General features: G+C 37.6%; 1 pseudogene; it reads right to left on the minus strand.

Moving 5' to 3' along the window:
• Positions 1-468: 468 nt before the first annotated feature.
• On the minus strand, positions 469-975 carry LOC106801895 (mitochondrial inner membrane protease subunit 1 pseudogene; annotated as a pseudogene).
• Positions 976-72,089: the final 71,114 nt, after the last annotated feature.

The following is a 72,089-nucleotide window of genomic DNA, read 5'->3' on the forward strand; positions in this document are numbered from 1 at the left end:
TTCACCACCCACACTCAGTGTCCTTTATTAATTCAAGTTTCTCTTGTCATATTTACTTCATTTGCTGCTTGATCCTTTCCATTCTAATTTCAATCCTATCTGGCCCCAACTTTAACTTGCCAACATGAATCACAATAACCCATAAAACTTGTCTCCTGGGACCATTTTGAGTAGAAATTGCATTTCGGGACTCAGGAAATATTCACAGGAAAGATTTGTTTGGGGTCTTATTTTCTTTGTTAGAGTTAATAAGCTAATATGGTTGACATCAGTAGAGTAGTAAAATGTTTAGTATGGCAATGTTTGGTGTCAGAAATACCCAAGTAGGAATCTGGGCTCTGCTAGATGTAAGCTGTCTGGGTTTTTTTTGAATAGTGAATAGTTTTATTGGTAACTACATGGTTTCAGTGGCAGCAATACATTCACATGAATAGGAGACAATAATCAAGTCAAACAAGTAAACGCTTGCTAATCATCAGAAAATCCGTGGCCATAAGGGCTGTCAAAAAAATCCCAAATCACTCAGAAGCCAAATTTTAAAGAAGATTCATCCTTTTATTAGTCCGTATGGAATAGCTGCATAGTACCTGGAATCTGCAGAATCTTGTACACTTTCACCTTTTAATCAAACATGACCCATCGGCACATAACTGTGGCTTTTAAAGAAATCTGATGGACTGTGGTTGAGAATTTTGTCTGCTTCCAAACCTATTACTTTTTTACAAATGTTTGATTTTGGATCGCTCAGCCTTTTTGTAATCACGGAGCCATTTCTTTGGGTACCATAAAAATGTTAACTGAGATTTTCTGCAAAGACAATATCTGAATTTTGTATTGAAGGCTCCATTGATGGTCCAGAACACAACAAAACCACCAATGTATGCAAAAGTACTGTGATCTAAACAGCCATACTCAATAGCATAGCTATTTTTTCCCCAAAACATCATGTAGCATAGTTCTACGTAGACTCTGTTACCATTGATCATACATCTACTCTACAATTCTTTCAATTTTAAGGGTAGGTGTGGGACTTCCAGAAACAACAACAACAAAAACCATCTAAAGCATGTCTCAAAGCATATGTGAGTGACCCATGGTTTCAGGATTCCTCTGGCCACAAAGAACTCCAGAAGATCCTCAAGATATAAGCTTTATAACTTAATGAATATTTGCTATAATTGTCTCCCCAATGATCTATGTTTTTCACCTCTGTCCACTGGAAAGCTGGTATATTATACTCTCACTCCATCAGATTCTGGAGAGTTTGTCATTGAGGACCTCTCCACAGGGTGTCATCTCACCCCTGTCCATTGGGCCAGGACAGTCAGAGGGAGAGAGACAGGAGGACAAAGAGGAGGAAGTGAAGGAGAAGGAGGAAGAGGAGGAGGGGCAGTAAGGGGAGGAAAGAGAATGCCCTTTATTCCCGGAACCTGGAGACACGTTATCAGTCTACTCCTGTCTGTTCAAGGCGTGGAGTCTTGGGGCCAACAAATTGCTCTTTGATTCCAAGAGTTTAAGTTGGAATTATGTCACTTGTTACCAAATAGTTCTGAGTAATCCAGCAATGTGAGAGTATTTTTCCTCAAAATTTAACGTAATAACAACGCTTACCTCTGGGATTATTGTTAGGGTGAAAATTAAAAACGAAGCTCATGAAAATGTTTGTGAAGTATGAAATCCTACATAGCCATTACAAGTAATTGTCATTGCAGTTAATTATGGCTTGGAACTGTCTGACTTATCAAACATATAGATTCCATGTTAATTTAAATAAATAGAGAATATGGTTAAGGTTTTTCTGTACTATTTCCTAAGTAACAGGACTTGTGCAAAGGGAGAGAAGTTGGCCAATCATCTTTCTTGTCCTTTCCCTTAGAACTCTGATGCTTACAAGTCAAGTTGTACGCCATCTGGCTTCTGAAATCATAAAAAATTGGTCTGTTCATGGTGGCATGTACCTAAAATCACAGTTGTTAGCATGGTTGAATACCATATTATTCATAAAATAAATAAAAAATAAATACATTCCCAGGGATATTCTCTTTCATTAGGTCTTGGGTGGATGCCGTGAGTCACTATTTTTAAGACTCTCTATATAAGATTCTGATTCACTCCACAGATATTTGTGAAGTGTTTACTGCATGCCTGACACTGTCAAGTGATAAGGATAATGAGTAAGACAGACTAAGTTCTGCCCATACAGAATGTAGAATGCCCTGGGTATCTGGGTAGAGCAGAGAACTATTGCTCTAAACATTTCTACTCACAAATCCTTCTCCATGATTCACAGGTTAATTGGAACTGTGTCACTTTAAATCCAATCCATGGCCCAGACCCCTGGGTTATATTCCGCTTAGCCAGCTAAAGTGATGTCTTTATTTAATCCTATTGTATTTGTTATGCATAAGGTCTTCTAGGAAACAGAAAATTTTGCCACTAAGGATTTGAGGTAATAGACATTTTAGATTATTATACCGATGGTCAGTAGAACAAATCCCAGATTAAACAAAGGGCTTTATCTCTCTCATTAGGATTATTTAGGGTGGGACTGAAGTCTTGGATGTTTTATAATTTATGCTTTCCAACAAAGACACTTTGGTAGTATGCCTGCACATTATAACAGGAGAACTCAGAGAATCAATATCTGTGATTGAAGACCAGGTATCTTTTCTCCGAGATTTCACCCTTGAGGGTGACTAAAAGTAGTGAGTTGGGAGGGGACCAATGACAAGTCAACCAGATGAGACAAATCAACCATAGAATCCATGCAGTGAAAGATAAAAAGTTCATAATCTTTCTGCAGAAAAAAAAAATTAATTCCATTCACATTTTGTTCCTTTCTGCAAGGAAGACAAAGCCTTTGCCTGGTTCATTGGGAGGTTTTTTTCATTGACCTCCCAATGGACACTTACCTTTGTGCCCATGAGAGGTGGTGGAAAGACAGAGGGTGATCTGAGGAGTCAGGATATCTAAGTGTCAATCCTGACTCACAACTTACTCAGTGTGTCCCTGAAATATCTATGCTTTCAGTTTTCTCTCTGTGGAGAAAGAGGGTCTACGAGACACACTCCAGCTCTAACCTTCTGATTCCATCTGCTTTGTTGGCGAATTAATCATTGTCTTATCCATCAATTATTTACATAAAATCTTTTCAAATCAACACCTCTATAAATAAAAATTTCCCAAATCTCTTATCTAAGCCACAGACAAAATTGGGCAATATTTCTACCACCCCCCTCAGGAAAGGTTCCTGTTAAGTTGTTGCGGACAAGGCATGAATTATTAATATCACAGCAACGTTTACCTGTAAGAGGTTGAGGCTCCTCCTCTTGTTAGCTGTATAACTTTGATGTCTGGAGTTCTGGTTTCAGGTATATTCAATGAGGGTGTTGCATTTTACTTTTTGTGAGTTTAGTGGGTATTGAATTATTAATATATACAAAACCAATCATTCCTACTAACTTTGTCTTTTTTCTTTTTCTTTCCCGTTTTCCCACTTCAAGCTCCACAAAAGAGACTTTTATATGTTAGAAATGACATCCCAATTTAAAAAAAATGGAAGAACGGTTTGGGAAGATATGCTTTAGATACTGTTGCTTTAATGTATTGATCAATTATTTCATGTTAGTTGCCCGAATACGCCTTGGGTTTTTGGAATACTGGCTTTTTTATACTATGCTTGCTGCGTGATTACAGAATCAAATATTCTCTAAATAGAAAGGGTTTTACTGGCTTGAAAATGATTTAGGCTTTTCACTCCTCTTTAAAATGTGGCTTCTTTTAACTGCCATCAGCAGAGAAGCAATAAACAGATCATTAGCATTGATGATGTCATAATGGATAATGGAAAAGCATTAATTTTCATAATATCATCATTAATTATAGCCAACATTGAAACGCAGTGGGGCCGACTTTGTCTTATTAAATGAAGCAAATGGTTTGAAATATTAATTAATAAAATCAATCTCAATAAATTGGTGATAGTAAAATTTATTGTTTAAAAATTTTTAAGCATGCAAAGTAAAGAAAGTTTTGTAGTTCGAGAAGATGCCATTAATATAATTTAGCGCTTCCATTTTTATCACGTTAGCCCTTGGAAAATGACTAGAAAATCCTAGGAAAGCCTTTTCATTTTCCTCAATCTCAATTTTCATCATCAAAATGAGAATAATATGGCCTACCTCCTATTTTAGTGTGTGGATTAAATGAGATCATTGATGGGAAAGCATCTATAAACAATCAAATACGTTACACCTGTGATGGATTACTTATTACTAGGCAAGTTAGGTTTTGCTGGAGAAAGGATACGCTCTTCACTTTGCATTCCTGAGATAGTAGTCACAGTTACACAAAAGATTGCAAATAGTCAATCATTACTAAATAATCCTGTGTGCCAGGCACTTTGTTAAACACTTTAGATAGATTATTTTATGTAATCCTCACAGTAAACATTTGAGAAAGATATTATAATGCTCACTTCACTAATGAGAAAACAAGGAGGATTAATGAGGCTAAGTTCCTAGCTCAAGGTCACAGAGGTAATGAGTGATGGCACCAGATCTAGTTTACTCAAGTTCATATCGTTAAACACAAGGCCATTCTGTCTCAGAGAATATCTAGGCAGCTTGCCTTAATTTACATCATCATTCCTCTGCTTGACCAGTTGGTTTTCTGTAATTATTTTTATTTAGTTTAGCATGTGAGAAAGGAATCAATGAAGAAATTAAGATAAATAGACTCTTAAAGGAGGGTATTTGAATCTGGCCTGACGTATGTAAAAGAGAATTTTACATCTGTAAGGTAAAGTAGAAGGCTATTTCTACCTGTACAGTCTCTAACTGATTGAATGCCAATTTTGATATTATCACTATGTTAGTATGTAAAACTCAAAGTCCAATGAGACATAGGTTTGTCCTTAAGGAACAAGTGGCATTTTATCCGGCCCCAAGTAATTAATGTTAATTTTTATTTTTTAAAGGAGATAGATTTGAAAGACACGTAGGAATAAATTTTTTTTTTTTTTTTTTTTTTTGTGAGGAGATCAGCCCTGTGCTAACATCCGCCAATCCTCCTCTTTTTTTGCCGAGGAAGACGGCCCTGGGCTAACATCCGTGCCCATCTTCCTCCACTTTATATGGGACGCCGCCACAGCATGGCTTGCCAAAGCAGTGCGTCTGTGCGCGCCCGGGATCCGAACCAGCAAACCCCGGCCGGGCCGCCGCAGCGGAGAGCGCGCACCCAACCGCTTGCGCCACCAGGCCGGCCCCTCATAGGAATAAATTTTAATAGGTGCTCCTGTGCTCCCAAAATACTATGTACATATATCAGTTATGACCCTTTCTAACTTGTATGTTAATTCATTTATTTTCATATCTTAACTTTACGATTCTCAAGAACTGTGATCACCATGCACTTTAGGAGTTAGCATAAGTTGATAGTTAAGACTCTGTCCCCACCCCCAAAGCCAGGTAGCTGTGTGACTATAGACAAATTGCTTCATCTTTTTTTTTTTTAATTTTTTTAAATTTTTTGTGAGGAAGATCAGCCCTGAGCTAACATCCATGCTAATCCTCCTCTTTTTGCTGAGGAAGACCGGCTCTGAGCTAACGTCTATTGCCAATCCTCCTCCATTTTTTTCCCCAAAGCCCCAGTACATAGTTGCATGTCATAGCTGCACATCCTTCTAGTTGCTGTATGTGGGACGCGGCCTCAGCACGGCTGGAGAAGCAGTGCGTCGGTGCACGCCCGGGATCCGAACCCGGGCCGCCAGTAGCAGAGCACGTGCACTTAACTGCTAAGCCACCGGGCCAGCCCTCTTTCATCTTTTTAAACATCGGTTTTCTCGTATTAAACTGGGGCTAATAATAAAGTCAAATTATACTTTTGTTGGGAAGAATAAAGGAGATGGCATACAGTGCCTGGCTGATAGAAGGAACTCAGAATAGGGAGACTATTATTATCTGTATGTTTGTAACCAACACCTAATCTGATATGTGAAACCATTCATTTTGAATTAATTAATTTATTAGTTGATTAATTAATAAGTTAGTCCTGTCCGGAGCTGTCCAATGGATAAAACCACTTCCTCTGAATAGCAAATTTCCTATCATTAGTAGAGGAGAGAATAGACACCCACTTGGTAGGCATGTAACAAAATATTCTTACAGTAGGTGATAGTTTGTGAAAGTATAGATTTAATCCTGCCCAAACCTTCGTGTGTGTAATTCTATGAACTGCAAACTAAATTCAGCGTCATTAGAGATTCTTTTGCAGAGGTGATTCCATTTGTCTCTGAAGTAATGAAACAATATAATATTGATATAATTTACACTTGGGGATCACATTAGCGAGAGGTTTATTTATAAACTACAACATATGCATATAGATATTTCTGTTTTCATGTCCACCTACTTAAAGGATTGTATTAGGAGCTATTTCTCAATCTCTCACTTTGCTGAGAAGATGGTTGTGAAACCAATGTTCTCTGCTTATTTATTGATACTGCATTGATTTGTTTTCTCATAGTCCAAGTGACAAAAAATCCATTCAGAAATATAAGCAGCAAAGTCACAGATAAAACTTGCAGTTTAACTCAAGAGAAAAAACAATATTTAGCTAGATCTCAATCTTTCAAATTTAATTTTCTTTCCTTTAAAAGAGAAGTTATAAGGAAAGGATTACCATTTTAGCAAAACAATATGAATATCGATGATCTTAATAGCATCTTTTATTTACGACTTACCATGTGCTAAGCAAAGGAGCAGATATTTTTATACACCCGAACATAATCTGTCCAATATATTCTTCAAGGTAAGTTTGATTATGCTTGTCTTACAGATGATGACAATGGCAGGTAATGAACTTCTTTAAGTTTTCTATTTTTTTTTTTCTGGAAAGTGACAAAGTAGAGTTCAATAAATCTCTGGGGCCTTTTCTCTTTCTCTTTCTATTTGTGGTTTAAATCATGATCTTTTCCATATATGATTCCCTTAATATTCCCCTTGCTCTCTCCTCTAAGTGTCTGTTGTGAAAAGATTGGTTTGGTCCAAGTTTCTAGGACCCCATATGATGTCAGTGGGCTTTACATGAGCAAAAATAGAAATAACATTTGTTAAGCTGTCCAAGTAAGAACACATAAGTAATAGGGGAAACCAGCTCAGAAGTCAAGGAGAGGGTCAGAATGCTAAAAATGGAACCATGGTGTTCAAGTTCTCCAAACTGTGGTTGAGATTGCTAGCTCTCAACCAAAATCTATTCTTTCTTTCTCCATCATAGAATCATGGCAAGGCTGGCTGGACTTCATCCCACATCCCTCCTTGCAGTTCTGTTTAGCCATGTACCTACTACTTATTAAATGGAGTATGAGCAGAAATTTTATGTGCTGTTTTGGGACTGAGGCTTTGACAGAGGGAAATAAACTTTTATTTTGCTTTTCTTTTATTTTGGTAATCTATGTTACTGATGCTTAGCCTATTCCGATAAACACATGAGCCAAGACAGAGTCCCTAGGAAAGTTAACTGGTGTCTCTGTCTTTCTTTCTTTCTTTTTTGTCTTCTATGCTCTGATCCTTTCGTGACCATTGCGAGCCCATTTTTCCCTTCTGGGCTGTCCTTTGTCAGTGACTTTCCCTTTACATAAATGGTATGAGTCACACAACATTGAATATCATTCTATAATTTCTATTGAAATGTACGAGCTGTTTCATAATTTAAGGATCTCACTGTAGTAGGAAGAATACTGGGCCCCAGAGATATCCATGTCCTAATCCCAGGGACTTAAGAATATGTCATATTACATGGGAAGTGGCAGAGAAGACTGCAGATGGAATTACAGTAGTCCTCCCTTATTCGCAGTTTCACTTTCCATGGTTTAAGTTATCTGCAGTCAACCATGGTCTGAAAATATTAAATGTAAAGTTCCAGAAATAAACAATTCATAAGTTTTAAATTGCACTCCATTCTGTGTAGCGTGATGAATTCTCACACCGTCCTGCTCTGCTCGCCCAGGACATGAATCATCCCTTTGTCCAGTGTCTCCACACTGGATACACTACCTGCCTGTTAGTCACTTAGTAGCCGTCTTGGTTACCAGATGGACTATCACAATATCGCTGTGCTTGTGTTCAGGTAACCCTTATTTTACTTAATAATGGCCCAAACTGCAAGAGTAGTGATGCTGGCAATTCAGGTATGCCGAAGAGAAGCTATAAAGTGCTTTTTTAAGTGAAAAGGTGAAAGTTTTAGACTTAATAAAGAACGAAAAAAAATCTTATGCTGAGGTTGCTAAGATTTATGGTAACTTTTATTACAGGTACATTGTTAAAATTGTTCTATTTTATTATTAGTTATGGCTATTAATCTCTTACTGTGCCTAATTTATAAATTAAACTTTGTCATAGGTATGTATATATAGGAAAAAAACATAGTATTTTTAGGGTTTGGTACTATCCCCAGTTTTAGGCATCCACCAGGGATCTTGGAATGTATCCCCCTCAGATAAGGCGGGACTACTGTACTGTTGCTAATCTGCTGACCTTGAGATGGGAATTTTATCCTGAATTACCTATGTGGGCCCAATGTAATCTCAAGGGTCCTTCTAAGTAGAAGAGGGAGGCAGGAGAGCCAGAGTCAGAGAGAGTTGAAGATGCTATGCTACTGGCTTTGAAGAAGGAGAAAGGAGTCCTGAGCCAGGCAATGGGAAGCTTCTAGAAGCTGGAAAACATAAGGAAAAATATTCTCCCGTAGAGGCTGCAGAAAGAACAAAGCCCAGTTGACAATTTGATTTTAGCCCAGTGACACCTATTTCAGACTCTGACCACCAGAACTGTAAGATAATAAATTTGTGTTTCTATAAGGCACTAATTTTGAAGTAATTTGTTACAACAACAATAGGGAACTACACATTCACTGAGCTAGATTAGAAGTTATTTGGTCAGAAACCAAGATATTTTTTCCTATATCCTTCGTGGCACCTAGAATATTATATGACCCAAATTACACCCTCACTCAGAGGCAGACTGGAAGGTATCCTACCCAACACAACTCTCAGAAGTAGTCTTAGAAAACCAAGTCAGATAACTTTTCTTAGTCAAACTTTACCCAGATGCACAAGCACAGTTTGTGCCAAATGATGTAGAAAAACTGAGTGGTCATAGTTTTTCTAGGTAGCAGCTTCAGCATGCATGTGCAACCCAAATTAAACAAGAGCCCTTGAAGTGAACCTTGTCATATGCAATCAAAATTTATCCAAGGATTCTGGCCAAATGTAGTGATAAATATCAATGGACGGGTCTGGGACAATTTGGGAAAGATGTGTCTGTTGAATAACAGGAAAAATCAGCTGTAGGGCTCATCATGGCCACTTTTATTAATATAGCCACTGAGGTTGCAAATGGTGCCAAACAAGAAAGGGACACAAATATGAATTAGGGTCAATGCACAATAGGGGGTGTTGGAGTGAGACATAGATTTATTAGAACATCCACTGCTTTTCCACAGATATCATTAAAAGGGACAAGTTCTTGCTCACTAAACTTTTTAGCTCTTGTGTCATCTTCTCCCTGAAAATAATATAGAAGTGGCTTACATTTTATTATTGTTATTAATATTACATGGAACAGTTATTGCAGGAGTAATAAAAAGGAATATTTTGTGCTTATAATCGCTCTTTTTAGGAGAAGAATAAGGCTCTCTTGAAAGTCCAGAGTAAAGCATTTGCATCTTCATTTTATGAGTATAATTAGCACATTTGTCGGCTCTGTCATCAAAGATAATCAACATAATAATAACCCCTTATGTTTATATAGCCATATACAATTTACCAAACATTTTCCCATCCTTTATAATGTTATATCCACCATCTCTCTGGATTTTGTTAAGGAGTTTTATGGGAAGGCAGGACAGAGAGGGATACCTCCACATTTTTTTTTTTTTTTTTTGGATAGGGAAATAAAGATTCAGAGAGGGGCACAGCTAGGTCTGGGATTAGATCCCTAGTCTCCTAGTCTGCTGGGTTTTGAGTTAGGCAAAGCCAGGTGATGGTCATTTCCCTTCTTTTGATGCTGTTCTCCTTGTCATTTAGTGCAATTTCATATCAACTTCTATTTCATTTGCTACTGACTAGTTCTTGACTAGGTAAGTCCATGATATAACTTGAAAGACATCCAAATGCCAGCCAAACATTCTCTTCACTTATTTAAACAAAATAATGAGTTTAATTGCTTTATATAACTCCCTCTTACATAAGCTATCTACACGCTATTCAAAACTTTTTAGGGACATGCTTAATATTGCAGTGTGATTTAAATAACTGGAGTTCTGAGATCACTACCAGGTCCTTGCAGTCATTATCTTACATCATGTAGAATGTTTTGTAAGCAGAAATTAGTAGGAAGAGCAAGCACAGAATCAGATGGATATGGTCAGGGATCTTGGTTTTGCCTTTTTCTTTCAAACTGACTGTACATGATTTCCTTTAACAGTATTGATAAAAAGGAGTTAATGACACCACTTTAATATCTGCTTGTGAAGAGTTAAATTCAGTAACTTCAGTTAAGCACCTAGCAGAGCAAAGTTTCATTAAATGTGGCTGTTAAAGGATTATCATTATTATTTTGTCGTCCCTCAGATAACAATCCAATTATCTCAAATGGTATTGTGTGGTCAAGTGTGCAAAGGCAAATGGCTACTGGTCTCTACACTCCAAGTGTCCTCATCCTGAGTCTGTCTCTAAATAGTCTTGGAAATGTTTGGAACTGCTTTGTCACTTTGGGAGCACTGTCACCAAAGTTAGACAGCAAGTGTTGTCTGAATTGCTCCCTGTTAGGCCACCTTTTACCATCATTTTGCCTCTACACACCTCAGAACAGAATCAAGTGGGTATCCCACACTAGAGAGGTGCTCTCAGGTTAACAACTGGGACAGGCGTAGTTCTAGAAACATCCATGATTGATGATTCCCCCCCAAAAAACGTTTGTAAATCTAATCTGAAGACACAGCCAGGAAGCCAGAAATCTCCAGACAAAGAAGAAGGGATGAACCAGCATCCAAACAGAAAGAGCAAGTGAATCGAGATCTGACTTCCCAAGGTGGAAGGATCCCTCCTTCTTCTCTGCCACTGCTGAAACTTGTACCTAGTTCTAGCGTGGATCACACTCCCTTTTGTTTCCCATACCTGGCCTTATCCTTCTTCTGGATAAGGTGTTGTGATTTTTGTCTCATTTGTTTTGATTTCCTCTCAGCTCCGTGTCTGACACCTTGTAGGTATGCATTGTGTACTTGTACTTGTTGAAGTTGAATAGAACTGAGAACCAGAAAGAGACAGAGAGAGAGATTAAAAAGAGAAGGCGTGGTTGACATCCCAAAGCATTACTATCACATCATGTAGGTGGTCAAATATTGGGCACACTTCCATTTGCCTTATTCCTTTATTTGTCTATCTAATTATATATGGTTTACTAATGATAGCTATCATTTATTAAACTCTGATACCAAATACTTTACCAAAATTATTTCGTCTAATCTCTCTAATAATATATCAAGAAAGGTGTTATTATCTTTATGTTTTCAGATAAGAAAACTGAGGATCATAGATGATGAGTGACTGGCCCAACGTCACACAGCTGATGTGAGTAGTTTGATTCCAATGCCCCGAGCTTTTCTTGGTCATGTGAATGGGTTGTAATTCAGATGAAATGGATTTTCTGACACCTATGATTTGAGTCTCATTTACAGAGGGAACACAGGGGCACTAGGTGGAATCAGATAGCCAGAGAGGACATTTCATTTACCAGCTCCAGTACCCACTTGATTTTTCTAATAACAATGAAGGCTATGTAAGAAAAAAAAAAAGAAAGAAGAAGAAGAAGAGAAATCAGCAGTGTGAACGCAGCCAGGAGTTCACCTCACTGCTTATAAACCTTAATTAAACCTAATTTGTAAATCTTAATTGAACCACATGTACAGGCATTAATGAAGCAGTATAATAACATTGCTCTCCCAATAAGACAACACACTAATACTAAATACTTATGTTCCCGGAAAATGTACTCATGTGGGCCTCATCAAAGCATAATGGGGAAGTAGATAAACAATTAATCTCATTAATTGCAATCAAAGGACAAAAAGTACAAACCAGTTGCCTAGAGGAATCAACTTGGCCAGATTTCTTCACAAACAGATATGGTGCTAATGAAGTGACAGTGTGAAATAAGGGAACAGCTGAGGAATGAAAACCTCAGTTGGAATGTCAAGAGAAGGACACGCAAACTGAAGAAAGCCAAGGCCTTCTCAAGGAAAAGTCAATCCTTTCCAGATTACTCTTGGATTCACTCATTCATTTATCCAACAAAAGTATTGATACGTATTTGATACACGTATATGTTGTTGGATAAATATATACGTGTATCAAATCAGCACATTGTACATCTTAAACTTACACAGTGTTACCTGTCAATTATATCTCAATAAAGCTGGAAAAATAAATTGAAAAGAAAACACCCACTTTATGAGGTAGTGACTATTCTTGAAAATGATGATTTGAACATAAATGAGACATGCTCCTTGATAAGAAGATGGGTAACAAGAGATTTACGGACTATTTGGGGTCAGACACTTTCAAAAGTATCTCATTCAATGTCTCTTTTTTATTTACACAAAAATTTGAGAATCGGGTGTTAATAATCACATTATATAAATAAAAATATTTTGGGGTTCAGTGATTTGCTCTGTGTCACATATTTAATGAGTAAGTAGACAAGTGAGGACTTAAGGAGTCACCCTATTGCCAAGGCCGTGCTTATTACAAAATAGATCTATAGACCAGTTGGGTAAGCGGACTTGTACTCAGATATTGGATGTTTGTCCCTCTTCCCCAAAGCTTCAGAGGCTATATTGTAGGAAATCACCTCTCCATCTTGATTAAATTCCCTAATTGGAATGTCGATACCCCCAAACATCTGGGTAAACTCGAGGCACCATTTGGATGTCCTTTCTTCTCAGAGGCCTCTTCATCTGCATGTCACAAGAAAACTACTGTTGTCCATTTTCTTGTTGCCCCTTCCTACAGCATCCTTCTGGTCTACACTGTCTCTTTATCCTAACAGTGGTCCCATGATCCTGAACCTGGAGTGAGACTTTCCCCATTCAGAGTCTATTGTGATTTGGATCTTCCCTGTTCCTCACACTTTAACTCCAGAGCTTGTCCAAGCATGCTGCTTCACAAGTGTGTCCCTGTCCAAGTCCATGCCATTTTGTCGCCTTGAATGTCCTTCCATCACCTTAGGAAACTCTCAATTTATCCCTCAATGTTGAATTCAAGTGACAGCTTTATTAATCTTTCCTGTTTTCAGTAAGAAAAGGTATAACCTCCTAGTTTTGTAGTTGGTCGATTTCTCTATTAGTAGAGTATAATACTTGTTTACATGTTTGTGCTTTTACCCTACTGTGAGTTTCTAAATTGAAGAGTTCATCACATTCATCTTGGCATCCCCAGCATGGGGCATGAAGAAATGTTTCTGTCGAATGTGTAAATAAAACTTAAAAGCTCTGACACCAAACTGCGTGCAATTGATAGAGCTGTCTCCCCAGTGTCCTCACCGCCCTGAGACAGAAAAGAAAGAGGCCAGGTCTTCCTGATCATAAACAGAGAGCGTGATGGAGATATTACTCAGGCCATAATCTCGTGGTTTGCCACCACCCGTAGGAAGTATGGATCTCCTTCTACCAGCAAAAGCAGGAACTTTGCACAGGATGTCTTTATATGCTTCCAACGGCAAAGTGCTCATTTCCCCTCTTTATGCTACAACTGGTCCAAGTTCTTAGAGCCCGAAATCAACCTTACTTTTGTCCACTATGCTGCATCTATAATATCTTTCTAAATGATGGCTCATCATTGATCCTTGATTCTCTTGAATCTATCTCCTAAGAGTTCCTAAAAGGATCTCAAAAACAAATAAACATATCTGTATTATTTTGTTGTTGAAATAATTTAATGTCTTTTAGGATAGAGACCTAAATCATTTGGTTGCCTTTAAGGACTTTTATGATCCAGCTTCTGCTCATCTCCAAGGGTCTTTTGACTCCATCTTCTATATCAACATTCCACATTCTAATCATGCATTGTAATTTTGTGTTTTCTAAAGAACATCTTCCTTAATTTTAGCCTTTTAAAAAAATTAATGCTTTTAGAGTGGTTTTATGTTTACTGAAAAATTGAGCAGAAAATACAGAGTTCCTTTATATCCTTCTCCCCATACCTCCAATCTCTACAGTTTCTACTATTAACATTTTGCATTAATGTGGTACATTACAATTGATGAACCCATATTGATGCACTCTTATTAACTGAAGTCCATAGTTTACATTAAGGTTCACACTTTGTGTTGAATAGTTATATAATTTCTAGCTTTTTTATATGTTGTTCCCTCTGGGTAGAAGGCACTGGCATCTGTTCTTTGTTTGGCTCACTCATCCCTCAGGTTTCAACTTAGGTGGAAACCACCTCCTCCAGGAAGTCCTCTCCAGCACTTAATTCTGTTCCAGGTCACATTATCAGAGAATAAGTGGATAAGTAAATCTTTAAACTTATTTTAAACAGGCACACATTCTGTGTTCCAGATATGCTTTCTGATTACCTTTATTTCAGTACTTGTCTCACTGTATTCTAACACCATGCTGACTTAACTGTGATATTCTTATTAAGGGTAGGGGCAATGTCTGGCTCATTCTTATATTCCCCATTGCATAGCAAAGTAAGTGATAAACAATGGATAATCAATATTTTTGTTGTTGTTGACTGAATAAATGAGTCCATCTTTCATTTTCTCCCAGGACATGTTTGGAGTCCTTAAACAATGGAATTGTATTTGACTGCCGGGATTCACAGTGCAGAGTTCCTTTGATATGGATAGAGCTAAAATCCCCAGCTAAAATGTCTACAGAATGGCCCATGCTCCATCTAACTGCTACCTGGATCCAGGGTCTCTAATAGTTATATCAAGTAGAGCAACTCACATGAGTTTTTGGCCTTAACATCATCTCCTTTACAAAGGAGAACATTATTTTTCCCTTACATTACTGGGCTGTTGTAAGATGAACATCAAAAGAATAAAAGGTGTTAAAGGGTAGTGTGTTTTATAAAATAACTCAACAAATGTCAGTATATAGAAATGCCTTACATTCTCTTCCAACTCTACATTTCAAGGGGGCAGAAACCATCTCATGTGGGCATCATTCTGCTTCTCACCTCTATTTACCCTTGACCTATGACACATGGTGTGACAGGAAATAATAAGATACGTGAAGTATATCTTTTCTTTAGGGACATTAAAACATACTTTACATCTTTTGTAATTTTCAGTGATCTGATAGTATAAAATTAAAGATGCCTTTTGACTATTAAACTTGCTCTTGAGCTGTGAAACATTCTTATCTCAAAATTGTGTAATATTGAATGCAGAACATTAGACTTAAAAATATTAATTCATCTTTAAGGACTGTGTTGCCTTTGTCCTAAATTTTATTAACTATTGTATCTTAAAAAATAAAGACACATTGTTTGAAAAATGGGTAGAAGAGGTAAAAGTGAAAATACATCATGAGTTTGTGCTGGGACCCTGGCAGGGCAAAGCTGTGTACAGGTCCATTTGCATTTGGATAGTAGGTAGTGAAGAAGCCAGGAAGTAGTGAGAAGAGAACAAAGCAACTGCTATGCCAAATGAAAGACTCATGTCACTGAGATAACATCCAACATGTGATTATCAAATAAATGAATGAAACAAGGGAGCTAAGCTAGTTCAAGAAGCTGCCATATTTAACATTTACCATGTATCAACACTTACTTTAGGCCAATAAGTTGTCATTACATGTGTTATTTCTTTAATTTTTATTATTCCACATTACTATCCTCGATTTAGAGATAAGGAAATTGTCACTCAGAAATGTTAATTAACTTTCTGAATTTATGCACTAAGTCGAAGATTGAGGATTCCAGTCTGTGTTCTTCTTTTTTTTTTTGGTGAGGAAGATTGGCCCTGAGCTAACATCTGTGTCAATCCTCCTCTATTTTGTATGTGGGAGGCTACCACAGCATGGCTCGATGAACAGTGTGTAGGTCCACGCCTGGGATCTGGGCCCACAAACCCCAGGCTGCCAAAGCGGAGTATGCGAACTTAACCCCTACGCCACCGGGCCGCCCCCTAGTCTGTGTTCTTAACCACAGTATTGAGATCCTCCGATGGTAATATTTTCTATGGTGGACTATTGGTTCTAAGTATTCACAGTTATTAATTCTAAACCATGACATGAAAGGGACAAAATTGTGGGAGTATCCAATCTATGCTCTGTGTCTTACTCTTCCCTTTGAGAATGGCCAGGTAATCTGTGTCCCCACTCCCACCCCGGAATACTGGGAGCCCCCTCTCACTATGACCTATACTCTGGGCCAGGGGTCAGTAAACATTTTTGCCAGGAGCCAGAATAGTACATATTTTAGGTTTTTTAGTCCATATAGTCTCGGCATGAAAGCTGCCATAGACAATTTGTAAATGAATGAGGGTGACTGTGTTCCAATAAAAATTTATTTGCAAAAACAGGAGGCAGGCTGGATTTGGTCTGTGCAGTGTAGCATGGAAATCTTTCAAGGCAGTGTTTTTCAAAATATTTTGAGCACAACCAAGAGCTACTGTAGAACATTATTTATATGCATCTATATTATGTATGATTAATAACAGAAGTTCTCTGAAAATATTGCAATCCTTCTGTACCTGATGCACATTGATAATTTATTTTGCATTTTCTTTCATTAAAAGAAAAAGTGCATGTCCTGAACCATTAAATTGAATTCAAAGTCTACTAATGAATAACACAAAATATGATTAAAAAAAAACCTGGATCATAAAAAATTCTTGTGGAGGATCCTGAATTTCATGAAGGAACAATAAATAAAAGGAGGCAGAATCTCAGATCTGGATGTGTCTTTAGAATCCTCAGCATAATTGCTTAGTCAATGACCATATGAATAAATTTTAAAAATCCTTTGTACAGGCAAGATATTACAATCCTTGTCCAAAGGCATATGTCTCTTCCAGTGGGATTTTTGGCTTCAATATTTCCATGCAGATGGCTTTGATTAAGGAACCTTCCTGGAATCTGCAAATCTGATTCTTTCATTCAAAATACATTTGTGAAGTTTCTTCTGTGTTTCAGGGACAATGCTGGGCAGTTAGGTGACAAAGACAGCAAAAGTCAACATGTGTTGTAGAGTGCGGTGAACTGAACTGATGGGGTGTGCTCTGTGTGGGAAGCAGAGTGTATCATAAAGCACAGAAACAGGGTGTCTAAATCAGGTTGAATTTCTTTATACACAGGCAGATATATTTTAATAGGCTTTTCCTAAAATTGGGGGGTCAGAAAAATACATAAAACATTTTCTTTTTAGGTTTACTTGCAGGAATCTTTTAAGCACAAAGCGATAGAACAAATGGCACACCATAGTCCCCTCTTAGGTCAAGAGGAAACCCAAAGCTAAATGTAACGCTCTAATTTAGAAATTTCATTCATCCCAGGTACCAGGTACATCTCTCCCTCTCCACCTTAAAACACACTGTGGTGTGTGTATATATATATATATATATCTGCATATTTATTTTCTTGTATATATGCATAACTATATAAGCAGGTATGCGTCCATAGAGAGAATAAATTATATATTTTATTATTTACAAAATACAGATAAATATAACATATTTATAAAATATATCATTTATATACTATAAAATTTATTTATTCTCTATATATACATGCATACATACCTAGTTATATATATACATGTATATATGTATGCACATATATATGTAACCATATGTGTGTAGGAATTTTTATTTTTTTTGTAAATAATATATGTACACATTTATAACTGTCTCTTCTCTCTCCGTCTCTTTCTTTCTCTCACATATACACACATATACACACATTCACACACAACCATTGTTATTTTTGTGCTAACACTTTTAATATTATACTCTTCAAATAGTAGCCTAAATGTGATTATTTTAATTTAAAAAGCAGTACAAAACCTTTGGAAAGTACTTTTTAAAAATGTTAATATCAAACGGTAATTAAATTATGTTGCGTTGCACCTTCATGTCATAGTCGTACGTCCATTCTCACTACATCACCCACAACTAGTGACACCACATTTAGCAAATAAGACATATAGGTTGCCGAGTTAACTCTTAATTTCAGATAATAAACAGAATTTTACTACAAGTATATCCTACACAATATGTAGGCTATATTTGTACTAAATATACCCATTTGTTATCTCAATTTCAAATTTAACTGGATGTCCTGCACTTAATCTGGTAACCCTACTCGTGAAGCCATCCTGAATTTGAAGCAATAAAAGCGAGGTACCGGAAAAAGTAACGGGACATTTTCAATATTCCCTGAAAACAAAGGAAACCCTCTCAGTTGCCCTGTTTTGTCAAGAGCTCTGATTCTTGATGAATTTGTTGTAATGACTTCCTCTATATGGAGCCCATAATGCTGTGCTTAAGAAATTTGTTATCATTTCTCTCTATCCTTTTGCTGTGTTCTACATCTAACGGTATCGTGGAATCCGCGTGTTAAAAAAAGTGTTTTTCTATGGGAGCGTGGTTGGGGTCTCAGGTTTGATCAGGGTATGGTTTTTAAGAGGAAAATCCTTACTGAGGCTGAAGTCTTGTAGGCTGGCGTTAGTTGCTCATTAGTTTCACCGCATTCAGTTTTGATCTCCAGAACCTTCATGGGAAAGCACTTAATATGCAACCTTCCTATTTCCTTCTCGGTTCATTAATTTGAACCATAATCTTATCCATCCAGCACTGAGCTTTTACCGTGCACTGTCTAGATGAGCTGTTCAGCCAATAAATCCAATAAAGTCATTTCTCAAAGTGGAGAGATTTCTCCCACAGAACACGCAGTCTTGCGGCTAAGATGTACCTGATGCTGTTGAAGTTAGAGATTGATAAAAGTGTGTGTCTTATTTCTAGTTTTCCTGAAGAAACTTTGAATGAAATAAAGGAAAGTGGTTTGGGGTGTTTTGTTTTTCACAGGGGATTTGAGTTTTGAGGAATCATACTCAATCCTTGCACCCTTTATTATATTAAAAACAATGGCATAGTTCTTCTAATTAATGCTTTTCAATTTGAAAGGCAATCATATGACCATCATCTCATTTGATTATTAAATCAGTGTGTTGGCCGATATTCTTCTAAATTGCCGTACGTGGATTGAGACTAAGAGACATTTTAGGTGAATTTTCCCAAGACCACACTATTCTCTGCTATCTGATATTTCTGTTGTTTGTGAAGCCACACAAATTCTATTTCCCTTATCAAAGTCTATGATTTTAATCTAATTAATCACAATTCAGAATTTTTATCCAAGTTCATTGTACAAAATCAGTCTGATTATAATTAGCCCCATTTGTAAAAGAACTGGGGGAAACAAAATTAATAACAGCTACCCTTCATTGAGTGTCTACTATAACCCTGCAAGCTATAAGGTATCTCCATTTTACAGAAGAGGAAAATGAAGGCATTCAGCGTGTCAGTAAAAGAGTGAGGATTAGAGCCTACATCTGTTGGCCTCCAAAGCCCATATCCTCCCCCTGGGGCTTCCTTTTCAGGATTCTATGTGACAAATATTACTGATACCCTTTTCTCGTCCAGATGCTCTCTGGACACAGGCAAAAACTGTTGAAATATTTCCTCTTATCACAGAGCCTTCATTTAGTGTGGAAAATAGGAAATTAACGAGAAAAGAAACACACACAAAACAAATATAAATTGTAATAAGTGCAATGAAGTCCATGTATGGTACAAAGTAACGGGCACACAGGAGGGTCTCTTCTACATTCTATCGTCAAAGGATGCCGATCTGAAGTTGAACCTGAGGCCTGAAAGACGAGAAGGAGGCTGTCATGTGAAGAGCATGAGATGAAGATCCCAGGTAGAAATGTAAATGCTTTGAGGCAAGAAAGAAAATAACATGTTTTAAGGACTGAAAAAGGGTATAGTAAAGTTACAGTGTAGGTTAGCAAGATGAAATGGTATAAACTGAGGTAGAGGATGGGAAATAGAAGAGTTTCATCAGGCCGAGCTTGCCGGTGACAACAAGAGGTGCTATGAAATGTATTCTAAACTTGACAGGAACTCATTGGAGGAATTTAAGCAGATATAACATATAATGGGATGCTCCAATTCTTTTTTTTTTTTTCCTAAGATTTTATTTATTTTATTTTTTGCCCCCAAAGCCCCAGTAGATAGTTGTATGTCATATCTGCACACCCTTCTAGCTGCTGTATGTGGGACTCGGCCTCAGGATGGACGGAGAAGTGGTGCCTCGATGCGCACCCGGGATCCGAACCCGGGTCGCCAGCATCGCAGCGCGCACTTAACCACCAAGCCACAGGGCCAGCCGGGATGCTCCAGTTCTTACTTGAAATTTTCTTTTGTTTGTGGACACAAAGGTTTATTAATTTAAAGAAAGATCCCGAGTTTTGCTACACTTAGTAGGTTCTGTGAATTAGAAGACATTCGTTTGTCCCCTTGGTGGGAACTGCAAGGTGATGGCCTTGGGGAGAATGGAGACTAGGCAAAAGGAACCTTTTCTCTACCATCATCTATGTGAACAAAGACAAACTTATTTAGGAAAGTTGTAACACAAAAGTGGGCAAGGGAGATAGAATAGCAGGACAACTTATAATTTAAAGCCCTTTCTAGAAACAAAACTATAGTTCTACCATTGTTCTTAGTTCATGTAAGGAGTTTAGAAGCTCAGAGAATGGAGTTGAATTAGAACTTTTAGTATGAAAAAGTAATGGGTGCGCGCGCGTGTGTGTGTGTGTGTGTATGTGAGTGTGTTTACCAAAAATTAAAAAAAAAACCTTCAAAATGTTGGTTTTCCCAAATGCAAGTTTCTGATCCCTACATAGTTAGTTTAACTCTTCTAACCCAAAGGCCAGTTGCAAAGACCCTGGTGTCTGGACTAAACAGTGACAAGATGATGTGTCCAGCTAGAATCAAGAAGACAACTACCCAGAGATCACTCGGAGGACTGGATTTACTTAGTGTTTTTGCAAGTCTGTCTCACAACAGGTCATTCCATCTCTCAACTATAGCAGCTGTTCCGTTCTTAGGAAAGGATGAGGAAGGGGGCCTTCAGCAATCCCTCTGCCAAGTGTGAAGGTGGCTCGTGGAAGCTAGTTCCTTGTCTCGCCCTCTCCACAGGGCGCGACAACTATGAGCCAGCATGTTCTTGTCATCTTTAAACTCACAAATCAGAGTGTCTCTGAGGATTCCTAATATTTTTTTCTACTTTAATTATATATTTAAGTCCTAGATTGTGTTACTCTGCCCTAGTATTGTAGACATTCCGAGGCACAAGACCATCATACTCACAATTGCTTCCCCTGCCGACTTCTCCTGGTCTGAGTTACTGAGGTCTGAGCTGATCTGGGCAAAAGTCCGGGACAGGGCAAGATATCATTTCCCATACTTCCTATAAAATGCAAACCCTGTAGCCAAAGAAAGTAATCCTGGAGGTCAAGTTTGAATAAAATCTTTCAGCAAATGTTTGAAAATATACTATCAAAATGAAGAGACTGAGCAGAAAGAAAATTCTGGGAGGATCTTTCAAGACAAAAGTCAAGAACTCAAGACCAGAGCCAGGCTGAAGCATTGCATGAGGAGATAAAACCTCTTATTGCATGAGCATGGGATCTGGGGTCAGGTAGCCCAGGTGTAAGGCTGTTCTCTGCTTCTTACAGCTCTGTTCCCTTGGAAAGAGTGTTATGCTCTCTAATCCTCACTTCCTCCCCTGTAATTCCAATCCCAACATTGCTGCTTACTTAACTATGTGATCACTTTTTTAAACATTTTACATGTGTTTTCACAACAAATCTATGGAATAGATAGTATTTTATTTCTAATTTACATACGAGAGGTTTGCAAACAGAGATACCACATTTCTTGCTCAAGGTCACATGGTCACTGAGAGGTGGATTCAGTACTAAAATTCAGACTTCTTAGTCCAGAGCCCAGTTTCTTAACATCCTCTGGATGAAACAGTGGAAAACAGCAAATGATAAATGATCATAGTAGTAATTGGTGTTAAAATATTATTTTCCCTCTTTAGAAATTACAGTTGGGTATTTTTGTTTTTGATACCTCCTATTTTCTCTTCCTCATATTCAAGTTTTTGATTATACACTTGAGCATAGGGGGCATGTTTATAATAGCTGTTTTCTGAAAATCCCATCATCTCTGCATTCTGGGTTACATTTTCCTAATTCTTTTACTGTCTAGTAACTTTTAATTGGATGTAGTCATTGAATATTTTATATTGTGAAGCATTTTGTTGCATTCCTTTATATGGGTTGACTTGTACTGTCAAGAATTTGAGATACTTGTGGATTCATTTGATCCTTTTGAGTTTTGCTTTTAAGCTATATCAGAGCAAGTCAGGATATACTTTTATTCTAGAGATATTTGAGCCACACTTATAAGGTCATTCTGGAGTCTCTATTGAAAGTCCCATAGATTCAACAAGACCTTTCTACTCCAGCTGGAAGGAATTCCAATAATTTCCAGTCTTGTGTGGGAATTGTTCATCTCACAGGTCCCTGTGTTCCATGCAAATTACATAATCAAGCACTCAATTATTGCTCTCTGGTAATTGTTCTTGCTCAGCTATGTGGGGTTTCTCTCTCTATGTGCACACGTTGGTGCTCAGCCAAAGACTTAAGGACTCTTTGCAGAATCCACAGGTTTCAGCTGTCCTGGCCTCCTCAAACTTTCCTCTCTGTCTCGTTAACTAAGCAAGATGGCTGGAGTTTATTCTGGTTTTCTTTTCTGTGCCAAAGTCCATGGATTACTTCCCAGGGTGGAAACCTTGGGTGATGGCTGAGGTCTCTTTGCTTGTGCTTCTTTGCTCAGAGATCACAGTCCTGTGCTGCCTGTTGTCCATTATCTGAATATGTTTGTTTCTCATATTTTGTTGTCCTTTTTTTGTGTGTGTGAGGAAGATTGGCCTTGAGCTAATAGCTGTTGCCAATCTTCCTCTTTTTGCTTGAGGAAGATTGCCCCCACGCTAACATTTGTGCCAATATTCCTCAATTTTTTATATGTGGGACGTGCCACAGCATGGCTTGATGAGTGGTGCATAGGTCCGCACCCAGGATCTGAACTTGCAAACTCTGGCCACCGAAGGGGAGTGCACAAACTCAACCACTACACCACTGGGCCGGCACCTGTTGTCCTTTCTTTTCTAGTTGTGTTTTACAGAATTGTACTTCCAGACCATTGTATTTCCTCATGGGTGGAAGCAGAATGCCACCAACACTATTATGAGTTTCTCATGAGACAGTACTTGTAATAACTTCATGCAGGTGTTAAGGGTATAGTATAGTAGAGATACTGAGGCAGGGAGGGGCAGGGAGCGTATAGTAGAGATACTGACTCAGTCTGGGCAGGTTGAAGTAGACAAGGAAGACTTCTTGGACGAGATGAGACTGGAGCTGGGCCTCAAAAGCCAATGAATTTTCAAATATTAACACTCCTTTAGTTTAATTAGCATGCTAAGCTTAAAGATAGCATAAATGAGTGATTGAAATTGCTTGACTTAATGAAGCCTTAATAATAACCCTAATTCAGTTTATTCGACAACTATCACTCATAGATGAATAGCTAATGCCTTTTCTAATAAAACAGTCATAATAAAATAAAGGAAGCCATAAAATATATTGTTTTTATTCTTTAAATCACATACTTTCTAAGAAGGATGCTGAATCCATTAGAATTGCTCTATGAAATGCTTTATTTATTTATTTAAATTTTAAAATGGAATTTACTTGATGCTACAACAGGAACCTTGAGATGCTGTTTTCTTATCTTACTGATAATTAAATGAAAACGGATTGCAATTCCAACTCCACATCGTGTGTTCTGGAAAGAGACTCTTCTTATAAGTGGAGAAAACTGACCAAGTGACCTGGATTTTGATCCCCCCCAAACTCTTTTCTTTTGAGAGCACTCAGATTTTACTGCGTTTATCCATGAGTCCAGCAGAACAAAAAATCGATGACCTGAGATCATGAATGGACACAGATGACACTTCTCTCAAGTCTACTCACAGCAGTTAGTACATACTCAGCATTTTCAAAAAGAAATGGTGAGAGGGAACAAAACATATTATCACAGAAAATACAAATGATACTAACCCATGCAATTTCCCAAATAGCAGCTTTTTCATCCTACCATAGCGGAGTATCTGTTAGTCCTTGAAGTTTCTATGCTACTCACAGCATCCCACCTCACTCTCTTGCCTTGCTTTCTTAACGTGAAGATGGCTTCAACAAGGTTGCTATAAACAAACCTGGGCTCGGTCATCTGAAAATGGCACCTCAGAAGACTGAACTTTTTGGAGTCAAGACTAAAGGAGGGAAGGAAATTAAATTTAGTGAACACCTGTAACACATCAGGCATTGTGTTAGACATTTTAAAATACAGTATCCCTTTTAGTATTTACCTAAACTCTGAGAGGCTATTCTCGTTTTATCTTTGATCATTGAGGCAAAGTGAATTGCCTAAAGTCACACGGTTAATGAATGGCAGACCTGGATCTCCGTTTCACCTGATTTACACACACTCTCGTACACACGCGTTCTGCCCAATGTGTAGGTGATGAACCGTGTTTCTGCTCAGCATCCCCCCTACCCATCTCTAGTTTCTGCTAGGAGGAATGTGCCTATTTTTTCACTCACCTATTCAACAAACATTGATTGAGATCCTACGATGGGTTGTACATGAGGCTACATACCTCAGGGAGCATGGTACATAAATCCCAGGCTCTGCACTTCAAAACCTCACAAACGAGAAGTAAATGGAGAAAAAGAAATAATTATTTGCCATAGTGTGTGAGAGTTGTTTCAGTAAAAAGTGTCAGATACGGTGGGAGCAGAAGGGAGAGAAACGTAACCTAACCTGACTTACGGATGTGATAGTGGAGGTAGATAGATCTCTGTGCAATTTATGTTGAGGCCACACTTTGAATAAAAAATAGAGCTTTCCAGACAAGTAGGAATGGGGAGAACAATCTCAGAACAAGATTCTCCCACCATAAAGGAGAGATGGACACTGTTGATTCGGAAACCATGGTATATGTTAGTGGAGCTCAGTTATTAGATCAGAGTTCTAAGTGGAATGGACGCTAAATATGGGAGAAGATTGGGCTGGTTCACGTTTTTACTCTTTGCCTGAGGTGTTTGCTCCATCTGAAATGTTTTCTACCTTCCCCCTGCAATTTGTCCACCTGATGAGCTTGAGACTCAACTTACGTTTCCAGAATGATGTGAATACCAGACATTCACTCCTTTGCCCAAGTTACTACTGTATGTTACAAGTGCTTCTGTCTTTGCCCTTATCCCCCAGCACAATTGGTGTGCCCCTGTCCACAGCCCCTCTAGACTGTGAGCTATTTAGGAAAAGGAAGGTCATGTCCTACTTACCTCTTACTCCCAGAACCTAGGGTAGTCATAATGTTAGCCACGGGGTGGGCATTCAATGGATGCTTGTTCAATGCACCAGTAAATGAATTTTCTGCATACAATGAGAAAAATATAGTGATGTGCTTCAATTTTTCCTCCAGACCCTTGGAATTATCTAATATATTTACAGGTTATTAATGTACTTTTTCCCACCCCACCCCTTTCACCGTGTCCTCCCCTTCAGTAAGTATTCTTAGAACATTTGTTTCGCAGGGATTTTGTTTTTAACAGAATCCAATTTTTTTATTATCTACCTGGGTTTCTAACCCCTCGAAGTCCATTTGTATTATGTTTCTGTTCACTCCGTAGCTCACTACATCTTCCGATTTAGTACAATTTGTGAATTTCATTAACATGCTATTTACTCTCACTTTGAAATCTCATTTACTCTACTTCCTTTCTTGTAGCTTATCACCAAGAATAAAGTAAATGCCTGCTACATTAAACGTGCCAATGGTATTTAACTTGGAAGAGTTATAAATATAAAGGGAGAAAAATAATAGAAGAGGATTGAATAGATTTCGATAAAAAAAAAAACCACAGAGATGCTTATAAAGAGTTATTCCTCACAGAAAAAAATATGCTTGAGGAAAACAGATAAAACACATGTGCATTGAAGGTGTGAAATAATTAGAAAATAGTCATTCAGAGGAAAATAGTGGAAGTGTTACTAGATAATGCAAAACTTCATTGACAAAAAAGTAATGACGTGTGTACTAGAACACTGGAGTATCGGAGCTGAAAACCACTCAGGGGATTATTAAATGTTTCCTTCTCCTTTTATAGACAAAGGGGGATAAACCCTGAAAGACTTAGCCAAGGGCACACCCCAAGTCGTTACAAAGCAAGTCCTAGAAGCTGAGTTTTCTGTTTCCTAATTAGCTGCTGTTTCCTCTAAACCATCAGCCTTTTACATATGCAAGACCTTATGGCTTATAAATGATTGACACATAAATCATTTTGATTTGCACAATATACTTGTTAAAATAAGGAACCTAGTTATCATTTTCTTTATTTGACACATTAAAAACCGATGCTCAGAGAGGCAGTGACCAACGGAAGGACAGGCTTCTCGTTAGTGGTAACGTCAGACCGGAACCTCTTTTTTCTCATTCCAAAATTGGCATTCTTGCAATATACCATGCTGACCCCAACAGAAAATGAATATCAAGCTACATTTGAAAGGAACATGACAACCAACTAGCTCATCTTCAATCCAAAAGCTCAAGAAACATGATGACTGCTGAGATAACAGAAAAATGAATTTTAGAAATTTGCTAGCGGGTGCAGCCTGGAGGGTGAATAGACTTCACCCTGAATTCAGATAACTCAGAGATGTAATCTAGCTTTGATGTTTCTGGTCCATGATGACTGTGTTATTTAAAAAATCAGGCTAACTCCATCCCCGTATGAATTGTAAACTTGTTACTTGGTCAGGTCTACCTGTGATGATTGTAGTTGGCTGAGGCTATAAAATATATTGACCCATTTCATCATGTTCATCTGCATTGCAGGCTGGGTGTCGGGAAGCAATACCCTGCCTTCTAGTGCTCGACTTCTCACATTTCTGTGTAAGCATCAGATTCTGGGAACCAGAACACCAGGTCAATAGCATTGACACATAGATCTGAATTTCTAGAATAGCTACTGAAATAGCTGACAGAGGAGAAGATTCCCAAAGTAAGGTGGAGAAAAATGAAGATGGGTATTTCAGCATTGATCGGAAACAGGTGTTGTTTTGAAATATTCTTCACTTTAGGTTGGATGTCAGCACTATTTGATTTTTCACAGCACTTTATAAAAATGTGCATTCAATGCAAACTCAATAATACTTGTATTTAGAAAAAAAGTGTACACTATTCTTATAGATATGATAGCAACTAAAGTAAAAAGCATCTGTTTCCATATTAAGTGTCTTTACATTTGGAAGTGGATGTGGGCTAACTTGAACCCCCCACATACATACTCATATTGCTAATCATATGTGTATTATATAATCATACATATTACATACATATATATATATATTAAGGTAGAAATATTTAAAGAAATCAGCACTTGATTTTCAATAGAAGAGTACCTAGAGATTCTTGTCCGATTTCCTCTTCTTATTAACCATGATGCTTTGAGCTGATCACTTCATTTTTCTGCATCCATTTTCTCAACTTTAAAGGAAAGAAATATGTGCCTTAATCCAACAGAGGGTTGTTGTAAGTATTAGTGTAATTTGAGAATGTAAAAGTAGTTTATAAAGTATGAGAGTTTCTCAAAGTGCCCAGAGACAGGGATCTGCACACTTCAGTTGGAGTGAGGCAAGAATGACTATCTCAGAGATCTGGTATTTTGAGAGGGAAATAGAGGGAAAGATTCCCAAGCAATGCTCATACTCTAAATGAGGTTGCTGATAAAGTTCTGGTTCTTCTGGGTTTTTCCCGTTTAACCAGGCTCCAAGCCAATAACCACATGAGGACAGGATTTAGTCATGTCACAAGAGGATGGGCAAGGACAGATTTGTTTCAGGATTCCAGATAATGAGACCCCAAAGGGAAGACTGGAGTAACAATATGGAGCCAAAGAAGAAGAATCCCAGTTGTGGAACTCATGGGAAGACTAGTGTCTCTGGGCACATGGGTACATGGGTCACAGTCTGTGTGTGATGAAGCCCTCGCTGACCCTCATAGAAAGTAAGATGAGCTATGGTGTTTACCTCAGTCTCACTGGCCAATGCCTGGGTTGGATCACGGAGTTCAAATCAGATTACGTGGGGAAGGTACAGGCTGCAGATTTACCACAAGAGGAAGTGCAAAAGTAATTTTGGGGAGGTGAGCTACTGAGCAAAGTGAAAAAATCAAATAATTGTCACAGAGCAGCAGAAACAGAAGGAGAAGCAGATTGTCAAGAGCATGGCACATGGGGCTCGGGTTCAGCATGGACTCTAAGTGAGGGAGGCCATGCCCAGGACATGCCCCTTTGTAGATACTGGCTGCTCAGCACCTGCCTGGTGTGGAAGACAGAACAATGCCCCTCCCCCAAAGATGTCCACATCCTAATCACTGGAGCCTGTGAACATGGCAATACCTTCAGTACAAAAGGGACTTTGCAACTGTGATTAAATGAATGATCTTGAGATGGAGAAGTTATCCTGGATTATCCTGGGTTAGGTCCAATGTAATCATAAGGGTTCTTTAAGAGGAGACAGGAGGGTTAGTGTCAGAGAAGGCTACGTGATTACGGAAGCAGAGGTTGGAGTGATGCGACTAGGTGCCAAGGAATGTAGGAAACCCCTAGAAGCTGGAAAAGTTAAAGAACAGATTCTTCCCTAGAGCCTCCAGAGGGGATGCACTCCTGATGATATTCTGGTTTTAGCACTATAAGATACATTTCAGACTTCTGACACCCAGAACTGTAAGACAATAAATGTGGGTTGTTTTAAGTGGGTAAGTTTGTGATAATTTGTTATAGGAGCAATAGGAGACTAATACAAGCAGATCAGCCCAGTTTTAGGATTGGCTCAGGGACTAGGGAGAACTCTCCATAGGTACTTAGCAGATTTGAGGAGAGGCAGGAGGAGCTTAATGCGAGAGGGGTGTGTAAGGACTGCCAAGAGTAAGTTTTAATAAGATCACCTGGAAGGACACCTTGGCAACCTCACTCTATATTTATGATCTTCTAAATCCTCGATTCTCCAAATGTTCCCATTTGTCTGAGCATATATAAAATTGTTGTTGACTTTCTAATTAAAACTACCTGGATTTTGCTACAGAAAAACGTCAGGTCTTCTCTAGTAAATCCAACTAAAGTGGCAGTTGTCATCCAATAGAATATTTTGAACCACGATGATTATAGAAAAAAAAAGTTTAAAAACCTTCCTGGTGGTAGAATTTTTCCTTACTAGAAAAAAGTAGTTATTTCATCAGAAAATGTCATATTTGGATTTTTTTTATATTGTTTAAATCCTATACAGCTTTTGATAATAATAGAAAACAGTATTTTCCAACAATCTATATTTTTCCTCTATTGTGGAGTATACAAAGAGGTATTTCATAGCTGGTTACTAACCATCACCTATCATTTTAGACTTTCTTAGAGTTTTCTGTCCAGTTCAGAAGGCTTTTCTTACCTACAGAGTGAACATCATAGTCTTGTCTATACTGTATAATCTGAGTTCTGATCATGGATAATAGGAGAAAAGGCAGATACCTCACCCAAGATTGGCCCTAGAATCTTTCTCCCTGGAATATGGAACTCTGATTTGTTGAGATACTTTCCATCTATAAGTTGATAAAGAATATTTAAAAACTAAAAGCCTCTGTTGGTGACCAAATTGCATGCTCTTATATGCTGTTGGTGGAACCGTAACTTGTAACAAAACTTCTGGAGAAAAACTTTGCAATAAAGCAAGCACTATAATAAAATAAATGCCTTTGGTCCAATAATTTCTCTTCTGTGATTTAATACAGAAGAAACATTCAGAGATGTTTACAAAATTTGTAAGCAAGAATGTGTATAGTAGCATTATTTATGAGTATAAAAATTTGTAAATAACAAAAATGCCTAATAAAAAGTGACTAGTGTTATATATTATGATACTTCCATAAGATAGTATAAACCATTATCATTGTGATTTTACAGTATTCTTTACAGTGAAAAGTCTCACAATGTAAGTCAAAAACCAGAATATAAAATTATACTTACTATAAGACCCTGAATGTAGAAAACAATACACATTTATGATTTGAAAAATGTTCACAGTGGGTATCTAGAGGAATCTAGGTTAATTTTCGTCTTGCTGTTTATGATCTTCCATACTTTAGAAATTGGCTGCAATTAAGACATACCACTAGTCAGAAACCAGGACAGGATTCTTGATGAGTGTCTCTCACTCAGACCCCATTTCCAATCAATTTAACTCCTACCTTGCTTTTGATCCATTGATTTCTCCCTATGTTCATTGCTAACACTCAAGCCCAAGCTTCTATCATGTCTCTTCTGCATTGTCTGAGCCTCCTAATTGGTCTATCACCAAACTCTCTTGAGCCTTTTCTGTTCATTATATAAACTTTGGCCAGAATAATAGTAGTAAAACTTAAATTACATCTTGCAAATCCTCAGTTTAAAAACCTCTAATAGCTTACCCTCAAATTTGGAATATATAACAGAAAGTTTGCCCCACCTATCCGGCCCACATGAGTGACTCCTACTTACTCCCAGTTTTATCTCTTCCACTCCCCCACAGGATTCTCCATCCTCCCATTCTTCAAACAATACAGCTATGATCCTTAGAGCCGTGATCTGACTTCTCACATCCTTCCTGACATTGGGACCTCCGATTTAAATCACATCTTCAAAGAAGTCTTCCTGAGCCTTCTGTACCATTCTGGTTTCCCCAGTTTATTTGCTTGAGTGGTGCTGGACACTTCTCCCTCTTAGCAGATAGCACAGTTCTACAAAATAATACTGTGTGGTGCTTTTGATAAATCTGGTTTTGCCCATTGATTTCCTCAGTTTTTTTTTTTTTTTTGATTCCTCATGCAAGGGCAAGGCTTCCTAATTCTTTTAGATAGATATCTCATTTGATATACTTGTTCTGGTTCCTGCATTTGGGTTCTCCCAGATATAGTATTCCTGGCATCACCCATCTTAGCTCTCGAAGTGCGTCCTACAAATAAACAATATGCAAGCCCGACACCGTGCCCTCCCCTGCATGATATACCTGGAACTGGGCCAAGAAAACTGGGTCCTAATTCCTAGGATGGTGATCATTTTTATGGGCTTGCCTGGGTTTATTTCTTTAACCATCCTCTTTTGATGGGTGATTCACTAGTACACAGTGTGGGTCTGAATTGATACTGTCCAAGAAGGCTACTTCCAGTCATTTGTCTCTGGATTTAATGCAGTTTCATTTGGTCATGTGGTTTATTTCTATAACCATGTTTTCTCACTGAAGTATAACTCTATACAGGTAGATACTAAGTCTCATGCATTTCTTTGTAAAATCACTGTAACACTTAGTAGGTGTCTATTCATGGTAAGTACCTAATCCATGTTTATCAAAAGAAGCTTGGGAGTGGAACTGCAGAAGCTATCCTGGGCATATCTTGGGTTATGTCAATATCAGATATGTATCATTAAGATATATTGCTACTGCTTAACTATTGCAGTTGGGATTCTGAACGCTAGGATAGATAGAAAATTGTCATTGCATCCTTTGACAATCCGACATTAAGCTTACAAATTCAGTTTCCATTTAACATCTCTGTTTGCAAAAACCTGGAAAATGGTATTTTCTCTCAGCACTGGGAGAAATATTGATGGGAGTTAAATGACCAGCCTTGCAAAACATGTATTTAAGGGTTAGAAGAATGAGGACAATAAAAGACAAACTAAATTTTAGTCTACCTAATTTAAGTATCTCTAATTCAACAGCATGACTGTTTCCTCTTAATGGCACTATCTAGTGTAGTATTGTCGTTCTCTTGCCAAAAATTGATTAGATGACCTCTTTGTAAAAATTATGATGACTAGGAAAATATGGGTGAGTTTAAGTTCATCAGTTCACAAAATATGATCTCCTTTTCTAATGGAGTGGAACATAAAAAGAGGAAATGGAGAGCTAAGTTAGTTGCAGTAATTAGGGAGCTAGCCAAGAAACTAGAGTTATGGTTACTTAAGATACATTTCCATGGAAGTCTGATCAAAGGAAGCCTTAATTTTATAGAGCTGCTAACAAAGATATAATTTATTAAGGGGTGAGCACACAATAGACAAAAAACATTTTGACTGCAGCTGTGGCCTTTTTCTATTAATTGACTAGGATTGACTACTGTTGGGAGAAACTCAATCTCCACTTGCTAATATGAACCAGAGTTTTCCTTTTCTATTTTCAATGAATGATTGGTGAAAGATCCTTTGGCTCTAAAAGTCACTGACAACCTTAGTTTACTAAATTTATAAACTATTTAATTGAGATCCATTAGATATTCTAAAGTATCTGAAAGACTACTTAAAACAGTGGAGAATTAGATTTGGGGATTATTAAGTTTTCATTTCCTCATAATAAATATCTAGAAAAGTAATTCTGATATTTACATTTACACAAATAAATATTAAAAAGGTAGAATGAGAAACATGAAGTCATATAAAATTTTGGAGAAGAATTTCATTTTCTTGATAAAGTCTAATAAGATTAATAATTTTTATAAAATAGGTGAAATTTACCTGAAGAATAGAAGAATTAACTGCAATTGCAGAAGCTCCAGACTTTCAAAGAATTGAAAAATTGGAAGGATTTAAGAAGCATTAGTGTAAATCCTGAAATTGAAAGAAGATGTCACAAAGCTCAAGTTCTAAATTCCGGTCTTACTCCTCACTTCTTAAAGACAGAATCATTTTCTTTCATTTTTGAGTAATAGTAACATCATCATGAAAAATCAGTTAAAATTGTCTATTATTCCTAATTTTGTACATTTCCTTCTAAAGCATACTAAAAGAAAGTGTTAAGGTATATCACTCACTGTGGGTCTCATATACAAGAGTAACTTTAGAAATGGTTGCTGACTTTCTTATGTCTGTGTGGCATGCATAACAATATATTTGCGGTCCAGAAGCTCTTTATCTCATACTCTTTACTTGGTTAATTAAGAATGAAACAGTAGAGGATGTGATGCATATGCAGTAAACAGAGAAGAGAAGACAGAAATGACCACAGGGGATAAATGATGTTTATGTCATAATTAGTCAACAACATATTCTGGTTATTGATACAGCTTATGGTAGTATCATCCATTTATAGCCTATATAAATTATCAAAATTTGCATGTTCTGTATAATGTTGAGTTTCCCAAAAACTCTTCAAAGTAGAGATGAATTCATCTCAGTTATAGAGATGAATTGTCTCACTCTCAGAATATTAAATGATTTCCCGAAGGCTACGAGCTAATACATGAGAACGTCTAGCTATTAGGACTCATTAGTTTCTGTCATGTATGCATACAAGATAAACTTATAAAGCTTGTGGAAGAAAACTTAGGACAATATCTTTGCAATGTGGTACTAGGCAAAGGTTTTTTAGGTGGGATACAGAATTCAATAAACATAAAAATTACTGATAATAAATTAAACTCTGTTAAAATTAAAATGTTTGGTCCTATCAAAAGATATCATTAGAAAAATGAATTGGCATATCACAGACTGAGAATTTATTCACAATACATATATTTCACAAAGGACCTATACTCAGAATATATAAAGAACTCTTATAATTCTACAATTAAAAAAAAAAGAAACATGGGCCAGCCTGGTGGCATAGTGGTTAAGTTTGCACGTTCCACTTCGGTGGCCCATGGATTCACCGGTTCAGATCCTGGGCGCGGACATGCTCATTGCTCATCAAGCCAGGCTGAGGCTGCATCCCACATAGAAGAACTAGAAGGACCTACAACTAGGATATACAACTATGTACTGGGGCTTTGGGGAGAAAAAAAAAGAAAAAGAGGAAGATTGGCAATGGATGTTAGCTCAGGGCCAATCTTCCTAAGAAAAAATAAAAAGAGAAAAAACTAACCCACTAAAAATGGAAAATATTTGAAGAGACAATTTGTGCACAAGTGAAGCAAATGGCCACTAAGCTCATGAGAAGATGTTAAATTTCATTAATCACCCAGGAAACGTCAATTAAAGCCACAATGAGATACCGCTACACACGCATTAGAATGGGCAAACTTTAAAAAAAATTTAAAAAAAAACAATACAAGTGTTGATGTAAATGTGGAGCAACTGGAACTCTCATATATCATTGGAGGGAATGCAAAATGATATAACTTTGGGTAATAGTTCGGCATTTTCTTTTCAAGTTAAGCATACGCTAACCATACAATCCAGCAATTCCACTCCTAGGTATTTTACATAAGATTAATAAAAATATATGTCTACACAAAGACTTTACATGGATGTTTATAGCAGATTTACCCATATTAGCTAAAATCTGGAAACAACACAAATGTCCATTAAGAGATTGTATAAATAAAGTTATAATCATAAAACAGGATACTATATTTGTCGATAAAGGAAATGAGCTACTGATAGACACAACAACATGTATGAATCTCAAAAACATTATTTGGAGTGAATGGCATTGAAAACAAAAGACTGCATCCTTTATGATTGCATTTATACAAAAATCTAGAAAATTCATATCTATTCCCTAATGAGAGAAAGCAGATCCGCCTGTTGCTCAGGATGGAGTGGGAATTGACTGGGAATGGGCACAAGGCAAATTTATTAACTGATGGAAATCTGCTATATTTTGATCATGGTGACAGTTACACAGGTGTATACATTTGTCAAAACTCATTGAAATGTGCACTTAAAATGTGTGCATTTTGTTGTATGTAAATTCTACATCAATAAAGTTGATTTATAAAAATGCATCATATTTCACTATGATACTCACCACAGAATAAAACTGTGCATTGTGTTTTAGATCTTGCATTACTTGTCTGTTGCTGCACAACAAATAACCTAAAACTTAGTGGCTTAAAACAATAAAATGTTTTTCATCTCACACAGTGCCTCTGGGTCAGAAATCTGGCAGTAGCTGAGCTGGCTGGTTTGATATCACGATCTCCTGAGACTGCTGTCAACTGGCTGGCAGGGCTTTATGGAGCAGAGGGATCCACTTCCTAGGTGGCTCACTAACACACCTGAAAATTTAATGCTGGTCATTTGCAGGGGACCTCAGTCTCTTGCCACATGAATCGCTCCATAAGGATGCTCGAGTATACTCATGACATGGCAGCTAGTTTTTTCCAGAGCAAGGGATCTAAAAGACTGCAAGGTGGAAGCCACAATGCTTTGTAGGTCCTTTGAAATCACACATGTCATTTCCACAATATACTGTTGCTTATACATGTTAGCCCAAGCAATGGCAGGGAGGACCACACGAAGGCATGGATGCCAAGAGGCCAACACCATAGGGGAATTTTGAAGACTGACTACCACAGATCTCTATCCAAAACTGTCAATATTTTAAGTTTTATTTTCTTATAAATAATTTAAAATAATTTATTATATATAATTTATTGTTATTTATTATCTAATAGTTTTCAGGCCCTGAATACTGTTCGATGGAAAATTTCAACGGAGTTCTCATCAAACTGGTCATTTATTTTTAGTCTATATAATTTTACTGTAATTGACAGATACTAAGTCAAATGAATTTGGATTTCTTATATAGTTGAAGTTGGGTTATAGGCAAGAAAGGAATGATGACCAGAAAAGGCAGTCCCTTTAACAAGCTCATTGATAATCAACAGTCAATTTGAGATTAAAGTTCAGATGATCTAACTTCCAGTGCTCTTTCCATAAGAATGTCAAATCAGATCATAAGGCTTATTGCTGGTATTGTTTTGAATACTCTGATCACTGGACTCAAATGTCCTGTGTCATGTTCTGGCATGATATGTTGTTCTACAAGGGGCATTAAGGATGTTCCTCAGTGTCTTTGAATTTTTCAAAAGAACAAGTTCCATACAGCACTGTGTTGTTTAGAGTGCTTTTCATATATATCTGATTCAGTTCTTACTATAACCTTGTGAAGTAGGTGGATGTTTACTTTCTATGTTTGAAAGATTACACAGTGTCTCTGAGGGGCTTTATTTAAGCTGGTAGAGATTACACAACCCTTCTAAGATAGAATCAGGCCTCACTGCTAGGACTTTTGATGCCAAACCTCAGAATTTTATTTTAAAGCAAAATATAACCACTTGTCATGCTTAGGTCCTCACGTTTAATACATGCTACTTTTTTTTTTTTTTTTTTTTTTACCAGTAGTACATAGTGGAGACCATGGATTTATTTTTAATCAGTTGTCCTCATACAGAGAGTGTAATTAGCTCAGTTTGGCATGGTTATATGCATCAGTGGCAGTGTCACCGTGTTATTTAAATATTTACCCAGTATTTAACGTAGAACATTGCATTCTTTGAGAATACAATGTTGAGCATATCAAAGTACTAGCCTTAAAAAGCTCACTTTCCTCTCTCTCTCTCTCTCTCCTATCTCTCTCTCCTTACATATAATGGAAAGTTTCAACAGTATACAAAATTAGAAAGAATATTTTTTGAATCCCATGTACCTATCACACAGCTTCAATGATTACGACCATTTTGCAATCATTACACACATCCCTCTTCTGTTTTAAAAATTATTATTTTTTCTCTTTACAAATTTACAGGATAATGTTTGTGCCCTAACAACTGCCAAAATTGACCCAACTTTTTCTGATACCATTATGAATTAATAGGTTAACAATTATTTGGATGTGGTTCAATTCATCGCAGTGATTATATAATTTTTGACGCTCAACTCATCTCCTTTTGAGGCATCCAAAGATCCTCAAGTTGGCTCACATGTCCTTCTCAGTTTGGCTATGGTGCTGTTTTTAAAAAGGCTCACATTTAATATAAGGAACAATTATGTAAATGCATAATTAGAACTGAGTGCACTGTGTTTCTGCTGAGGTATAGAAAGGAGGGGGTGCCAGTAGATACCGGACCCCAGATTCCCTCACTGAAGATGTTAATACGTTGACTCCGTCAATATATTTCAAATGAGTCAGTTAACAGGCAGAAGCCTTAGTTAAAGAAAGGGAAATGCAGTTTGACAAGGCTTAAGGCAATCAATGCAAGCAGAAGACAAACAGATTAAAACAAGTAAGAGTTGGCAATTCTCAGGACAGCCTGCCCTCAGCGACATGCAGAGAGGGTAGACCACTGAAGGTGCACAGGTGTACATGATAGTGTTGGAAACCACGGACTGGCAAGTGTGAGCCACGCATAGTGACTGTCCTTCAAAACGTACCGCATGAAAAGTGGAAACAAATGAGTAACCTTACAGTAGAGAAAACTGATAAACACTGCCTCCTTCAGGACATCAAGGTTAACATCAGCAGTGATGTCACATGACTGGTATACACCCTTGATATTATGTGATAAAATGGCTATATATAAATGTATTATTAAATATATATAAACATACATATGTCATGTACCTACTCTATTGTCCAAGAAATACACTCTAAGTAAATATCTAGAAGACATAAAAACATTTATGAACAAAGGATCTGCATTAGAATGTTTATAGCAGCTTTATTCATAGACCCTAGATGTGGAATAAACCCCAAAACTCATTGACAGGAGAATGGATGAACGAGTTGTGGCATATTCATACATTAGAATATTTTCAGCCAGAAAAAAAATGAAATGAAATGAAACACTAATACCTGCAATGACAAAGATGAATTTTTTTAAAAAAATGGAAAAAAGCTAGACATGAAAGTTCATACTGTGTGACTCTATTTATATGAAGTACAAGAACAGAGAGAGTTAAACTATGTTGATAGAAATAAAAACTGTAGTTGCTTCTCTGGTTGCAAATTGACTGAAAGGGACCATGAAGGAAATTTCTTGGGGAAGTAAATGTTGTACATATTGCCCAGAATGTTGGTTCCACGAGTGTATGCATTTGTTAACATCTCACCAAAATGTATACTTAAGATCCATGCATTTCACTCTATTTAAGTTTTGCCTCATTGAAAAGAAGATCAAGTCAAACACTGTACTGAGTACTAAACACCTCTTCATCCCTAAGACATAGTCCTGCCCTCAGAGTGTTCTTTTCAGCCGATGTGCATCTGTAGGGGCAAAAACGTGAGTGACTAACTGTGCAAGGAATTAACCCTGGATTCACAGAAAAGGAAAATTTTTAATTGAGCCCTAAAGTGTTAGTGGGAGTTTGGCAAAAGAATTAAGAAATATATCCATGAATAAAGGGAGTATTTGGGACGGAGGGAAAATTTCCAGGGCTGCGAGAGTGAGAAGCATCTGCATTTGTGAATGCAGGACAGTGTGGGAGAAGCAGAGGCATCCAGGGAGTGTGTCAGAAAATATCAGGGAAAGAATTGGGGCTGTGTAGCTTGAAGCAGAAAGGAACAGTAAAAAATCAGTTTGGTGGTTAAGGGGGGCTTTTGTGGGCCACGTTAGGGAATTGAGCCTAAGGTCAATGCTCATGATCGTTAGAATTATAGGATCCACATCTCCCACCCCAGAAGCAAATCCTGTAGAAAGAAGAGATATTTAATTGCCAAAGCTTGGATTCACCAAGAAGTTTACAACCATTGGGAATGTAATCCTGCATTGTCATTCAGGACCTTTTCTCAGAGACAATGTGTGCCTGCACTGTCTTAAATTTCCTGGAAACTTCATTTTCTCAGACCAATCAACTTCCAAGGCAGCGATGAAAAATCATTGACATGAGGATGGCCGCTCATCATTCCCTCAAACCATCATTAGGCAGCAGCCTTGAATCTTTCACAGTTCTTGGTCCCAATATTGCCTCAGAGTCCTTCTCACAATTGTGTTCCAGGCAGCTGCATCCAAGCAATCTGAGTAACCTCAAGAGATAGTAATGATGAAGATAAGAAAAATAAGAATAAAATAATGACAATAAAATGAATAGCAAATAACAATGGATGCCTTGATATCCATCTGGCAGTACCTGATGGATCATCTCATTTAACCTTCACAATAACCTTTCAGGTTTACCTTGTCATTATTCCCAATTATCAAATATGACAATTGAGTCTGAGAACAATTTTGGTGGCTCAAGATTATACATTCAGTAATTTGGTGGAGTAGGAATGTGATCTCTACTCTAACAGTCCATATCAATGCTTTAAAAAATAATAAACATTTTAATTTAGTTTTAGATTTACAGAAAAAGTTGTATAGTACAACGAGATACCTCAAGATTTTATATGTATCCACATATATACTATTTCTAGTACATTCAATCCCTCCCTGTAGATATGATCTCCTATCCCAGTGTCATTTCCATTCAGCATAAAGAACGTCCTTTAGCATTTAAAATACTACTGTTCAGTTGATAATAAATTCTCTCAGGATTGTTTAAACATTTTTTTTTTCTTTACACTTTTGAATAGTATTTCTAGTGGACATATGATGAATTCTGAGTTGATAGTATTGTGGGGGTTTTTTTGATCACTTTAAAAATGCCATTCCACTGTTTTTTGTTTTTTATTGTTTCTTATAAAATGTGAATTATTTTCTGTTTCATTATTCCTTACATGTTATGTATCTTTTTTTTTTCCTGACTGCTTTTAAAATTTTGCCTTTATCAATGGTTTTCAGCAGTTTTATTTGGATATGCTAAGGGTGGTCTTACTGCTTTCATGTTCGTATGTAGGTTAGATTCTTCCTGGATTTGTAGAGAGAGTTTTTAAATCCAATTTTTAGTGTTATTAGTGATTAATGTATTAATCTTTCTCCTTCTGTTTTGTTTCTCTCTTCTCCTTCTAGGATTCCAATTGTATGCATGCTGACCCTTCATATTGTCCCAAAGGTCATCCCTTTTTCTCTCAATATATACTGATATATATCTATATATTAGAAATGATATCTATATAATATATAGATATATATCATTATTTACATATAGCTATATAGACTCTTCATATATATTATACATGTATCTATATGCGTGTGTATGTTTGCTTGATAACATCTTATTTCTAGTAGGAAGTCTGGAGCCATGTATATGTATAAATTTATAAGCATCAAGAATTTCAATGTAAGTTACATGCACTTTAAGAAGTATTAATTAGAATACATGAAAAACAGCACACTTCATTTTGCCACTCACTTGAGGAATTACCCAGCTGTAAATGAGTATCAGAAGTACCTTTATACTTCAGGTTATGTTACAGCAAGCAAACGCTGTATTTGGAAAAATAAATGCCATCTTTATTAGTTGCTCTGGGAATACTTTGCTCTTCTCAACGTCTTTCCTTCTGAGAGATCTTCATCACTGCTCATCAAATTCTGCTTATGGTAAGACACTGGCTCCTGCCAGAATGTACATGTCTTTGTAAGTTATTGGACTATGGTATCTGCGACACTCGAAAACTGTCCTGTGGTTAAGTGAGCAGATTACAGTGCTCAGATCTTCCCCCCTCAAAGATCTCATGGAGGACCTAGCCTCTGTGAAAGTGACTCCAAGTATCTGTGTGAGGCTTCAATATCTCTCCAAGATTTTCATCCCGTGTTTTTAACTGCCTGGTGAACCTTACCACTTGGGTCTTCTTCCAACTCTCAAACACATTATTTGAAGTTGAATTTATCGTCATTGCCTCCCTAATCCCTTATTTTGTTCAATTTATGGCATGACCACCACTTTCATTATTCAAGCTCTAATGTATGTAGACTTCTTTTCACAACCAATCAATAAAATTTCTAATTCAGTTACTAATTTCCTGTACCCTTTAACTAATCTCTTAAGTACTCTCAACTGCATTCACTTCCCCTTTGATTGATTAAGAACACAATCAGTTCACAAGGATGATAATAGCAGTGCAACAAGAAGACAACTAGACCAAGAGGCAGGGATGTTGGTCTCAGTTCAGCCACAGACGAGCTTTTTACCTTTAGTGGGTTCAAATTCTAAAACCCTCCGCTGTCCTTTTGGCAAAATGATAATGGAGCTAAACCACTTATGTTTATTAATTTTCAAAAACTTATTCTTGTTTATTGAGTGTAAAAATATGCACTTGATAGAACATACAGAAAGTCTAGATGAATGTAAAGAAAAAATAGATATCACCATACATTTATTCAATAGACTCATTGATTATTTGGGTGTTTGGGAGAGATGGGTGAATAAAATAGGCTGATTCATTAATCTTAATAGAGGGGCTCTTCTTGCAGTGGTAAACTGTTATTTCAGTAAACACTTTTTTTCCAAAGAATTATATATATATGTATTTAGCATATATATTCAAGTATAGTATATATATAACAAATTTTAGAACAAACTATATATGTAATTTATCTTGTTTTGTTTATAGATGCATAGTCAACATATTTATTCAATATATGTTATATATATATAAAAACAAATTGTATATTTTTTAATCCTGCTTTGTTTATCCCTTAACATTAATTTAAGCATTTTATCACGTCTTTGATTATATCACAGTTTTAATGATTGTGCAATTTTCAGAAAATGTCTATAAAACAAAGCATTTTCCAATCATTGAGTATGTATGTTGTTTATAATCTTTTGCCCCTGTGAATAACATGAGGATGAATTTGCTTTTATGTGGATTTCTAAATGCATCTCTGAGTAGTTGATTAAGATATAGTCAAAAGAAATGAATATTTTGAGACCTCAAATCTATTCAGAGCAGTGCTGTCTAAGAGAAATGTAATGCAAGCCACATACGTAATCTCAAATTTCCTAGTGGCCACACTAAAGCAAGTAAAAAGTAATAGGTGAAATGTATTTTAATAATATATTTAACCCAATAGATTCAAAATATTATCCTTTCAACATATAATCACTCTGAAATTATTAACAAGATATTTCATATTCTTTTTTTTATTGTACTAAGCCCTCAAAATTGGTGAGCATTTTACACTTGGATCACATGTTAGTTTGAACTTGCTCTATTTCAAGTGATGAATCACCACATGCGGCTAGTGGTTCCCATCTTAGCACTGTAGTCTAGATTGTATGACTAGAACGAAAGCTTCGACAGCACACAGCTGCTTAAAGAATTTAAGTTTATAGTTACACTCCCAGTGCCTGTGGTAGCAACTCATGCATACACAAATCCTATCAATATTTCTTTAAAGAATGAATGAATGATTCAATGATTGTATGAATGCTGATAAACTTCAAATTCAATTTGTACTAATTTCAAATCCTGCTTGTATGATTGTTGATTGACCATCTCTCAATGCCCACTCTATTCTTTTTATTATTTTCCAAATGCATTGGTAAATACTGATGTGTCACCATTATTTAATATTTTTGTTTCTTGTTTATATGATTTTGGACATACTTTCATATAATAGTTGGCCATTTGCATTTTTCATCTTGTTAGTATTTTAGTTCCATTTCCAATTCTTTAGGTGGAATATTTTTATTATTTTTAAAAGTTAGGTGCACTTTATATATGTGTGTATCTGCCTGTGTATCTATAATGCTGCCTTTCATCTTTTTGTGGTGAAATTTTTTGTGAATTTTATTTATATTTTAAATTTGGTCATGATAGGTTTTGGCTTATTACATTTAAAAAGTAGTATCATTAAGCGGCCGGCCTGGTGGCACAGTGGTTAAATTCACGTGCTCTGCTTTGGCAGCCTGAGGTTCGCAGGTTCCAATCTCAGGCGTGGACCTACTCACTGCTTATCAAGCCGTGCTGTGGCGGGGTCCCGTATAAAGCAGAGGAAGATGGGCATGGATGTTGGCCCAGGGCCAATTTTCCTCAGCAAAAAAGAGGAGGATTGGCATCAGATGTTAGCTCAGGGCTAATCTTCCTCAAAAAACAAATAATAATATTATTAAATATTCCCAAGTTTTTGTCCATTCTGTGTTTCCCTAATGATATACAATTAAAATTATTGATTACTATATTCTTTCTGATTTTTGAGTAAAAAATTAACTTACAAAAACACGTGATAAGTTCAACAAAACACAAAGCAATTTCAGAAGAATTTAGAGCTTAATCCTGGACGCCCTTATCACCTTACTCCATGCCTTCCAATTAGAAATGTCATCCATTCCATTTTGTTTTGAGTATCAACTACAGTTACCATTTCTAAAATCCTACTGTCCACCTACATCTGACTCCTCAGGTCTATATCCTTATTACAGCCTTCAAAGTATCTGCACATGAATATTTTGTAAGTATCTTAAATAATGCTTGTCCAATATTGGCAACCTATTCCAACTCTGTTGCCCATTATTTCAGGGAACAAAGTCACCATTTATTTAAGCGAGAAACATGAGACTCATGCTTGATTCTTCTTACCTTTCTCTCTTACCTACTCCACAGCCCTCTCTTCCATCTCCTCAACATTTGAATCTGTCTGAGTCTCTCAGTCTCCTCTCTGTAGACATTGCCCTGAGTCCTGGCCACAACCATTTTCTCTCAGGATTATTACCATGGTTTCCATATTTATAACCTCGCATCTTATGCACTTCCTCATTTCACACAGTCGTTGTGTAATCTTCCCAAGATCCCGCAGCTAGTAAATTTTTTTTTTTGCAGATTCTTTTTTTTTTTTTTTTGTGAGGAAGATCAGCCCTGAGCTAACATCCATGCTAATCCTCCTCTTTTTGCTGCTGAAGACTGGCTCTGAGCTAACATCTATTGCCAATCCTCCTCCTTTTTTCTCCCCCAAAGCCCCAGTAGATAGTTGTATGTCATAGTTTCCCATCCTTCTAGTTGCTGTATGTGGGATGCGGCCTCAGCACGGCCGGAGAAGTGGTGCGTCGGTGCGCGCCTGGGATCTGAACCCCGGGCCGCCAGCAGCGGAGCGCGCGCACTTAACCGCCAAGCCACGGGGCCCGCCCGAAAATTTAAACCAGATCTAGCTGCATGGTAAAGAGGTTGAGAACTTCAACTCTATATATTTCATGTTTAGGTCTATGATCCATTTGAATTAATTTTTGTGTATAAACTGAAATAGAGGATAGGTGTTTTTTTCAACACTATTTCTTAAAAGTACTTTTTCTTTCTTTATAAATTCCTTTGGCTGCTTTGTCAAAAATAATTACCCCAAAATGCATGAGTCTGTTTTTGGAGTCTCTTCTGTCTCGTGGACTTTTATTCTTTGCTTATTGTTTGTCAACTTAATGATTTGATTACTCTATGTTTATTTTACATCTTTTAATCAAATAGTCTAATCACATCAGCTTTATTTTTCCCATTATGTTATTGTTTTGCATTTCTTTTTTGTTGTTGTTGTTTGTTTTTTTGTGAGGAGATCAGCCTTGTGCTAACATCTGCCAATCCTCCTCTTTTTTTCGCTGAGGAAGACTGGCCCTGGGCTAACATCCATGCCCATCTTCCTCCACTTTATATGGGACGCTGCCACAGCATGGCTTGCCAAGCAGTGCGTCGGTGTGCGCCGGGATCCGAACCGGTGAACCGGGGACCGACGTAGCAAAGCGTGTGCACTTAACCACTTGCGCCACCGGGCTGTCCCCTGTTTTGCATTTCTTGATAACTTTTAGTATAAGCTTCTTAATTTCTACAAGAAGGAATATTGATTGAGATTGCATGGAATTTATAGATAAATTTGAAGAGAATTGCCATTTTAACCACACAGAGCATCCTGATCCATAAATATGGTGCATCTCTTTGTTTATATAGGTGTTGCATAATTTGTCTCAACAAAGTTTTACAGCTTTCAGGCTATAGATCTTAAAAATCATTTAATATTTTATTCTTTAAGTATTTAATTTAGTTTTGTTAGCTACATTACATTAAGTCCATTGTCCTTTTTATTTAATTTTGATGCCATTATAAATGACATTTTTTATTTATTTTTTTTTTGTGAGGAAGATCAGCCCTGAGCTAACATCCAATGCCAATCCTCCTCTTTTTGCTGAGGAAGACTGGCCCTGAGCTAACATCCATGCCCATATTCCTCGACTTTATGTGGAACACCACCACGGCATGGCCTGACAAACGGAGCATTGGTGGGCGCCCGGGATCTGAAGTGCGCCCCCGGGATCAGAACCCGGGCTGCCAGCAGCAGAGCGGGCGCACTTAACCGCTATGCCAAGGGGCCGGCCCCCATAAATGACATTATTTAAATTTTATTTCCCAGTTGTTCATTGCAAGTGTATAGAAATAGTGTTGATTTCTGTATAACTGGGTTTGTAGCATGCTACTTTTTAAAATTCACTTATTCTTGATAGCAGTGTTTTGGGATCGATTTCTTAAGGTTTTTTATGTACCCAAACATGCTATCTGCAAGTAAAACACACTTTATTTCTTTCTTTCCTGTCTTCATACCTTTTACCTTTTTTTCTTGTGTTAGGACCTCCAGTTCAAAGCTGAATAGAATTAATGAGACTGAACATTCTTGTCTTTTCCCAATCTCGGGAGGAAAGCTTTCAATCTCTCACCAGTAAGTGTGATGTTAGCTGTGTGATTTTGTAGATGCCCTATATCAGGTGGAGGAAAGTGCCTTATATTCCTACTTTGTTAGAAGTTTTATCATGAATTGGTTACAGATTTTGCTAAATGCTTTTGTTTTTTCTTTCTGGATCTCCTAAGACGATCAGATGATTTTTCTCTTTTGTTCCTGAATATAGTGAATTTCACTGATTAATTTTTGTCATGCTAGATTACACTTTTACATTTTATTCCATTCAAGTTGCTAATATTTTGTTAAAGATTATTTTAACTGTATTTATAAAGGAATTAGTGTGTAATTTTCTTTTTTGTAATGTCCATGTTTTATATGATTTGTGTGTATATTATATATAGGACTGCATATGATTGAATAATTCATATAATTTATATATATTATATATTTTATACTTAGTTTTATATTATATATAACTTTTATATATAGTTTTATATAATATATATAGGATCCCATTACAAGAGAATAATTTATATGCAACATCCTGTACACTCACTCACTCTCTCTCTTCCTCTCTTCATGTATAGCTAGCTAGCTAGCTAGCTATTTATCTATCTATCTATCTAATCTATCTATCTATGTATCTACCTACCTATCTGTATTGAAGACTCAAAGTCTTAGAAAATACATTTTTCTGGCTTCCTTGCTAAACAGGTTTGGTTTAGATTCTTCTAACTAAAGGCTCTTCAGTGAGATGTGAGTGGTAGAAGGGAAGGCAAATCTATTATTTTCTGGCAGCAGCTACAAGAGGACATTGGCAGACAGGGGGCACTGGTTTCCCAGCAGCTTCTAGATGTGCTCCTGGGAATCACTCAAAGTTGTGTCCAGGCAGCTGAGTTCACCGGGTCTGGCAATCGATGCATTTCCTGGTATCTTGAGCCCAGCAGAGGCTTCATTGAACTTTGCTCCTCCAAATCTTCTCATTTATGTATGAAATGTCTTACTGCTCATAACACTGGACCTATTTCCATTTTTCTCATTGAACCTAGACTAATAAAATTATGGACAATCATATTTCAACCACATTTCATAATGTCTTAAGTTACAGACCTAACATATGAATCAACACACGTGTATCAAGATCTACTCTCTAGTTAAGAACTAAGAACTACTATACAGAAATTTAAAAGATCTACTCTCTAGTTAAGAACTAAGAACTACTATACAGAAATTTAAATTAGTCGTGATGACACCAAACTGCCCCTTGTTTAAGTAACATGTATCACATACTATATTTGCTATATAGATTGTAAATTAACATTTCTGAATTCTAATTCATTATTAATAACTATTAGAAAATATGTAACTAGAGGGAGCATTCATTGATGACACATCTCCTCACGTGTAGTTAGGATGTTGGAAACAGGCTTGCACTGTGGATGGAAGGCAGATTTTCCTATAGAATCTCAGATTGTACCCTTATTAACAATGCTAAATTTTAATAATGTGGTTGATTCCATACCATAGATAATCCGACCCAATACTTCTTGTGGCGAGTTGGGACACTGAGGGAAGGAAGCTTGTGCTCTCTCTCTTCATCTTCTTCCTTGATCTTCCTCATGGGAGGAAGAATGACATTTCATTGGGAACATTAGAACAAGTGTCAGTGCTCACGTGTGGCCAGGCCTAAGTGCTGGCTTAGCTGTTGGCCATGTATGCTTTTTTTCTCCCAGGGTCACCCTATTTGTATATTCTTTCTCCCTCTCTTGCCATGAAAATTAAGCTCCATCAGAGAGTTTGTCTTCTCAGAACAGTGACCGGCACATAGTGTGCAATAATGACTTGATAAATAAATGAAAGAATAATCTTTTGGGTATTTTGTGTGTGTGTGAGAGAGGAAGATTGGCCCTGAGCTAACATCTGTTACCAATCCTCCTCTTTTTGCCTGAGGAAGACTGTCTCTGAGCTAACATCTGTGCCAATCTTCCTCCATTTTGCATGTGGGATGCCGCCACAGCATGGCTTGATGAGTGATGTGTAGGTCCACCCCCAGGATCCGAACCCGTGAACCCTCAGCCACCGAATTGGAATGTGCGAACTCAACCTCTACGCCACTGGGCCAGCCCCTGGGTATTTTTTTAGCTTATCAGTATATTAAAATTCAAAATCATTTCAGACCTCATAGATCCCTGCTTGCTACTCTAGTTCTAGAAACACTGTTCTAGGAGAAACATTAAAATCATTGTCAGATAAGAGGAAGGAAATTGAAAGAATATGAGGTATTTGATATTGCTCACTTCATAAGAAAATGCCACATGGAAAGCAGCCCTGTCATTCAGCACAAAATGTCTATTGCCGCTGTGTCTCCAGGCATCCCAGGGATCTGTGAGGATCCTTAAACCTTCCTCCAGATTCATAGTGAGCTATTTCTACATCAGTGAAATTTCATAGAGAAAATTTTATATTCCTACACAGAATATAGTTTCAAGAAGGTAGGAACATTTTAACATGTCACAAGGAGTCTTCATTACAATATGTGCCCAACACCAAAGAAACTTAAAGTTCACTAATGTGGATCAGACAGTGCTTGCCATCAGCCATGCAAATTATGCATTATATATATCACAATTGTTTATTTTCTGTAACAACGTAATAACTACATTTTCATCATAATATAAAACAAAATCCAAATGGTAGTGACCACCTTGAGGAGATTCCTCCCCAAACCACTGGGACCTGTGTCCCTCAGGCATTTTAGCCGGGCCATACCACTAACACTGTAATGGGAGCAGTTTTATACACACAAGGATGGATATGGCTGCAGTACTGGGGAAATCTGACATTTCAGTTCCAAACTGAGTATATCAAAGAATCAACTATTTAATGAGTAAGTCACAGTTTCTGAAAACCTATCATAATAGATGAAGTTAAGCCAGTCTCTCAAGAGTGATGAAGTGATAATAAAGTTACCATGTGGCCAGTTTTGCTGACCATGTGTCTGGATTCACCCACCATTGGTTACTTTATAACCCTTGGATCTCCAGTGAGCCCTGCTTTGGGTTTAACTAAGTATAAAATAAGGTGAAATAATCTCCAACATTCAAACTGTATAGAACTCAAATTTCAAAGTCTAAAGGCTTTAAAAAGACATTTAAAAACAGATTTGAATTGAAGAAATGAATCTCCTGCCTTTTGGCCTCTCAGCAAGGAAGATCATCCTTCAACTAATTAGCAGAAGAAATGAGCCTGCACTTTAACCTACTTACTTTTGGATTAATCATCTCAAGTCCACGTGTTTTAATTAAGTATATTTAAAGTTGACACAAAGAAATTTAATTAGACTTAGATACAGTGCCAAGCTGGGAATCCAAGAAAAGGGCACTTATGTCTTAAAAAAGCACACCACCATGGAGCAGGGTTGACCTCACACCCTCTGAAATGTAAGCTCCATGTTTTCCTTAAAAATGTGGAAATCTTGATTTGTTAAACCTAAAAATGTTCTTTTGGTTGATTTTGCCATTTAATTATTTTTTAATGGTGTATCTGAATTGGTTCAGCCTAGAATCAAGGAATGTTATAATGGGAAAGGATCTCAAATTTCATCTAGTCCAACTCCCTTGTTTTTCCTATAAAGGCATAGGATTCTTAAGAAAGTAAATATCTTGCCCAAGTAGGAGATAAATTGTATAGTGATAGAGCTTGGAAAAGAACCCAATTCTCTAGACTCCAGAATCAGTGTCTACTTCACTGCATCACATTTCAGTGTTTTGATTCTAAGTGGTACACATTCAATAATTATCAGCTCTTAAAGATCATCTATTCATTATTCTTTGTTAATCACTTACTCTTAATGATATTAATGACACATTGTGAATGGAGCTCTCATCTTCAAAAACCAAGCCTTGCTTAGCAATTGTTTGGACCAAATACATTGAAGTCAAACTTGACTCTTTCTTTCACACTTCAAATTCACAGTGTTGAAATTCACGGTGTTGATTAGCTCCCTTTTTGGAAAGATTTATGATAAGTAGAAGACCCTGCCACTAAGAAATGTAGTACATAAGGACATATAGAAACGTCTCAGACAAAGTCCTCATGAATCTCCCATTCATGAGGAGTTGTGGAGTACTGGGATCACATTGTGGAGAGTGTTAAGATATTCTGAGTGCCTTTATGAAGGATACCAACACAATCAGCTTGTAGAGGGAAGGTAGACACAAGCACAAGAGAGTAGCTTTTCCTGGTCTTTGCTTTTATTATATGCTAGAGGCTTATTTTATTTTTCCTCCGGCATTCATCACAATCATAGACAAGTGATCATTTGAGTATTTCATCAATTCATTCATTTATTTGCCCACTATTTACTGAGAATCTGCTATGTGTCAAGCACTTCTTTTTGTTCTGGGTACGTAGATATGAGGAAGCATAGTCCCTGCGTATATATTCTAAAAATATATCATAAAGAAGAAATGATAACACATAATATAATCTGAATAAGCAGTCAGTGCTATGAAGAAATGTAAAACAAGATAAAGAGGACAGGGGGTGACAAGGAAGCTATGTGACATGGGAAAACCAAAGGATTCCTGAACAGAGACCTGAATGAAGAGAGAGAAGGTGACATGGAGACATCTAGGAAGATGGAGCATCAAATACAAAAGGCCTGAGAGGGACTCTGCTTGGCAAGATTACATGAGTTGTCATGTTAATATTATATATAAATATCACCTTGAATGATCACTATGAGCTAGACACTTTTCTAAGCTTCTTTCTTGTATTAACTCATTTAGTAATCACAACAACCCAATGAAATGGATATTTTTATTATTTTTCTCATTTTACAGATGTATAAACTGAGGCATAGAGATTTTCTTAAAGTTAGACAGGCAAAAAATATTTGTTTAATAAGTGAAAGTATGGAATGGATGAGGCAATACCCAAACTGTAAGTTTGAGTTATCTGGATGGTAGAAGATGTAGACTGTGGATTGCAAGAGGGTGAAATCAGAGGCAGAGAATTTAAGGAATCTTTGCAGTAAAGCAAGAAACAATATGGGCCTGAACTAAGGAGGTGGATGTAGGAATTGAGAGGAGATGCTGACTTTGAGCAATACCTAGGAGGTAGAACTTGTAAGAATCGGTGACTTGTTGGATATAGGCGATAAGGATTACGATAGAGAAAGAATTTTTTTTTAAAGATTTGACAGATTGAAATAATGTAATTTCCTTCCTGATTCTCCTCAAATTATGGGAGCCCCAAATCAGAAATATTGGACTTTTCAGTAAATGTTGAAGTATAGAATTTTAGTTTTAGAAGGGATAATGCACATATTTTCATCCTCTATCCTTATTTAAAGATGGAGAGAAGAGACTCAGGCAAAGTTGTAGACCTGAAGTCACTTAACAGTGATTGGGCCAATGCCAGAGAGTCAATGCCAGAGCCCAGGTCTCCTTTCACGGCCCCTACATTATGAAGAAATCTAAGAAGTCATGCATTTCAAGACACACCAGATTCTATCTGACATCTTTCCCTTCCTTGGTGCCATCTCCTGAAGTTCATTTGAATGTCTTGGTAAAATAATGTTGAGATAATTCACTCACTCATTTACAAATATTGATGGTTATCAACAATATGGCGGGCATTTTGTTAGGTCCTGGGATTGTCCTATATGGCCCTAAAAGTATTGATAAATTTTTCATTGAGTACCTACTGCATACTAGGCATTGTAAAACATTATCATCATAGGGTGTGAGTTTTAATACCTGGATTCAAGTTCAAATCAATTTCATGCCCACGTCCATATTCTTTCTGCCAGGCAGAGAATACTAGGCTGAGAACTGTCTTCACTTTCTTTTTTCAGTAATTACTTGCTCCCCTGTTTCTTGTGTCTCTTCCATATCTTACGAATTATAGCTGGCTTTAGCTCTACCACACTTTCTTCTTTTTTACTTCTAGAAAAGATGATTTTTTATCCATATACTGGTGTAAATAATGAGTTCTTGGAAACAGAGTTCTTGGTAGACCCTTAGGGAGTGACTAGCATCCTGCAACATAACAGCCCCTTGTCTGTGAGCATCACTAAGGGAGTCACAGGGATGATGCCTTGTTAGCTATCACTGCTGGTTATTTACAGAGGACAGCTGGCCACCTAGCCCTCCACAGAACAGAGAGTCTTCTCTGTAGCTAAAGCTGATTTTTATGGAAATTTCTAATCTTGGAGTTGTGACATGCCTGCACCAAGCAATCTCCCAATCTCTAATTTATCATCATTCTATGAAGAGGTAATTTTCTTACCATCAATACAAGCTAACCCTAAGTAGGTTTTCCTGGGAGAAGATGAGGGAAAGATTAAGTGCTAACATTTTCAATAAAGTATATGCAAAGAACCTTTAACTAGCTCCATAAATGAGATCTACAATTATTTTGGAATGGGCCTGTAATAATGATGCTAATGTCTATTTTTATAAGGTCCTGCATCCCCCTAACTACATTCACAGGAAACTTGTCATATGTCAACAACGCAGGCACTGTAATCTAGTTCCCGGGTTTATTAACTGCTGTACCCTGTGGCATTTTCTCAGAATGACTATATAACATTGAGCCAGAGGCCACTTTTACTTCAAACATAAATACAAGAACAACCTTAATAAAACAGATGAATCACACTGCAGTGTAAATTAGACTGTTCTAATGGACTCCGCTGGCGAATGTAGTGAAATAGTAACCAATAAGATTAGGTTTACTACACCAAAGACAGTGACTGTAAATCATGAAAGGCTGCCAATTTTTATTTTATTTTATTTTATCGGTTTTCCCATTCACATCTCTCACCTCACCTCTTGAGGGAGCAATTCATTTGCCCATGGACCACATCTCAGTCTTCTGCAGTCCTGGGTCAGCTTTTTCAGGGATATGCTCAAAATCACAATACAAATGCAGAGAAAGTCCATAAAACCTGACTAGCACATGCATTCGACAAAAGATTTAGGCTCAAGCACGGTGGACTGGAACATCGTTTCTTCTGAGGCATCGGATATGGGATTTGAATCATTTGTGTGTAGGTTATGTGTTCCCTAGATTTTAGGAGGTATCCTGTAAATATGTTTTGAAATCCCTTTACAACTGTTTTTGTTTGTTTGTTTGGAAGCAGGCCAAACAAAGGGAATTGAAGTGAACCCTATAACCAAAGGGGTCAGAGGCATATTTTCGAGGATGGCTCTGGGGACCATAGCACTCTCTTGCAGAAGTGGTATGTGGAGGTGAGGAGTTGAGAGGAGAGACCAAGAAAAGTCACCCTAGAAATGCTATTTTGTGGAGAAACTAATTTTTAAAAAGCAGATACCATGTCAATCTAGCAGATAAAAGGGATAATCCAAGTGTGAAATAAAAGGACATAGACGGGGCTAAGGTAAACTTCGGAAGGGAAAGCGAGTGTTTGTAAATATTCCTCATTAGAACATTGACAAGAAAAGGAAGACAGTGATTTTTCCAAGAAAGTAAAGTGTGGGTCCATCAGGGAAAGAAATTATCCTCTGAGAAAGAATCAGAAGCCACGGGACTCTTAACTCAGTGCACAGTCTTGGGCACCACAAGGACTTCAGATTAGAGCATATGGTCTGGCAATTGTATTGCTCTAGCCTCTAGGGTATTCATGTGGAAAGAAAGAGCTGGGCAGAGAATAAAATAAGTTGTTTCCCTGAAAACTATTGAGGTAAAGGCCACATGGTCTTGGTATCATTTCTTTCAGTTCATAACACAAAGCAGAAGAGGCCCTTGGCTTTCCACATCATTGCAGATATCAGGCAGACGTCTGGAGAAATGGCTTGTTTGGGAAACCTTCATGAGGACAGCAATTGCCTGTTTGTTTGGAAATGGTCTGCATTTATACATCTTCCCCACCAGACTAAAAACTTCTTCAGAGTAGGAGCTGTGTGCAAATCATCGTTGCATCATCAGAACCTCTCATAGTACAGAGTACAGAGAATGTGTTCAGTAGATATGTACCAAATCCTTTGCTGAAGGGAAGAACCAGGGAGCAGACATGGACATATGCAGCAGCTCAGGAACTTGGCTTATCAGGAATAGTTATTTCCACATGCTGAATGCATTCAGAGTAGGACAGAAGGACAGATAATTAATTTTAGGGGTTGTGCTTCGCAAAAAGGAGAATGGCCTGGCATTTTTGACAGGTGAAACATAACTGTGAGTGTGTCTCAATGGGCATCTGCAGCAGAAAATTTGATAAGAGGAGATGTGCTTTGAAGACCACATACCATGGGCAATTTGCAATGGACTAGCTGGACGAGAGTTTGCAGACACTCAGGCTGGGGGATTTGTTCCATATCATACAGAATATTAGGAAGGAGAGGAGAGATGGCCAGGTTCCAGATGAAGCATGGAATCAAAATAGACAATAAGCATGATTGTCTTACCCCAAGCAAGTAAACTGGCAAACATCTGTGTCACAATCATAGTCCCAGCACTGGAGCACAATGTAGATAATGTCTAGAACAATTTTCTCTTACTTGAAGTAGAAAAACTTAGCCAGAGGCTAAGGTTACACAAAGTTAATGGAAGAACTGGGGTTGGAAATTAGGTCTCCTGACTCATTTATTTCTTAATTTATTCCATTCTTCATTTCAATTCTTGTTTATTCTTACATAAAACTTGAGTGCTACCAAGTGAACTAAGAAGTAAAGTTACGTGCTCTGCTTTCGGTCTCATATTCTGTCAACTATTTTTAGAAGAGGTAAGAATAAATCCTGATAAAAATTTGATTCACTTATTTTTTGATACATATTTATTGGCTCTCAACTTTGATTCAGGCCCCTTGCTTCATGTTGAGATTCCCATTATGCCCAGTTTTTCCCTTCCACCTACTGACAGACATATTTGCTCATGGATCTAATAAAAAGAGATGTGATGACTCTTGGAAAAAAATAATAGAAATATTGCAGTTCAAATCCAATGTTAATTTCTAAATGACCCAAATGGAAGAAAACGTGTAGGCTACTTTTTGGATGTGCTAATGGAGTAAAAATTCAAAGGAAGTGTGAGAGGGCACTTTGTTATTGTTCTTGGTGAGTTCTTAAGCCACTCTGCAGTTACTTTGTGCTAAGCAGCCAGGTTGAAGGATTTCACCTTCAAGATCAAAAGACAATTGGGAAGTTAAGAAAGGGAATTGTGGGTACGAAGGACGAAGTTGCTGACAAAGACCAAAGTTTAAATAAAACATGTTCGGTGGAGATGAATCAATACTTTATTTGTTAAGGAGAAGTAAAAGTAAAAAAAAGGCTTGTACAACAGAGCATAAAAAAGTGAGAAATCAATTCTACTTAATTCAGAATGCTTGAAGAGTCACCTATGCCATTATGTATGAATAATTCAGGAACAGAAATTTATTGCAGACACATATTGTTTGGTTTGGATTTAGTGCTGGCCCTCATTTGACCTAAATCCTGTAAAGAATGATATTCAACGAATTGAAATAACATTTTTCAAGTAAGACAATGCCTCTGGGGTATTCCTAACGTGATCCTGAGATAGAATGTAGACAGAGAAGTATCAGATAAAATTTATTTAATGGTGCGATGTTATAGCACGTTAACTATGATGAGTGAGGATATCTTATCTGTCCATGTCACAGGTTGGAAATGAACTGGAGGCAAAGGAGCCCTGCAGATGACTGCATTTCTTCCCACTAATGTCAACCACGCTTAAGCAATGTCCGTCATTATGATCTGGAGCTTACAGGATAGCTCAGTGGACACTGTCAGAAGCAAGAAAATTAAACCTAGGAAGGATACAATAAGTCAGTGATGAGGGGAGTATTGCTGCTCTCTAAAGAGAGTATAAGGGAGACACACGAATACTTAGTCCAGTGATGGGAATTTAGAAATGAGGAACATGAGGTTTAGGAGCTACAGTGAATTACTCAAAGTCGTTCAGCCAGCCAGTATGGAGTTTAAACCCGCACGTAGGACCCTTCCTTATTAAAACAAAGTTCTCTCCAGTGTGCTGTTAATCTCATGTTTTGTTGTTGTTGTTACTTATAATACTATTAATACCGCACCTTCTATTCCTAGCAGCTATATCACAATGATGTTCTAGACTATGTCAAGCCCTGTCCTGAGAACTTGATTGGTCAAATCCTCACAAATGAAGGAAGTGAGGTCCAGATGGCTAAACTGACATACGTCACAGAGTATATAACGGAGCTAAGATTCAAGTGTCCTTCAAGAATTCTCTTCAGACATGAATGTGAATGTGTACACAAATCACCTGCACATTGTGTTACAGTGCAGATTCTGATCCAATAGGTCTGGGGAGGACGTTCAAGTCTGCATTTATTATTTGTTATTTAAAGGCTCCTAGGTAATGGCGACTAGTGTACAGACCACAGTTTGAGTGACAATGCCTGAAATAATTCTCTTCAGGTGGGACTAAATAGTTCTTTGAAAAAATATAGTAAATCCTTGGAATCATACAATTATGAAGACACGGCAAACACAATAAAAAAAATAGGGTAGCTGTATTAGTCAGGATTCTCAAGAGAAACAGAACCAATAGGATATAGGATGTGTTCGTGGGTGTGTATATATATAGAGAGAGAGAAAGAGAGAGAGAGGAAGAGAGAGAGACATAGTTATTACAGGGAGTTTGCTCACGTGATTATGGAGGGTTACAAGTCCCAAGATCTCCATGGTGAGGTGACAAGCTGCGGACGCAGGAGACCTGATAGTGTAGTACCAGTTTGAAGGTCAGGAGGCTGGGGAAGAGCCAATGTTTCAGTTTGAGTCTGAAGGCAGGAAACAATCTGTATTGCAGTTCCCAGGCAGTCAAGCAGGAGGAGTTCCATTTTTCTTGGGAAAGGGTCAGCCTTTTTGTTTTATTCAGGACTTCAGTTGATTATATAGGGCCCACTCACTTTAGAGAAGGCAATCTGCTTTGCTCAGTCTAGTGATTTAAATGTTAATCTAATCCCAAAACAGAAACAACTAGGATAATGTTTGACCAAATATCTGGGCACCCAATGGCCCGGTCAAGTTGACAAATAAATTTAACCATCACAGTAGTATTATTTTGATGCTAATCAATAGAGTGGAGAGATCCTGTGCAATTGACTAGAATAGAGTTCTGAGGGTCTGGTTTCTCAATCAAAATTTGCCTGCCGTTGCCTGGTGTTGAATATACTGGCTTAAATATGGAGGGAGACCTTTGTTAATTGTGTGCGTTGCAGGGTTTTCCAAAACAGCAGTGGAAATTTCAGAATCCTCCTGGTGTGTTGGTATCCCTTTCTTTGACCTTCTTTAAAAAGAATGGGTCAGGAGACTGTTCTGGCATACTTAGCAAGCCTCCCTCCACCATCCCAGTTCCCCAGCCTGATACGTCCGTCTTTCAACACTGACTTTCACCCTGCCCTTCATAACTAGACCACACAGGATTGACAAAAGCTAACTTTCAAGAGTTTTACTGTATTTTTTCCTTCAGCCTGCCAGAGTACTAAAAATTGATTATTGATTCATCAGATGAAGAGTTTTTATCCCCGTGAAGCCAGTTAAAGTGCAGGTATTGATTTCCTTCACAAGAGAGAGATTCCTAGGTGGCTTTTCATAAATGGCAACAAGCTGAGGATAGCACATGAAAGAGACAAGACATGGTTCTATTAAGTTTAATACAATAGAATCACTGCATTCTTACATGGCAGTGCTTGATCCTAAAATGCAAAGTGCAAGACTTGGCAACAAACAGACTTTCGTCCTAATCTTGGGCCTGCCATGTTCTGGATGTATAATCTTGATGAAGTTACTTAGCCTCTTGACTTCATAAGCCTCATCTATAGCATGGGAATAATAAAAGCAATACAGCAGGGTTATTTTAAGTTTAGAAGATTAGTTAAAGTACAATCCCAGTGTCTGCACATAGTAGGTGTTCAACAGGTTGTAGCTAACATTTTATTTACTGTCAGGTGCTAGTCTCTTCCAGATCTCAGGGTCTATGCTAATAAATGCAAGTATAAAGGTGGGTATGAAGCTTAATATCCATACTCTTTGTAGGCTCGGTAAATCTCCATCATGGCAGATATGAGGAGGTGTTCTAGATCTAGGTCTAGAGGATTGTAAAATCTTCTTTGGGACTGGACATTGCTTTGGTTTATATCACAAAACTGTGCATCTCAAGGAGATCAAAGATTGATTGCATCAGAAGTTGTCTGGCTCAGGATCACGTTTTAAGAATTTTCACATGTGCATGTTTGGGACTTGGCAAATCATTTCTTTAAAAACAGTGGATTCTTTTTGCTGGGAGCAGGAGATGGGAATGAGAGGAGGTAGTTGGAGGGTCTAACTCAGTGTTAATAACTCCAAAAGGTTATTAAGTTTTTTCATTATAATCCCACCTGAGGAACTTTTTTAGACAAAGTTTTCCTTACTTACTCCCCCATGAAATTTTAATACCACAGACGTACTATATCTCAAGTTATGTCCTGTGTGGGTATCTTTTCTTCTCACATTGAAAGGGAGAGATTTTTTGCCCCCACTCCAGTACCAATTTTTGCCTTCTTGGGGGCGATGTTCCTCCTGTTTAGAAAGTAAGATCAAAAACGTGTACTGATTCTGGACTCACCAGGTCTGGAGTGAGAGAAGAGGCTGCTCATTGGAACCATGCACATTAGGGTTACAGACATGACCAGTGATGAGGACTTCACAACAGAATAAGGGAGCCCTTCCCTTTAGGAAACCTCTTACCTCTAGAAAGCTGCTTCATTCAGGAATTGTTCAGAGAAGAGGGACTAGATAGGACAATATTTCCTCAGGCAAGGTAGAGCGGGAAGATGTCAGTCCTACCCTGTTAACTAGGAATATAGACTTGTTCTCCATGAGATTTTTGTATCATTGAAATGTGCACACTATTAACAATGCAATGTCGGTTAGGATTGGCTGCTTCAAGTTTCCCTTATCTGCGAAAGAGGCTGCGGATAGGAGACAAGTGTTGCTTCTATTATTGTGTAATCTGCTTAGCGCTGAGGCTCATGGAAACCACCTGGGTTTAGCAAAGGTCTTTCAGGTCAAGGCAGAGTCAAAGGTGAGCTGGAGCTGGAGATGGAGTTGGGAAGATCATATTCCAAGGAGAAGGATAAGTTGGGTGGTTCAGAAGCTTTGCAATAGGAAGGATCCTGGAGTATGAGGTCAGAATGGCTGTAACACACCCAGTGGTGGGGTAAGATTCTATGAGGATGGAGCTGGAGAAGTAGGAGGCTGGAGGACAGCAGGGAGTTGTAGCCATGTTAAGGATTTTTGTCTTTATTCTCAGAACAGTGTGAAACCATTGCAGTCTTAAGTCAGTGTGTGGGTTTGTGACATGATTAAATTCTCTTGGCTGTATTATGGAGAACAGATGGAAATAGGGCAAGGGTGAGGAGGAGGGAGGGCTAGCAAATAGAGAAGGGAATGTGAATTGTACAATTAGGAGAAAATTGCAGGCATCCGGATGAGAGAAGATGATGACTTAGACTAGGGTCCTATAGTGACAGGAAAAAAAAAGACAGAAAGTAATTTGCAGGTGAACTTAATAAAATTGTTTTAGAGATTGGATGAGGGGTAAAAATGGGCAATGCCAATGTATCTGTTTGCTTAACTGGATGGATGAAGGTAGTGTCAGTCCTTAAACACGGAAGAAAACCAAGTTTAGGATGAAAGATGTTGAGTTTGTTCTTAGATCTCTTGAATTAAAGATGATTTTGAGACAATTAATGAACATGTTATGGGGGAAATTACAAACATATGCTGGAAGTACAGGACGAGGATCTTGGCTTGACTTATAAATGTGGCTTTCACCTGTGAAACGATGCTAATTGAGGCCATGGATGTGGATGATGTCACATCCTAAAAAGGAAAGGGCCTAGGATAGAGCCTTCTGATGTCCCAGTAAATAATAAGCAGTGAGAGAAAGATGAGACTGAGGCAAATGTAGAAGCACCTAGGAGGAAAATCTGAAAACCAGGGTATGATGGCAGCAGAGGGAATGAAGTGTTTCAAATGGAAGAAATGATCAGTTGAGTCCGGTTCTGCTTAGGGCCCAAAGAACATGAGGACTGAATGATTTTGGTTGAATGTAGTAACACATTAGGCATTCCTTGGCTATTGCCATACCAAGCAGCGGAGCTGTTTATATGAGTGATGGGAAGAATCCTTGTTGGTGTCAGAGTTGGAGGGAAGAAATGGAATAGTAAGTATAGGCAACTCTTTAAAATAACCTTAGGGCTGGCTCTGTGGCTTAGCGGTTAAGTGCGCGCGCTCTGATGCTGGCGGCCTGGGTTCGGATCCCGGGCGCGCCCCAAGGCACCACTTCTCCGTCCAGCGCGAGGCCGAGTCCCACGTACAGCAACTAGAAGGATGTGAACCTATGACATACAACTATCTGCTGGGGCTTTGGGGGGAAAAAATGAATAAATAAAATCTTTAAAAAAAAATAAAATAAAATAACCTTAGACTGTGAAGCAGAAGAGGGGGTCCTAGCTGGAGGTTTATGTGGGGTTAAAAAAGCCTTTTTGGATGTTTTTTTTTAAACTGAGGAGGTTTAAGCATGTTAAAGATAGTAGGGAGAGGGGAGGTTAGAGGGAAGAGCTAAATATAACAGAGAGAAGAAGATGTCAACAGTGTTTCTGTGAAGGCTGAAAAGGAAGGAACTCCAAAGCATAGGTGAGAGGCTTGGTCTTGATAATGGAAGAAGCAGCCCCTCTATTATTATGAGCTATACAAGATGGCTAAGAGTGCAAGAAGCAGGAGACAGAGAGGCAAGAATTGCAAATATTCGCAAGAAATAGAAAAGATAGTCTCTTCTTTATGAAATTAAACCTCAGTCCTAGGGAAGATGCAACATCTGAGATCTTGGCTTGGCTCAGCCCCAGCCTGAGGAGGGGCCTTGGTCTATATCACTTGTTGTGACATCTCAGTACCCAGAAACTCTGCCGAGTACCAGTGCTGCCATCACCTCAGCCTTCCCAGAAAACTCTGCAGCCCTCGTGGCCACCAACATATTCAAAAGGATTATTATGGAAATACGTAGTGGCAATCTAGGGAAAGAAAATATGCTCCAGTGAACATGAGTTCAGTGGCTTGTACATGAAATTATAATTATACCAAACTTCTTTTTAATGGAGGCATACATCATTATCATCTAGCTAAATTATTCAGTGATCCATAGGCCAGAGCAGGATAGTTAATTTATTACTTATGCAACAGTTTTAAAAGGCATTGTCCCTTTCATGGGACATAGAGGGTCTTCTCTGTGTAACTTTCTGAGGCTGCATCATGTGGTGGGAAGACAGTTTGGCTTCAGACAGATCCAGATTCACACTTCATGCTGTCACTCACTGTCTGTGTGATCATGGGCAAAGAGTTGAACTTCTTTGAAATTTAGATTTCTTTTTTTTTTTTTAATAATGAAGATATTTCATATAGTTGATGTGGAGACTAAAGGACATGTCATAGGTCAAGATTTTCAACTTAGATCATGCCACAATGTAGATGCTCACTAGAGATAAGGCCATCCCTGAAGGGATTTGTTCCAGAGACTTCTAATTGCCTAAAGGCTTCTATTCTAACTTCTTCCTAGGAGAGATTTATAATTTTCTCCAGGGCTGTAATACTCCCAGTTAAAAACCACAGATTCCTGCCTTGCACGTACGTGTGCCCAATGATATTTAGGTGCGACCTGATTTGGGAGACAATATGGAAGCCTCTTTAAAGGCCGCTGACTCAAGAAGAGGCCAGCTCACATCCTTCTGCTCTCTTTCCTCCTTCTCGAAACGTGAGATGATGATGGGATTTCTAGTGGTCATTTAGAAATACATAATCATGCTTGAAAAGGTAAAAGAACCTCCATTCTTGAAGGCTGCAAAGCTGTCATATCAGCCCCAGGCTTCCTAACTGAGGTTTATATGGGACTCAAGTCCCTGTAATGTTGGGTTTTCTGATACAGAACTGAGAGATTGGCTCCTTTTCCATCACTGCACCAAACTATGCTCAATCCACTGTATTTCTCAGTGTAAAGGAGCAAGAAAAAATTGTATTTTTTCCACCTCTATGCCCTTGGATGTGCTATTCTTGCTGTTAGAATACCCCTTCATACTGCTCCCCACTCTCCACAAAGAGGCAAGTGCCTTCTTAACCTTTTAAATACAGATCATCGGTACCAACCTTTGTGAAGATCTACTTCATCCCCCCATGTTACTAGTCATGCCCTCTTCGATGTCTCTGTATTTATAGGAGACTTTATTATAACCCTAGTTCATAGAAATCAATAACCTGGCTTTAAACTCCTCTGAAGCTTGAGGAAAAAAATTGTGTGTATTGAACTCTGTTGAGGACCCTATGTTAAATCACACACACACACTTACTTATATGTATATATACACACATATAAATATTCATATATGTGTAAATATGCATAATTTACTATGTATTTATGACTAATATGTATATGTACACATATAAAATATACATATATATGTGTATGTGTATACACACACACACACACACACACGTAAAATCTAATCAGGGCCTTGAATAGAGCAGGTGCTTGATTAACACTTGTTAAATAAATGAATACACTATTCTCTTAAGGAAATAAAATTATGGAAATAAGAGTTACCATTTTTTCTCTCTTCAGTTGGAAAATCTAATTCCAAGATCTATGTTGAAAGTCTGATGGCATGATGTGTATCAATGGTTAAGTGACTCAGTTTAGTTCTTGCCTATAAAATAACGGCTAGAGAAGCTTATCACACTAAGAGGAATCTAGAAGGAACTGTTGTATGGATGATAATAGCTTACCTATCTAGCAGTAAAAATGTTTTCACAACTAGTGACTAATTCAATTGGCATAATCACCTTATGAGTGATTATGAGGGAACAGTTTTTATCTTCTTTGATCAAAAGATGAAACAGTTTCCATATTCAGTGATTGGGACACATCAAGGACCCAGAATCAACAGGAAGGCCCATATACCAAGTTCAATTGACCTTCCACGACATCCTGATGCAAACTATGGTATGCAAATGTTGGACTAAAAAATGCCAACATGAAGGTCGTACCCACCACTCATAAAGAAGTGCCTAAGTTCTATAAACTACAAAATCTGACATATTCATATTTATTGAGTCCAATGGCTGTGTGTCTTAGTTATAAAACCTAACATCCCTCTAAGAATAAGACATGCCAAGATACAGACTGCAGAGTGAGTCTTGTGAAAGCCATTTGTAGCTATAATCAAGTGGGAGGTAGCTGAAATCACACAGCAGGACAATTCCATCACTGATACACAGCCTGTTGGTACTCAGAAAACAGCAGACTTTATATGCAACCCTGGGATTTTCCAATGCAAAGTATTTTAATACACATGAGCGTCCAATTCTCCCAATTACATGGTTTCAGGATTCATCTTCTGAATATTGTAGTGGCAGTAACCCCAGAGCTGAAGAAGTGTGTCAGGACACAGTGGAGAAGACAGGAAAAGTCCATGCTCTCTTGATTCGACTTGAGTGTGCACATGGGTAATGGGGTGCTCCATGTAGCTCTTGGGGAGTTTTTAACAAGTATCAACCCAAGTTCATGCCCTTGCATTTTCCCAGTATGTCACCTTTCAGCATCCTTCCACTGACTTTCTCTCCCACTTTTGGATTTGTCGCTGCTCCTTAAATAGCTCACGTTGAGTTTCACTCTGTTGCCCACCTGCTTCTATTCCTTTCTACTCTTTAAAACTTGCCACAGTGCATTTGGCTAATTTACCCAGGGAATTCTTTATCAATACATTCCCCTTGAGGCTTGATTTTCCTTTCTTCTGTACTTCTGATACATTGCTTTTATTACTATTAGATAACAAATCAGAACATGGGGTTAAAACATGAGTTCTGAAATCACTCTGATGTCTTTTTCCCAATATTTAGAGAACTGTCAGTGCCATAAATAGTGTGCATGCCTGGTGATTCCCACAAGGATAAACAGTCCCTTGGGAGATCAGAGGGGACTCAGTCATTGAATAAATGTTGGGTAAGATGACGTTTATGTCATAATCAAAACTGATTTATTTTTAAAAACAATTTTCTCTTCATAAATCTCCAGTTGCTATTTTATTTTGTACAATATGAGATTAATCAATGAAACAAATAGGTATTAAGTTTAACAATATTTGAAAATGCTTTTGCGTTTTTGTGCCATTCAACCAGGGAATTCAATGGCTTGGAAATTGTAGAGATTATGATTTTACCCTCCCTTGCACATCCATCTGGTTGAGGTATTATCATTATTATCATTATTCTTCTTATTGTTATATCCATTTAAAAATTGCTACCAGGTGTGGGTGAGCACACTTTTTTCTTCTTAGTCTCTTAGCAACAAATGTGGTAGAGGACATTTACCTCAGTCTAGGAGGATGATTGGCGGTGTCTCATGCTTGACAGCATGATGCTGCTCTCTTAGCTCTTCTCCTGACAGCTGTAAACTTGACCTACATCTGCCAATGAAGCTGTCAAATGATACCTTCTCATGGGTCCATGGTATCCTAAGAATGATCCAGGAGGCGTATCCTGTACAGACACCTTTAAGACTATCTTCAGTTACAAAAGGATGTGGCTGAATGTTTATTCTAAAAATCAGATCCAGGACCCTATGGCAGAATTAGAAAAGCCAATTGATTGACTGAACAGAATCATTGTTTACTGAAACTTGCAAATAATACTATTATTTGAGTCATGAGTGTCTGGTTACCAATTTCCGAAAAAGCAGAAATATTTGGTAACTATATCTGGTAAGGAGGTAACTAAAGCAAGTAACTTCCCACAAAGAAAATTATTTAACATTTACCAAATATATTTAAGCATCTATACTCCATACACTGGACTATTTAATGGGTACAAAGATGAATAAAATAGAAACAAAACCCCTTCTTTCATGGACTTAGTGTCTAGTGGAGGAGGCAGACTATATTACAATAAATGGAAAATACATGTAATTATAAGTAGGGATACCTGCAATGCTGTTCTTTCTCCTTCACCACATTATACAGTTCACACGGCCAATACCTACATTTGATTTTTCTCCAAATTGATCCTTTGAACAGTGTAGTAGGTGCAACATAGAAAGTGCTAATTATATATATTTTTGAGTGAATGAATGCATGAATGAAAGGCTATTTCCGGCTAGTACCCTAAGAACAGACCTCTCTGTGCAGCCTAATAGCTGCCTCCTTCCATTTAAGGCAGAATCCAGAATATTTTTGTTTGTTTGCTTCTATTTGAAGGAACCAGATATTTAGCAAGAGAGTAATAGATGTTTTTCAAAATAACTACAGCTTTAGTTGTTCCAGGGAAAAAACAGGAAAACACATGCAGTAGGTGGGGACTGGAGCAGGAACACTGTCTAGAAGGAGGTTGCATGAACATTCTGGGAGTTAGTTCCCTTGTCCCCCTGAATGTATAGGTTGGCTTGTTGCTTTGTTTGGCTAACATTTCTTAGGACTTCTGTGGTCCTTCCTTCTCACTTGTCCTTCAGTTCTAAGAGAATTCCAGAATTATGGCCTTTCTCCATAAACAGATTTACTTCCTCTATGGATTATTCATGTGCTTCATGGGGAAATCATGGAAGTTTAATTTTATTCACTTTAAAAATATAAACAAATAAATATTTATAATATATATATTTAAGGTGGTCTTAGCTTAGTGAACATTGTTGTGGAATAATAGAGATAAAAATAGATAAAGGGGAATAGATTATCAGTCAGGGATGGGATTATATAGGATATATGGATCAAAAATTCCATTTAATGTAACCCCATAGTTCTTCAAGCTCTATCGACATGCCAAATCACATTTAAATTAGTTTAAAATGACCAAGAGTGAATTTTTAAAAATCATTTTCTGTCATATGTTGCAAATGTCCATGTGAATTCTAATTGATTTTTCTTTTTACTCTTGAACTCATACAATCCCTCAGAAGTGAGAGAATTTGAGGACAAACATTTTTGACCCCAAACTATGTATAATATATAGTAGTTAGTTATTAAATATATTTATAATACTCAAGAGCTTTATAGTCTAGGAAAGATAGGTAAGATGCAGACAAAAATAAGTATCTATGAGGTTTTGGGATTGTAGATTTTCTAAAAGAGAGATCTTTTCAAGTTATGGGATTTGTTTTAGCAAGAAAACACCAGCAGAAGGGAAAGGATAAACAAAACACAAAGGTAAAAAGAGGAGATATTTAGAAACTATGGCGATATGTACTTCTATGGATGGAAAGGAAAAGACAGATGTGAAAGATGCTCTGAAAGTACAGTCACGAGGACTCGTTGACCGTGATTGTGAAGCTGAGAGAACAGGAGGGGCTAAGGTGTCTAGGATTTCTCATTTGAATGATAGACATTTTAGGGATCATCTGTAGAGGTAATAGCTTATTTTGTAGGTCATGGAGAGTTGGAAGTGCCTATAAGACATCCATTTGTTAACTAACTGTTAATTAGAAAGGATTTGCTAGAAACTAGTAGAAGATTGGAGCATGAAGACACAGATTTTGAAGTCTTGGGCAATTGCGTGGAGGCAATAAAATCTCTTGTAACAAATAAATGTAAATGGGATTAAAAGAGAAGGCAGTAAGTGTAGACATATTTTTCAAAGATTTTGATGTTGTCATTAAGAAGTGTTATAAGATATCATTTGAAATGGAATGAAAAGAGCTCATAATGCTTGTAAATTAAGAGAAAGAACCAAGTTGAAGCCACAAGAAGGATGAAAATAATGGATACTGTGAAATCTCAAAGGATCCAGGAGAGTATGTGTTTAAAGACTTAATAATTTAACTGTTAGCTTAATAACTTATGTAGGCTTTCATAGGTTCCTATGTTTAATTTATAAATTTGCTTGGTTATGTAGATTAGAGACTTGCTCCTCAATGAGCCTTTGAATTGGATTGCCATCTCTCCTAATACAATTATTAGTGTCACTAGTCTTACTACCATTATTGAGCACTTTATATATGTCAAGTGATTTTCATATGTTAGTGTATCTAAGTGTCTTCACCCTATCACATATTTACTATTATCCCCAGTTGAGAGATGAGGAAAATGAGGTTCACCAACTTAGATAACATATCAGAATTCATTCAGCTTATTTAGGGAAGTACCATGATGAGAATCCAGGTCTGTTTGGTATCCAAGTTCATACACTTTTGATTACTTACACTGACTTTCACAAGACACCACACAGAGAGGCAGATGAGAAGAATGAGTGAAGATATTGTAGAAAAGAGAGGAGAGGAATTGAGGGAAATTGTTACATGTGGCTTTTTTTTTTTCTTTTCACGAAGCAGGAATCTAAATGATGTCTTTTGTTTATAGTTAGAAAGTGAAATTATGAAAATGTATAACTCTTATGTCATTAAAAATACATCATCATTATCATGTTACCCCTCTGAACAGATGTACTGTTTATTAAGAGCGCACAGTCCAAGTGATTATAGCAATGCCACAGGTTTGGTAATAATTTCTGCAGGTATTTTCTGCAGCAGCGTATGCAATGTAGATGTAGACATCTGGTGCTGTCAACATTAATTTTCAAACAGTGTGACATGAAGCTTTGAAATTTCTGCTTTTGTGAAATATCATTCCCCTGTAAGTCAATATTAGTTAATGATAAGTTATTCTCTTTGCGTTTTTTTCTAGAAGGGTTACAAGTAGTACTCTCTGGCTGAAGTCCTTGCATAAAACTGCTTTATCCTGAAAGCAATTGCATGTTTAATCACTGTCTATGTTGCTCTCTTCCTGAGGATGGTATAGTTACTACGTTACTCTGCCTGATGACTTTATTTAACAGTGCATCATATTAGCTGTAAAAGGTAGTCAATGATGCAGATCAATATTTATGATGTAATTTATGAGCTGGATATACACACAAAGCAGAAAATCTTTAAGCTGAGGATTGGGTACTAGGTGCCTAAGAAGGATAGATTTCTACTAAAATGTACCTTTGAGATTCAATCATGCTCTCAGGAAGCAGCACTAGACATTTGAAACATTTAACCTGTACGACTATGCAAATCTAGACCAATTTTCATCTAAATACAGTCCTAGAGGATTTCGTATTATGAGAGATTTGTGGTCTAAAAAGGTACAATTTTTCTCCCTTAATCATACCAGAATTTAATCTTAAATTTGTTTAATTCCAAAGCCTATACTATTTTGACTTTGTCCTACCATGGGCAATATGAAACTAACCATTGCTTACTATCCTACTGAATTAAAAAGTTGGCTCATTTATGTATTCTTTCTAAGGATAGCTTTTGGCAAAAGTTACTTATCAATATGCCCAACATCTATGGACACAGTTCTCTAAAGGTAATTACACAGGGGAAGAAAGAAAGGAAAAATAAAGAAACCTGTGACAACGAAAGGTCACATTCATTTGTACATTTATTTTTTGTGGGCTATAGTCACAGCCACAATATTTGGAGACCATGAATAGATTTTCCAGGAAGGAATTGCCACAGGTAAAATGCTTCCTAGGATCAGATACAGGGAAGCATTTTTGATTGGCTAGTGGGCCTGAAGATTGAGTGTAATCTATGGACAAATTTAACAAGGCAAGACTAATTTAGAGATAAGGAAATGTCTGTTTATCAACAACAAAAGGTATATTTTAGAGGGCAGAGGTGCTTTATAGATTCTAAATGAGCTACATAGAAAATGAAAAATTAATAGCTGTTCAATGACCTTTCCGATATCAGCAGGCATTCATATTGAAGGGGTTGAAGGAGGCAGGAAATCCGAATTTCTCTACTGCAAACTTTTTCTAATCTGCACATTTACCCTTGTCCACTATATGAAGACTATTCACCTCAAACTTACCAATGGATTTAGGAACGTCTTATTACTTGACTTTATGCTTCTTCTGAATAGGTCCAAAACTAAGTGGCATTCTGTAATTAATGCAAAAACATCAACCATTACAATTTATCAAGGTAGTATAGCTGTCCTGAGGTGGGAATCAACCTAGCCCATAGATGACTGAGATACTGCTTTCTCCAAATTCCACATCTTATCTCCAATATCAGCCAAGAGTTACTCCTTAGATGGCAGTCCCCTATCGGAAGTTGACGTGGGGAGGGGTGAAAATGAACGCCTGTTAAATGCCTGCAATGTGTCAGGAAGTGGACAGATAGAAACTACACATCTCACATTATAGAAGTTGATGTAGCACAAAGCACAGTGGCTTTGGAGGTTTGAGACCTGTTTTCAAATTCTAATTCCAATTGTGTGAACATGGCCAGTCTAAATCTCTTTGGCATCATTTTTTCATGTCTAAGACAATTATAAATGACACCGGAGTCATACGGTAGGTGTGACCATTGAGCAAAATATTATATGTAAGGTGCCTAGCTTAGTGTCTGTGTAATAGCAAGCACTTATTGCATGATTTATGATGATGATGATGATGATGATGATGTATACTTATCCCTCTAAAACACAGTCTCCTTATCTATAAAGTAATGAAAAAAGTCACTACCTCAAGAGCTCTTGTAAGAATTTGGTTATAATATTTAAAGCCCTTAATGCAGAGCTCTGTATACAGTCAGTACTATTTAAGTGTTAGCTGTAATTAATATTATAAAACCTACTTCACATAGGTGTATTATATTCAGTTTACAGAGAAGAGAAATAACTCCTAAGGATCTGAAACAATAACCAGTGAATAACCAGCCAGACCCTTTAATCAGCCCTGACCTCTAAATTCATGGGAAACAAGAGATTCAGGGAGAGAATCACAAAACCATGGACCTGAAAAAAATTTAGGAGATCCTGATTGCAGACATATCCTTAAAGATACTGAAACTAGGCCCAGAGAGAGGGACTGCTTGGCCCAGTCTCACACAGTGCAGGCTCCTGATGTCTTATTTATCCCATCCTGCCTTTTCTTGGGGCACCATTTGTTCCTTTTCCCCACATGTCACTGTGCATAGAGTTCTCCATAGACGCCTTCGTGCTTTTTTTCCCATGCTGCCCCTGTTGCCATGTTCTCTCTCCTTCTTAGCATCTCTTTGGCAGCAGCCAAGAATGATTTCTTTAAAACAGTTTCCCCCAATGTGCTTAATCATTAAGAGTCACCAGGGACTCTTGGAATATGGATTTCAAGGCTCTTCCCCTGAAGACTTTACCTAGGTGTTCACACTAGCATTCTGAATTTTTGGAACGCTACTTAGACTCAGAGCCTACTGTTGTTGTAGGGAAAGAAAAACACAAATCTTCCCAAGTGTATTGCACACTGACGGTAAGTAGGGCCACTACTTTTTCTTTCCTTTGGTTTACTTTCCTGTGTATTCACCTACTAAGGACATAGCTCCTGTAGTGGACAGCCAGCCTGTACGATGGTCCTCAACAATCCCCACCTTCTGGTATTCACACCTTTTGTAATCCCCTCCTGTTGAATGTGGGCTGGACCTACTGACTTACTTTAATGTGTAGAATATAGTTGAATCAATGAAATGTTATTTCCGAGATTAGGTTATAAAAAGACGGTGGCTTCTGTCTTGGGTGCCTGTTCTTTCTATTGAACCACTCACTCTGAGGGAAGAAAGCTGCCATGCCTTAATGATACTCAGACAGCCTGGTGGAGAGGCCCAAGTGGCAAGAAACTGGAACCCTCATTGTAACAGCCCATGAGAAAGTGAGGCTTGCCAACTACCGTGTGAATCAGCTTTGAGGTGAATTCTCAAGCCCCATACAAATCTTGATGTGACTACAGGTCCAGCGGGAAACTTGACTGCAATTTCACGAGAGACCCTGAATAAAAATTGCTCTGGTATGAAACTTTCTGCTACAGATGGCACAGCTGCTTTAGGATCATAGAGTTCTATTTTATGATTCACCTGTTGGGGATTGCCATAAAATGCACATGGCATCTTTTCCCAACAATAGATAACATAGTGTCTGCAAGGCCATGTGACTCAAATAGTAGGGCTACTTGTATCACAGCTTTAATCTGCTGCAAAGCCTTTTACTATTCATGGCCCCATTCAAAGCCCGTAGCCCTCCCTATAATTCAGAAAACAGGTCTGAACTATATTTTCAGAATTCCCTGCTGCCTTGGAACCTAACGTGGTGTACCAGGCATTGTGCCTCCTTTTTCATGGTAAGAAATGTGAGATGCAATAGCTTGATCTCTACATTGGAAAATTGGATATGATAGAGTGATAAATGCTTCACTGATGCAGTAGGTCTGAGAATTTTTATAGCATTTCTCTCCCACCCTTGCGAGTGCACGTGTCTCATGAAGACTTCCACAAACTTGTTGCTTCTTGATCTTTTGGCCCTATTAACATGATGTCTTTTATATATTGGACAAATGTGATAATTTGCAAAATATTTAGATAATCCAGGTCCCTTTAGAGTATATTATGACAGAGAATTGAGAGTTAACATTGCCCTAGGGCAAGACCATAAATGCATATTATTGCTGGCTTCATATGAATATGAACTGTTTCTGGTTCGCCTTCTCATAGGGGTGGGAAAACTTCTTTCCAACATTAATATCTACACACCATGTGCCTGATTTGGGCTTATGTGCTCTAGCCAAGAAATCATGTTGTCACAGAAGCTACACGTGAATCTACTACTTGTGTGAGTTTGCGTTAGCCTTGTGTAATCCCGCATGAACCCTCTGTTTGTTTTTTAATTAAATGAGGGTATGATGAAGATTACGACCCCTGCATACTTTAGGTTTTAGGGGTAGCACTAATCCTCACCATTTCTCCTGTGTTGCAATGTTATTTTTTATTTACTATCTTGACCAAATAGGGACAGTGTCAGAGACTTACACTTAGCGGTTCCCAGTACAATAGCTATGTAAAACAGAGGCTGAAATAATGATGTTGGATTTCTGCCAAGTACCAAGAACTTCCATTGTAGTCAGTTATATATTTAGGGACAAGGAAAATGATCACTGGGCAAGCTCATGGACCTAGTGTGTCCCCTGTGTGCCACAATTTGACCAACATTCTGTTTATTATCTGGCCCTTACACATCCCCACTCTAACAAGGGCCATGAAGACACTTTGGGTTTCCAGGGGTCAGTGTCAACTAGGATCCTGTCTCCACTAGTCCTCGAATGTCTGGAGATTAATTACTCCCAAGTGTACAATTACATGAGTAAATGGCTAGAGATCCCTTTGGGAAATGATTGGAGAAAGCACTACCACATATATTGCCATGGTGTTTCAGGGCCCTTCCTCATAAGGACCTGGTTTCTTTGTGAGTCACTGGGTTCTGGGTCTGAAAACTGGCACATCTCTGGAAACTGGGTGAAAGATTATTACTTTTTACTATGGTGACTGTCCTCAGTTTGCTAATAACACATACTTGATTTCTTTTATTGGTGTAGATTGAGCAATACTCTTTCTGGACACACACCTGTCTTTCTCTTGGAAACACTCTATTCTATTAATTATCTCAATAGCTTTCAGTAGGTCAAGCCTTCCTTGGCTACCATGTCAAC

This window comes from Ceratotherium simum, chromosome 23 (assembly GCF_057802395.1).
Source record: "Ceratotherium simum simum isolate JZ-2026a chromosome 23, ASM5780239v1, whole genome shotgun sequence".
Classification (NCBI taxonomy): Eukaryota; Metazoa; Chordata; class Mammalia; order Perissodactyla; family Rhinocerotidae; genus Ceratotherium; species Ceratotherium simum.